This window comes from Rhinolophus hipposideros (genome assembly GCF_964194185.1).
Source record: "Rhinolophus hipposideros genome assembly, chromosome: 10".
NCBI lineage: Eukaryota > Metazoa > Chordata > Mammalia > Chiroptera > Rhinolophidae > Rhinolophus > Rhinolophus hipposideros.
Window position 1 is genome coordinate 63,285,466 of NC_138056.1, and position 72,089 is coordinate 63,357,554.

At 36.0% G+C, this 72,089-nt stretch overlaps 1 protein-coding gene across 2 annotated transcripts; it reads right to left on the reverse strand.

The window, feature by feature from the left end:
• Nucleotides 1-11,870: 11,870 nt before the first annotated feature.
• SLC36A4 (solute carrier family 36 member 4) lies at nucleotides 11,871-52,937 on the reverse strand. Of its 2 annotated transcripts, XM_081062597.1 has the most exons (11): nucleotides 52,765-52,937; nucleotides 44,038-44,161; nucleotides 42,833-42,923; nucleotides 41,532-41,620; nucleotides 40,386-40,481; nucleotides 38,466-38,550; nucleotides 32,906-33,133; nucleotides 30,151-30,249; nucleotides 26,986-27,155; nucleotides 24,850-25,019; nucleotides 11,871-16,130 (listed from the first exon to the last, which is right to left on the reverse strand). In XM_081062597.1, the coding sequence occupies exons 1-11, from the start codon at nucleotides 52,814-52,816 to the stop codon at nucleotides 15,823-15,825; spliced, it is 1,512 nt and encodes a 503-aa protein (XP_080918723.1). In that variant the 5' UTR covers nucleotides 52,817-52,937; the 3' UTR covers nucleotides 11,871-15,822. The 2 variants fall into 2 exon arrangements, with proteins under 2 accessions (XP_080918723.1, XP_080918724.1); XM_081062598.1 differs by lacking the exon at nucleotides 30,151-30,249 and having other exon boundaries at nucleotides 52,765-52,903.
• Between the last annotated feature and the right edge of the window lie 19,152 nt (nucleotides 52,938-72,089).

A 72,089-nucleotide genomic window follows, 5' to 3' on the forward strand; every position in this document is an offset into this window, starting at 1 on the left:
GAGAATTATGTCTATTTTTTTCTAGGTTCACTTTTTTTTCCCCTGTTTATTTTGGTCTCCCTCTTCCACCTTGATGTTTTTCTTATATGTCTGATGATTCTCGGTTGTCCACTCATATGTAAAGATGATTATTGGAGGTAGATGGTATGAGTTTCTTTGTCATTGTTTCGGAGATCTGTTTTTAAATAAGTGCCTCCCTACATCCTACCAAGTGGAAAAAGATATTTTCCAATGATACATCTGATAAGGGGTTAATATCCAAAATTTATAAAAAATTCATACAACTTAATACCCAAAGAAACAAACAACCCTATTAAAGATTGGGCAGAGGACATGAAGAGACATTTCTCTAAAGAGGACATACAGATGGCCAACAGACATATGAAAAAACGCTCAATGTCACAATCATTAGACAAATGCAAATAAAAACCACAATGAGATACCACCTCACTCCCATCAGAATGGCTATTATCAATAAATCAACAAACAAGTGTTGGCGAGGATGTGGAGAAAAAGGAACCCTACTGCACAGTTGGTGGGATTGCAGATTGGTGTAGCCACTATGGAAAACAGTATGGAAATACTTCAAAAAATTGAAAATGGAACTATGTTATGACCCAGCAATTCCACTCCTGAGTACCAATACAAAGAAATCCAAAACACTAATTTGAAAAAATATATGCACCCCTATGTTTATTGCAGCACTATTCACAATAGCCAAGATATGGAAACAACCAAAATGCCCATCGACAGACAACTGGATAAAGAAATTGTGATACATTTATACAAAGGAGTATTACTCAGCCATAAAAAAGAATAAAATCTTACCATTTGCAACAACATGGATAGACTTTGAGAATATTATGCTTAGTGGAATAAGTCAGACTGACAAAGACAAATACTGTATGATCTCACTTATACGTGGAATCTGAATAACAGAAGAAATGAGAAAAATAAATAAATAAATAAATAAATAAATAAATAAATAAATAAATAAATAAATAAATGCCTCCCTTGAATGGAAAGGCTATCTTTGAGAGCTCTGTGTCCTGTCCATGGATAGGACATGTAATCTGAAAAGATTGACATTTAGGTGCTTGGGCAAGGACCCAGCCACTTGGCTTGGGCTCACCAAGTACCAGGATGAAGAGGGCTAGACTGAGGTGGCGATATTCTTTCCAAGACATTCCTTCTATTTATTAGAGAGAGGAAATTCGCTCTCGCTCTCTCTCTCGCCTGTGGGTAAATGTAAGACTATATTAGCTTAGCTTTTTTCCCTTTTTTCATTAACAACTTTATCAATATACCTACAATTCATATCCCATAAAATTCACTTTCTAAAGTGTACATTCAGTGGTTTTGAGTATATTCACGAAGTTGTACGTGGATCACCACTATCTAATTCTAGAACATTTCATGCCCACCCTCCAAAAAGATTCCATACCCATTAACAATCACTCCCCATTTCTCTTTAACACTCCCCCTTCCACTCCAAGGCAATCTATTTTCTGTCTCTATAGATTTGCCTATTCTGGACACTTCAATAAATGGAATCATATAATATGTGAAATTTTGCAACTGGCTTCCTTCACTTACCATAAATGTGGTAACATGTATCAGAACTTTATTCCTTTTAATGGCTGAATTATATTCCATTATATTCCATTGTATGGTTACACCACATTTGATTTATCCATTCATCAGTTGATGGACATTTAGATTGTTTCCATTTTTTTGTCTATTATAAATAATATGATATGAGCATTCATGTACAAATATTTTTATGGCTGCATGTTTTCATTTCTCTTGGGTATATACCTAGGAATGGAATTACTGGATTATAGGGTAACTGTGTTTAACATTTTGATGAACTGCCAAACTGTTCTCCAAAGCAGCTGTACAATTACACATTTCCATCTGCAACATATGAGGGTTCCGGTTTCTCCACATCCTCACAATACTTGTCATCTATCATCTTTTTAATTATAGCCATCCTAGGGGATATAAAGTAGTATCTCATTGTGGTTTTGATTTGAATTTCTCTAATGACGTTGAGCATCTTTTCAGATGCTTACTAGCCATTTGTACATCTTTAGAAAAATGTCTATCCACATCCTTTGCTTGTTTTTTTAATTGGGTGATTTGTCTTTATTTTTGTGTTGTAAGAGTTCTTTATATACAGCAAGCTAGCCAGATATAAGACCCTGGTCAGATATATGCAGACAAATGATTTAAAAATATTTTTTTCCCAATTGTGGTTTATCTTCTCCCTTTACTGATGTCATTTGCAGCACAAAAGTTTGTAAATTGGATGTGGTCCAATTAATTTTTTCTTTTCTTTTTTAAGTTGTGCATGCGTTTGGTGTCACATCTAAGAATCTATGGCCTAATCTGAAGTTACAAAGTTTTATGCCTATGTTTTCTTACGAGGGTTTATAGTTCTGGTTAATACATTTCTTTATCTGATCTATTTTCAGTTAAATTTATGTATATGGTGTGAGGTGGGGGTACAACTTTATTTATTTATTTATTTATTTATTTATTTATTTATTTATTTATTTTTTGCATGTGAATACCCTGTTGTGCTAGCATCATTTGTTGAAGAAACTATTCTTTCCCCCATTGAGTTGTCATGGCTCCCTTGTCCAAAACAAATTGACCAAAATGTAAAGCTTTATTTCTGGACTTTTAATTCTATCCATACTTCTATCCTTATGTCAACACTACTCTACCTGGATTACAGTTGCTTTTGTAGTAAGATTCGAAATTAGGAAGTGTGAGTTCTTCAACTCTGTTCTTTTTCAACTTTTTTTTTTCTCTTCTATTTGAGGGTCCCTGGAATTTTTATATGAACTTTAGGATCAGCTTGTCAATTTCTGCAAAGAAGTTAATTGGAATTTTGGTAAGGATTATGCTGAGCCTGTAGATCAACTTGGGGGCAATATTGCCATCTTAAAAATATTCAGTCTTCCGATTCATGAATATGGGATGCCTTTCAATTTATTTAGGCCTCATTTCATTTCTTTCAACAATGGTTTATAGTTTTCATAGTATAAATTTTATACTTCTTTTGTTAAATTTATTCCTAAATATTCTTTTTGATATTAATTATAAATGGAGTTATTTCAATTTTATTATGATAAAATATACATAACATGAAATTTACCATTTAACCATTTTTAAGAGTGGCATGAAGTGCAATTAGGTACATTCACATTGCTGTGTAACCATTTCCACCATCTATCTCCAGAACTTTTTCATAATTCCAAACTAAAACTCTATACCCATTAAACAATTATTCCCCATTCACCCCCTCTCCTCAACTCCTGGTAACCACTATTCCACTTTCTTTCTTTATGAATTTGACTATTCTAGGTACCTCATATAAGTGGAATCATATATTTGTCCTTCTGTGTCTGGATTACTCCACTAGGTCTAATGTCTTCAATGTTGATCCATGATGTAACTTGTATCAAATGTTCTTTTTTTAGGCTGAAGAGTATTCTATGTATAGACTATATTTTGTTCATTCATCTGTTTATGAACATTTGGGTTGTTTCCACATTTGGGTTATTGTGATTAATGCTATAATTTCAATTTTGAACTGTTCATTAGAATTGTATAGAAATAGAATTGATTTTTGAATATTGAACTTATATCTTATATCATGTATTAGTTCCAATATTATTTTGGTGTATTCCTTAGAATTTTTCTATATACAAGATCATGTCTTCTGCAAATAGAGATAGTTTTCTTTCTTTTTTTTTCAGTTGCACATCTTTATTTCATTTTCTTGTCCAATTGTCCCAGGAAGAACCTTTCCAGTACAATGTTAAATAGAAGTGGTGAGAATGGAGATCTTTGTCTTATTCCTGATCTTAAGAAGAAAGCATTCAATCTTTGCCCTTTAAGGATGATGTTAGCTATAAATTTTCTTTTCTTTTTGCATATGCTCTTTATTATATTGAAGAAGTTTCTATCAGTTTCAAGTTTGTTGAGAGTTTTTATCATGAAATGGTGTTTAATTTTGTCAAGTGCTTTTTATGTATCTATTGAGATAATCGTATGTGTGCGTTTTTTATTCTATTGATACAATGTGTTAATTAACTGATATTTGGATGTTAAACCAACCTTGCATTCCTGGGATAAATACCCCCTGGTCATGGTGTATAATCCTTTTTATATGATGTAGGATTCAGTTTTCTAGTATTTTATTGAAGATTGTTGTGTCTAGAAGGAATATTCATCTGTACTTCTCTTGTAATGTCTTTGTCTGGTTTTGGTGTCTGGCCTCACAGCATGAGCTGGTACATGTCCCCTCCTCTTCTATGTTTTGGAAGATTTTGCAAAGAGTTGGTCTTAATTCTTTTATAAAACTAGTACAGCATTTAGAATTGGAGAGTAGGGTAAACTGGCATAGCTTTTTTATAAATAGACTTACAATTAATTTCCCTACCTCAGTTCTAGTTTGCTCACTCCTAGCTTCCATACCTGTGTATTTGGGGCTCAGTGTCTTCCAGGGTTCTACTGAGAAGATTGGCTCCCATCTTCACAACAGCCCCTTAATGCTCATTTTCTGAGGTGCACTTTTTTCTCTGTTTCATCTATTTATATACTTTCGATAGCTTCTAATAGTTCAGGAATCTTTCATTTGCTGATGACTCTCCTGTGATTCTCTTTGCTATAATGCATTTTTTCCTTTATATCTCTTTACTACTATTTTAAAGGGGTCTGATGAAAGAAGATAGCCAAATGTGTGCTCAGTCCACCATCATAAGATGAAAGCCCAGTGCTTAACATAGAGATGAACACTTAGTAGCTTCTCCCTCAATGTTTGTGAAATTGAATTCAATTAAATCCCTAGTGTTGGGATTTCAAAACTTATAACATAGTGTTTATAGTACTGCTTTAAGATTTTTTGTATTCATAAAATTGAAATGTCATTTAATTTGCTTTTATGTCTCTAAACATGCAATTCAAAGAATGAATTTATTTTTTAGAAGTTTTCATTTGAATTATACACTTTAGAAGGATTTTAATTACATATATATATACACACATGCATGTGCAACACAAATATGTGGTGTGTGTGTATGTGTGTGTGTGTATTCAAGATGTTGCAGCCATAATGAATTAACATTAAAATTTTCATTGCAAAGCTGACTTTTTATTCTACTCTTCTTTGGAGGTCTTAATTAGCAATAAAATGTTACCGAAATCTTAATTGTTTAAATAATCCTCAAATTCAGAGAATTTAAAATTGTTTGGTTTTTATTTATTATAAACAAAGATTGTAGACATACATTTTCAAGGATCTGATTTTTGATTCTGAATTTCCTTAATAATAAAACCCCTTAAAGATGTTCAAAAGTAATTTACAATTCCTTTTGCTCTGGTCTAAAATCTTTAAACCTTTGCAGACATCTCAAGATAACACATTCCATCTCTCAGTAAATTATTTCCGTGCTTATTACACTGTTGGAAATTTCTTTTTTACATCTGACCTCCAATTTGAGCTTGTCTCCTTTCTTTTGTCTCATGACATCTTTAAGAGAGTAGAACATCCTGGAAGAATTCACATATTACTACTTCATTGTCTGGTGTTTGAAAAAAGAAGTTACTCTTGAAGTTACTATTTCATTGTCTGGTGTTTGAAAAACGCCAAAAGCTATTATTGTTAAAGTTGAATAATGTCACAGGATGATAATTTTATCATTAATTGTTCAGTGTCATTTCCCTCCACAAAGCAGCAATCAAATATAATATTTAACATATTGGTTGAAAGCATGGGGTTTTGTGTTGGTCAGACTTGAGTTTCCATCCTGATTTCACCACTTAATAGCTATGTCTCCTTGAGTACCTTGTTTAACTTTTTAAAGTCTCAGTTTCCTTTTTTGTGAATTGGGATAATACTGCCTCCCTCAGATAGCTGTGGGATTTAAACAAGTTACTGCCTATAAAAAGGTCACTAACAGGTAGCCCATAATTATTTTTCATTATTTTTCATAATTAGTTTTCATTGTTTATTCAGTACAGTAGATCTAGTGTATTACAGCTAAGTAATAAGATATTATGTAATAGATAATTGTCCTTATGAATTATCTAAGAGAATTTGCCATTATCATTACTCCAAGAGGTTAAATTTGAAGGCAATAATGGGGATTTTGTTTATGTGGTTTAAAAAAAATTCTTTAAGTCCAAAAGAAGAGAGAATATATCAAATGTCTTTATAAACTTTAAACAATCTTTATCCTTTATTACTTTTGATTTTGCTCATTTCACAGAAGTCAAGTGCCCTTAAGTCTTGCTGAAAGAGCTTTAGACAACGATGTTGGTTGCATGGGAACTTTTAGTTACCAATGGCAAAGTGGTTATCAGAGGTAATTGGAAAAATTCTTAGATTATTTTTACTCTGCGTTGGACTTCCATTAATGGCGTCTAATAGAGAGGCAAAGTAGCAGTATGAAACTAGCAAGCAAGATACAAAAGGAAAAAACTAGATAGCACTATACTACCTATCAAAGCTGCCGAGAGGAAAATTCTTGGGGGTGAGAAGCTGGTGGAAGCCAGCCTTTCCTTTCTGCTAGTACCATTCTGTGCTCTCACATAGATGGGGTGTTTACATTGAGGTATATTGGTTTCCTAGCTTGGAAACCACAGGTTAAAACTGGAACCCTCCAGAAATAAGGGAGCATAACTAATGTGAACATAATCACACAAGGACCTCTCATGCTTGTTATTTTTGAAGTTGTGAGCAGATAACTAAGCTAAAAAATGTAGAAGATTTTAATAGATACAGACAAGATTATTCTAAAAATTTATATGGAAAAGTAAAGAAACTAGAATAGCTAAAACAATTTTGGAAAAGAATAAAACTGTAAAAGTCAGTCTACTATATTTCAAGATTTATTCTAGAGCTATAATAATCAGGACAGTGTGCTGTTGGTGGAGGAACAGACTCAAAGATTAGTGGAACAGAACAGGGAACCCAGAAATAGACCACACAAATAGGGAACCCAGAAATAGGAAACCCAGAAATAGACCACACAAATATCCCCAAATGATTTTTAACAAAAGTGCAAAAGCATTTCAAGGAGGGAAATAGGCTTTTTATAAAAAGGTGCTGGAACAATTGGACATCCATAGGGGGAAAAATGAATCTTGAACTAAGAGTCACACCTTAAAAAATAACTCAAAATGAATCATTGACTTATATGCAAAATGTAAAAATATAAAACTTCAAAGGTAAGAGAGACCTTTTAGGGTCGAGGTCAGACTTTAAACCAAAATTAAAAGCATGATCTATAAAATGAAAAAAATTATAAATTGGACTTCATCAAAATAAAAACTTTGCTCTGCAAAATAACCTTGCGAAAGGGATGAAAAGTCAACCTACAGTCTAGGAGAAAATATTTGCAAACCACATAGGGTTAGTCTGTGATTTGGAGGGGTTTGCACTCCATTGTCAAGGTTTGGTTGCTTTCACTTTTACCTATTACTTCCAGGGGTATTTATTCTAATATTGTACTAATCTATGCTTTTTGCTTACAAATATAAAACTTACAGTAACTATACACTTATGGTCATATCTTTTACATATTTAGTGTTATTGCAATTTCAGGAAATTAATTCTCCTTAAGTATGGAGACTCAAAACAGCATGTTTAATAACTGACTTTATCTTTTTAATGAAAAACGATAGGGTGCCATGTTCAGGAGCTTTCAGTACTGCGGTATCATTCTTTGTCTCTCTTCCTCACTTCATAAAATATTTCTTGACACCTTGCTGTGTTCAGGAAGGACTTTTAAACTTAATTCGTTGGCTCCATTCCTTGTATGATGTTTGTTTAGTTCTGACCATTAAGGTTTAAAAGTACATGCCAATTGCAGAAGCAAAACACACGTGAAACATCATTTTATATTGCTCTCCATTGCCCGTTTCTCCTCTCCTTTTCTGAATTTTAAAAACTAAACGGACTTATTCCTTTCACCTGTTGTATCATAGCAATTAATCCTTAATTATTGCCTCCTTTTAGGTTCTATGTTGAGGCCTCTTGGTTCAGATCACAATGCTGATAAGATCAGCATCTCAGCTACTTCCTTCTCTCATATGTCAATTATCTTCATTAAGGGAGTGATGGGAGGGAAGTGTGAGAAGAAATTTTGTGCTAAATATACTTGATTTTGGCTCTCTGATGGTGATCGCTAAGCTGAAAATGAAAATGGGTGGATAGCTCAGTCTGAATTCATTGCTATTAACTTCTTAAACTTCTTTACCAAGGTACCTGGTAGGACAGCAGTGTGTGAATGTATTTTCTCAGGTGGTGTCTATAGTTTAACCCCAATTGAAATCCTTAAACTCAAAATTTCTTTGAAGTATTGTGCTGTATTTTAAAAATTCACATGCTTTTCGGATCTTAATAGTATAATTTTTTTGTATTCTTTGTTTATTTTTTTCGGTATAACAAAGTATTTTCTATTACTATCTCCGGTTGAGACTTGCTAGATGTTTACCAATTCCATTTCTTCTTCCTGGGCACACAGAAATACTCTGTTTTCTAGCCTTTCTTGGAATTAGTGACATAAGGCCATGTGATTGGGTTCTAGGCAACAGGATATGGGTGGCAGTGATGTGCCCCTCTTTTAGGCCTGGCCACAAAACTCCATGTAAGATTGCCCATGCTCTCTTTTTCTCTTCCATGGTGACCTTGGATGTTGTGCATTTAGTATGGCAGGGACACAAGGTGCAAAAAAGAGTAGGGATCCCTGTACCCCACGTGGAGGAAAGGGGCTTAATGTACAGCACATTGTGACCTGGACAAGAAATTAACTTTTATTATGTTAGACCACTAAAGCTGTAGGGGTGGTTTGTTACACTAGCTATGTTACTTGTTCTGACTAATACACCATTAGAACAATTTTTTCATACCAGCCATACTCATCAAGGTACAGTTTCATTGAGTTAATCAGTATTGAAAATGGGACTAAATTGAAGCAAGATAACGTTATCAGATTTGGTATCTAAGCAAGTTCTCTCTTTTTTCTTGATATTACAATATTTCTAGACCTCGGGCTCACAAAAATATGTGGATACCAAAAATAATTCTTTCATGCTTTTTTCTTTTTTGCCAAAGATCAATGAGCTCTATCAAGGTAATCGGTGAGAGAAGATGCCCAGAATACCATGCATAAATGCAATATTTTCAGTCTAGTTTAGGTTGAAATTTTGGCAAGTGAATCTTCTTGTCAAGAGTAAAAATTGTTTGCATCATTTGGCAAATTCAAAGTTTTCTGACCCATTATTCTGTTAGTGTCTCAATTTTTATTGAAAAAATGATGAGCAATGATACAATTTTTTTACACAAATGTGATCATTTCCATGACTTACGTTTTAAGAGTATCAGAAGATTCAATCATCACCGTATTCATTGTTGTCATTAAATGCAAATCCTAGGACTTAACAACACTGGATCCCTTGCACCAGTTCTTAACACTTAGTCCCAATTTTCTATGGCTACAATCAGGAAAAAACCCTTGGGGGGCGCTCTTGCACCACTTTCAGGTCCTGTGTTTCCTAGACAATTCCTTCATCCATTCATTCCACCAACACTCTCTCCACCAGTGTTTCTCAAATATTTATCCCCAAACCATTTAATGGTTTACTCAGTGTACTCTTAGACCATTAATTTTAAGTGAATAGAAAGAGAAATGATAAGTATGTTAATTATAAAATGGAACATAATGTTAACAGTAAGAATAATTGTTTCACCTCAGTGAAAGAGGGATGAGCTCCTTGCTAACCTTTTGGCTCAATAATTTAAGCGTTAGGTTTTACCTGCAATATGTTTCTTTCCTGCTTCTTTATTGCTACTAAATTAGAGGGTTGAAATTATAATTATGGATGATTGAAAATGTCAGCAAGTATTTGATGGCTTCATCTGATAATTCTAGATATTCAGGTCAATCATGGACCCAGAATTAATGGAGAGATTTAATTAGTAGCTTGAAAATTCTAAATCCACAATCAAATAGAAACCTGGCAGTTTGGTTGGGTCTACTTGTAATGACAAGTAAATTCTAATATACTCTGATTACATTTCACTCTGTCAAGCGATTATTACAGCATCTTGATGTGGCTTTTAAACACACCCAAGATTTCACTGCTTTTTTATAATAAGAAAGAAAATCAACAAATATTGGGAATGAGTCGAATTCTTAGTGACCAAGGCATTTGTACCATAGCTTGTTTTGGTTTGTTTTAATCCTGCATACATGTTTAGTGGTCAGTGTCTAGTTCCTGTCCTTTAGCCCAGATCAAAATCCAGGATGGAAAACCTAACAAAATCACTCCCTAATTTCTTAGCAAGATTAATGTATTAGCTTAAGAAGCATTGCCATCTGGTACAGGTGTGTGGTTCATGGCACCAGAAAACTATGAAGATGAAAAGATGCGATTCCCTCACACCATTTTAAAACTTGAAACAAATCTACCTTTATAGGGAACTTTGAACCAAACCTGTCCTCCAAGAAACTTTTCCCCTCAGGTTTACAGATCTCTTGAAATGGGAACCCCATCTATTTACATGCAAAATTTTGCGAGCTTGTGCATATCTGTTAAAAAAAAAAACACACAACTAAACCTTTTGCACAACCACTAAAATTATTTTCTAATGTTTTAAAGTTTATTAGGGTGAGAATGTTAGTAAAGTTACATCGACTTCAGGTGTACAATTCTGTAATACATTATTCCTAGGTATTTTATTCTTTTTGTTGCAATTGCAAAAGGAATTGTATTTCCTTTTCTGAGATTTCATTGTTAGTATATAGGAATGCAATGGATTTTTGTACATTGATTTTGTAACTGGCAATTTCATTCTATTTGTTTATGGTTTATAATAGCTTTTTGGTGGTCGTTAGGGCTATACACTGAAAACTATAAAACTATTTTACGAAGTGGCCATGTTTAACTTTTTTCCTCCATCAAGTATTCCATCGGGCTTTTCATTGCATTTATCTCTATATACCTAGTCCTATCCCCACCCCGTTTTTTTTCTTTATATTCCTCTGTTGCTTGCCAAGAACATATACTACTAAAGCTTTATAAACTACCTGTTCCCTTCCCCAAATCTTCTCTCACAACCCTCCCTTGATTACTCACTTAAAAATAGTGAACCCTCTCTCTTTTTCCTAACATTATGGTTCCACTTTCTGCATTATCTCGTCTTGGTTCAAAAGCATATTTTTACAGAACTACAATTAAAATTTAATTTTGTCTTCTTTCCCAAATTACTGATCTTAAGTGTAACATTCGTATAATAAATACAATCTTCATTGTATTCTAGGTCAAGATATCATAATTTGTGATTTCTTTATTGTTGAACATTTAGGTTGTTTCCAGTTTTTCACTATTAAAATCGAAGGGTGCCAATGCACCTTTAGGCAGTCTTTCTTTTCTGGTATGTCATTATGTTTAGTTTATAAGAGCAGAATTATTGATGTAAAGGTATAAATCTTTATGGTCTTGGGTATGGGGTTGGAATAATGCAAGTAAAATGTATTAAAGTGTGACTGATACATATTCTTGACCTTAAGAAAGTGGTAAATTAAATCATGGCTGCAGCACCTGTAGATTGCTCATTCTGCATTTACTCTGTAGGAAGTTCAGGTCATGGTTGAGTATGTCCTTTCATTTTTAATCAATTTCTGCTCTTAGAGGTATATAATCTCAGCTTCCAAGGTTGAAGATCATATGACAAAGAATTGACCACAAAGACTCATTAAAATGTTATGAGATTACACATACAATGCCATTTTCAGCTTGTGACATTTGTCAATGTTATTTAACCTTAAAAAAGAAATCTATTTAAAAGGCATTTGCAAGCAAAATAATTATATTTTATTGAAAATTCAGAAGTTACAGTACTTGAAGACAAATTTTTTATATTGTAAAGAAAAATAAGTTAAAAGAATTGACTCAAGTGCAATGATCATTTTCAAACTAACAAAACCATTTTGAAAAACAGAAATCTACAGCTTTATTCATGGTATAAACATGTATTTTCCTACTTATTACAAGGAAACTAATGGAATAATTTTCAAAGTGATCTTTCAACACATCATTTTTCGGGACCCAATTTAAATGGCACATCAGGACTAGTATCTCATTCACATAGATGGCTGGGTGTGTGTGTGTGTGTGTGTATGTGTGTGCAGAACAACTCATTTTGATATGAAAATTTAAGAATGAGACTTATCATTTCATTTATCATAGGGCAATAAGTAGCATTATTAGCCATTCCTTAAGCATGTTTTCTTTTCTTCTAGGTGAAAAACCAATCACTTTCAGAAAGATGTTTAGTCTAGTGAGCACCAGTGGCAAAACCAGATTAACCGTAATACTGCTAAAGTATTAACTATCACAGTCAGCCATTTAATGTTAGAAATATCTTGTTATTCCTTTAAGGTCAAAGTTTCTCAACTTTTCTTATGAATGGAAAGCTAGTTGAGGCAAAATGATCAAAACACAGCCATTTTTTAAAAAACTCGTTTTACATTATTAATGGTCTACATTTTTACCAAATTATTTTGTTCCTCAACAGAAAATATTCATTGAGCCACTGGTGTTATTTATTTTATGTATTATTTCCATGATCCGTATTCTGTATCTTCTTCCTTTTAAATAAAGGAGAACTAAGGTCAAGACCTAAGGTGGGTATACATGAGCAGTAAACTCCTGCACCAGACATTGTACAGGTACACCTACAGTGAAGAGACGACACAGCTGAGCTATAGGTAAGACCTGTGCTTTGCCACGGCTAGAAATGGCACTAACACAGAGCTTTATTTCAATTAATATTTGTATAGTATTTGCAGTTAGAGAGCTTTTCTGTAATTAGTAATGAAAATACTGACGGAAATTAGGCCCTATTATAAAGTTTACAATTTTATGCACACTGCATAAAATGCTTATAAAATATTAAGTTCCTTGCCTAGGCAAGAGACAGAAATGGTTTTACTAAAGGAGAATTCAGTGAGGAAAGAATTAAAACAAAATGTGGCACGGCACTTACAGTACTTTTTTCATTTGATGACACCATAAAAATGGTCTGTAACCAAGAAAACACCCCTAGTTTTTATTTAACTGTGGAAAAATCTGTCCATGTGGGGAAAAGAAGATCCTCTGATAAAAAATGTCTGAGAACCAGTGTTCTGACAGGTCAACTTTGAAATTGGTGAAACCCTTCTGGACGTAAGGGAACAGTGATAACTGACTTAGAACAGAGGTTATCAGAAGTAAATAAAGCCTCCTCTCCCTCATCCTAGTAGTAGAAAAGGCTCTCAGGCAAGTGATTAGCTTTCAGAGAAGGGACTTTACTGTGGTGGCAGATGAAATACTGAATTATTTCACCATAATACAATGGACCGAAGGTACCAAATACAAAATTTGACAGGTGCAATCACTCTGTTTTCTAGGCCCCAAAACAAAAGCAATAGCTGGTCTAATCAAAAGAGCTCCAAAAATCTTTAGAAAATGTTATGACTCATTAAAAATAAAATTTTAGATGAAAAATATTGCCCACTGATTTTCTGCAAATAAAATACCTCATCAAAAAATCCATAAATAAGAGTACTTTTGTACTTTACATATAATGTTTCCTGTTAAGAATTAAAACTACTCTCTCCCTTTTTAGCTCCTTTTCTGTATTTCAAATTTTCTCTTGTACTTAAAGTATTGATAATTTAGTAAATTAAGTACTGAATGTCAATTCAGCACTCATTGCATAAGGAAGCCTGGTTGATAACATACTCAACATTTATTTATGCTGAATTCAAAATTTATTTATTGCTATGATAAACTATTCAAACTTTCACTGACTTTTATGAATTCATAAGGAAAACAAACAGGTGAAAATACACAAATAAAATTTCACACACTAGAGATATTATCTAAAGACAGCTGACAAAAACTTAATAGTGCTTTCTATTAAATAATGGTTTTTAAGATATTTTATACCAAGTTATACATTTAAAAAACACCTAATTTATTCTTAGATTCAAAATTATATATGTTTCAATTACAATTACTTTTTCTGTAACTTTTCCACATTCTCTCAATATGACTAAAGGCTCAATACAACAGATTTGACATAAAAGTATCACAAACAATTACTGGTGATAATGCCACTGTTAAAAAACAAAGTTTTGATTCTTATGAATTCGTATCAAAATAAAGCTTCTGGTAGTTCTTAGGATTTTACTTGATGACCCATTAATGACGGAGGCAAAAAATACTTGAACTAAGTTAACATCTACATATAAAAATATAGAATATGTACACTCGTGATCTTGATGGTATAGTATTACAAATTAGAGTACCACCAGCCTGATTAAAAAAAAGTTCAACATGTTTTAAAGTACGAATTTTTTTAAAAGCAGGGTTCTTAATGTTTTAAACTTAATTTTCATCCTTCATGTCAACTGAGATTCTTTGTTTTGGTTAGTAACTGGACTTGAAGAATATGGAGTAATTAGAAGGTATTTCTCTGGAAGAAACCTGGTGTATCTCAGTATTTAGTAAACAGTTTATTACTGTCTTGGTTTTTCCTAACCATGACTCTCTTTTATTCTGCCCATTCAGATCAATAAAAGGCTATAAGGAAAGCCACATGGGTGTAAACAGTGCACAAATCCTTTGTTTTGCCAGATACCTATTTTCTGCCATTAAGATGACACCTGCAAAATCTAGAAAGGGAAGAAACAATAAGGAGAGCTGAAGCCAACAGGACAATTGGGCACCTTTACCAGCCAGCAGTTAAACGAGTAGGTGGTTTCTATTCTAAGAAAACTGCTTCTTTCCCTGGTTGAGGTTTAATATGGCTGGAGTGCAGCCTTTTTAGAGTTTTCTGATTTTCTGCTCAGGTCAATATACTCTTCAAAGATCACCTGATTTTAGAGTATTAAAATATAATTAAATAGACTCAACACTAAAGTGAAACTGAACATAATTTATTATTTTGCTTAGATGTGATGTGAAATGAAATAATCCTGCACTGGAGTCAAACAACAGTCCTCTTCCCCTCAGGAGTGTGTGGCCTTGACGGGGTTACTTAACCTTTCTGGGCGTCAATTTCCTCAGGTAAGAAAATAAGGGAATAGTATTGGGTCGCCTTAAAGGCTCTTTCAAATTTAATTGAAACACTAAGTCAATATCTTGCACAGTGCCTCATAGTTTTCTTTATGAAAATCAACTATTACAGAATAGTATAAACAGAATTCTGTTTTTAAATGTTTCTGATGCTTACATTATGATTCATGAGAGTTTTCTACACTTCCAGGGACTAATCGTAAGTATTTGGATCTAATAAAAATATAATCGAGATGTTTTTACATTATACACAAAGTATATTTTGACATTCACTGGGATGGTCTTGCGATTTCTGTGCCCTATGCCCTTTAATTCTGATTGTTGAAATCCTGTTCAGTCCTCAACTGGGTGGCAGAAGAGTAATATGGGGGTAAAAGAGAATTTGGTTAAAGTATTTTTGATTGAATGAAGAATAACTGAAGTCTAAATCTTTAATTTTTCACATTTTAATTTTTTCAATTTTCAAAACTAAATTTTTGGAAATTATTGCTAACACTTAAAACCAAGAATCTGTCGTAGTTTACCAGTACTAGTAACCCAGCAAAATATCAATATTATGCCAAAAGAAAACAGAATCTGGTTCTATTTTTTAAGTATATGGCAATGCATTCTACTAGTTCTTATTTTAATCATTTTCGGAATTGAGACAAAAGTAGAAGACTCATAATTGTGTGTCAGCTATTTCAAACCAGATGTAAAGCATGTTGAATTCAAATTTAGAGAGAGACTTTGTGGAGTATCAGCTATCACTTTGGAAGTAGGATAAATAATTTCTTCAACAGTTACATAGCTACCTAACAAGAAACCAACAACTCCAGTAAATGCTATAGAAATATTTTTCAGGATCATCCATATATTGTAGTGTTCCTTAGAAAATGTAAGAATTTCAACTAAAGGTGGCAGGATCAGGGCCAGCGTGCTGCTGCTCACGGCTCCAACAAAGGAAATCACAATGTCTAAACGAGGAATCAGAATTGCTCCAGCACCTAGACAACAAAAATAGATATTTTTATTTAAATATTTAATACTTACATGAGTACTTAATATGGATATTTTTAATACATTAAAATTAATTAATGTAAGTAGGCACTACTAAACTATTGCTGTGGAAGAATGTCATATTTTGTTATAAGCTAAAAAAGAAAAAACCAGAACAGTGAGTGACAAGTCTTGGAATTTGACTTGTCAATAGAGTTCTTATATAAACAGCTTTTAGTTTTGTGCTGTAAAATTCTGGGCAAAGAAGTTTCGATAGTTTATTTCTAAGCCATTTTTATTACTCTGTCATTCAGTTCATTCTAGATAAGATGACGTGATACAAATAAAGCATTAAGTAAATGAGAAGAGAGAGCTACTCCTTAAACTAGAATTTCAATTAACCAAAATAGAAGAAACAATGGAAATAGAAAAATCATTATTAAAAAAATACCACAGTAATAATTGTCGTACGAAGAAAAGTCACTGAAGGATGCTGAAATTTGTAGGCAAAAACTGTATGAGAACACAATATTTGCATAGTCTCAAAATATCTCCCTACAAAATACTTAATTATAAAGGGAAAAAGTTTCTCTGCAGTAGAGAAATTTCTCAGACACCACCTCAACCACGTGATTCAAGTTAACATCACCAGTAATAAGACAATGATACCACGATGTGCTGCATGGAGAAGTACAAAGCATCGCCTGTCGAATTTGTGTTAAAAATACTTAACTTCAATCTAATCATAAGAAAGCATCATACAAATCCAAATTGAAGGAAATTCTGCAAAATTACTGATACTTCAAAAGCGTCAAGGTGAAGAAAGACAGACAAAAATTGTCAGGACTGGAGGAGATTAGTAGACATGAGAACTAAATTCAAATGGGACATTACACTGGTTCCTGGATCAGAAAAAAAGATAGTAGTGGGAAAACTGGCAAAATCAGAATAAGGTCTATAGATTAGTTAGTAGCACTGTACCAATGTTAATTTCCTGTTTTTAATAATTGTAGGAGGTGGCTCTAAAATGGCAGCGAAAGAAGACGTGGAGCTCGTCGCATCCATGAACACACCAAATGTGCACCTGTATTTAGAGCAACTCCTGAGACACAGAAGAGCTTCTGCAGAACCAAGAAGAGAGAGAGAGACTGCATAGAGAAGACAGGGAGCGCACCCGGAATCTGAGGGAGCCCATCCGGAATGGCGGAGCCAGTGAACACCACTGCTTCCACTCCCCCGGCACTTGGATAGCTCAGGCAGGAGTTCTACCTGGCCGGCCTGCAAGGCTGCAGCAGCAGGTGCCCAGCTGCCCACCCTGGAGCTAGCTCCAGCAGGAACAAGTGCGCGTCATAGCGGGTACACACAGCGCCCTTCCGCCCGCCACCCCAATCCAGAGCTACATTCAGCAAGCACAACAGGGTGCTGAGTCTTGCCTGCACCAGGGCACTGCTGCATGTACCCACTGGGCTGGCCAACAAGGGGCAAAAGCAGAACCACTAGGGAGTCCTAGTAAGTGCATGCCGGTCAGCCCTGCCCGGTAAGAGGGAAGTGGGCACTGAGGTGCACATCTACGGGCCAGTCCGGCTCAGACCAGGCTCTGGCAGCGGTCAATCAAAACAACAGGTGAGCCATGTGTGCACAGAGGGAAGCTGCCCCTGGAGGAAGCGGCGACAGCAGGGTGCTGCTATGGGGCCTGTACAGGGCCTCTATTCCGGAGCAGCAGCAGGGTGAGCTTTGAGCACACAGCTGCTAGCCTCCCATTCCAGCCCCCAGGAAGGGGGAGACTGCAGAGTGCTGCTGCAGCCATGCCTTCACAGGACCCCCAGACCAACAGCAGGCAATCAAAACAAAAGGACTTCCAAAAAAATACAAAATAAACTTGAACACACACTTACAAAAAAGGGGGTTAGTCTCACTCTCACACAGCAGGCAGCTCCGCCCAAATCAAGAGCAGGATCAGCAGGGTTCTGTAGCACAAGCCTGCAGAACTGCCCTACCCAGCACAGCAGGAAAGCCCACACACACCAGGATACCCCAACCTAAACCCACACTGTCTGGCCAGGCAGCACCCCAAATGCCCGCCTGGACTCCAACCAACACACTATGAGCAGCAGGCACACAGTCTACACAGAAGTCACTTTTATATGAGACTACTTTTTTAAGGCCGGGAAAGAAAGCTACCATGTTTCCCCGAAAATAAGACCAGGTCTCATATTAATTTTTGCTCCAAAAGATGCATTAGGGCTTATGTTCAGGGGATGTAACCCTGAAAAATCATGTTAATGCATATTTTCCGGTTAGGTCTTATTTTCAGGGAAACATGGTATTTCATTTAACTCACAGGAACAAGTACAGAAAGTAAAAAAAAATAATAATAATAATAATAATAGGGAGACAGAACAATATGCCCCAAATGAATAAACAAGATAAAACCCTGGAGAAAAACTCAAATGGAGATAAATAATTTGCCTGGTAAATAATTCAAAGAAACATAAGAATTCTCAACAAAATTTAGAGTAGAATAGTGGAACTCAGAGAACTTCAAGAGTTATAAAATAGAAATAAAAAAGATCCATTAAGAGATAAAGAATGCAATAACAAATGAAAATCACATTAGAAGGAATCAACAGCAGATTAATTAATATAGAAAAACATTAGTGAGTGGAAGACAGAGCACTGGAAATCACCTAATCAAAACAGCAAAATGAAAAAACATTTAAAAATTAGTACAGTTTAAGGGAAGGGACCTCTAGGACAACATCAAGAACTCTAACGTTCGTATTGTAAGGATTGCAGAAGGAGAAGAGAGAAAGGGAAAGAAGTACATTTGAAGAAATAGTGACTGAAAACATTCCTAATGTGGGGAAGAAAAGACTTCCAGATCCAGGAAGCACAGAGTGCCAAACAAGATGAACCCAAAGAGGCCAGCAACAAGACATATTGTAATCAAATGGCAAAAGTTAAGGATAAAGAGACAATCTTTAAGGCAGCAAGAAGGAAACTAGTCACAAACAAGGGAAACCCCATAGACTATCAGCTGATTTCTCAACAACTTTACAGGCTAGAAGGGTGTGGCAGGACATCTTTAAGGTGCTGAAAGAAAGGAATCTACAACCTAGAATACTTTACCTGGCAAGATTATCATTCAGAATTGAAGGAGAGATGAAGAATTTACCAGTAAATCCACTTTACAAGAAATGTTAAAGGGCCTTCTTTATACAGAAAAGAAAAGGCCATAACCAGAAATAAAATATGGGAAAGAAAGAAAATACCTCTGGTAAAGTCAAATATATGATAAACACAGTGAATCAACCATTTAAAAAAAACTAATAAGAAGGTCAAAAGTCAAAAGTAGCAAAATTAACTACAGTAAATAGTCAAGGGATACACAACACAAAAAGATATAAAACATGTCAATAACAAACCATGGAAAAGGAGCAAAAATGTAGTGCTTTTAGAATGTGTTTGAACTTAAACTCCTATCAGCTTAGAAGACTGCTATAGATGGATATATATGAACCTCATGGTAACCACAAACTGAAAACCTAGAAAAAATAAGTAAAAAGGAACTCCAAAAACTAAAGAAAACCAGTAAATCAAAAGAGAAGAGATAAGAGAAGAAGAAAGGAACACAGGAGAATACCAAAAACAACCCCCTCAAATAAAAACCAATTAACAAAATGACAATCAGCACATCCCTATCAACAATTACTTTAAAGGTAAATAGACTAAATACTCCAATCAAAAGACACAGGGTGGCAGGCAGATAAAATAACAAGACCCATCTATATGTTGTCTACGAGAGACTCACTTGAAACTGGAAGACACACATAGATGAATGTGAAGGGACTGAAGAAGAGTCCATGCAAATGGACACAAACAAAAAAGCTGGGGTAGCAACACTCATATCAGACAAAATAGACTTTAAAACAAAGAATGTAAAAAGAGACAAAGAGGATATTACATAATGATAAAGGGGTCAATCCAAGAAGAGGATATAACAATTGTAAATATTTATGCACACAACATAGGAGCACCCAAGTATATAAATCAAATATTAATGGAACTAAAGACAGAAATTAGCAGTAATACAATAATAGTTGAGGACTTTAATAGCCCACTTACCTCAATCATTCAGACAAAAAATTAATAAGGAAATAATGGCCTTAAATGCCACATTAGGCTAGATAGACTTAATAGACATTTTTAGAACATTTCATCGTCAAACTGCAGAATACACATTTTTTCTCAAGTGCACATGGAACAAGGATAGACCTCATACTAGGCCACAAAACAAGCTTCAATAAGTTAAAGAAGACTGAAATTATACTAAGCATATTTTCCAACCACAATGGTGTGAAACTAGAAGTCAATACAGGAAGAAAACTGGAAAAAACACAAATACATGGAGATTAAACCACATGTTACTAAACAACCAATGAGTCAAAGAGGAAATCAAAGACTACCTTGAGAAAAATGAAAATACAACTTTTCCCAAAAGCAATTCAAAAAGGAGAATTCACAGCTACACAGGCCTACCTCAAGAAACAGAAAAAAATCCCAAATAAACAGTCTAGGCTATGTTTACACCTAGAGGAACTAGAAAGAGAAAATAAACAAAATCCAAAGTAGGTAAACGGAAGGAAATAATGCAGATCAGAGCAGGGAAATAAACAAAACAGAGACTTAAAAAAAATAAAATAGGACAAATTACACTAAGAGCAGGTTCTTTGAAAGGATAAACAAAACTGACAAACCTCTAAGCAGACTCATCAAGAAAAAGAGAGCCCAAATAAAATCAGAAATGAGAGAGGAGAGATTAAAACCGACAACACAGAAATACAAAGGATCATCAAAGAATATTATAAACAATTACATGCCAACAAATAAGACAATATAGAAGAAATGGATAAATATTTAGAAACATACAACCTTCTAAGACTAAACGAGGAAGAAACAGGAAATCTGAACAGACCAATTACTAGCAATGAAATTGAAGCAGTAATCAAAAAACTCCCAACAAACAAAAGCCCAAGACCAAACAGTTTCACAGGTGAATTTTACCAAACATTTAAAGACACATATCCTTCTCAAACTATTCAAAAAAACTGAAAAAGAAGAAACTCTTCCAAACTCATTCTACGAGGTTAGCATTACCCTGATACCAAAACCAAACAAAACACTAAAAAAATAAAGAGAATTACAGGCCAATATCTCTGATAAACATAAATACAAATATTCTCAACAAAATATTAGCAAACTGATTCAACAATACATTAAGAAGATCATACACCATGATCAAATGGAATTTATATCAGGGATGCAAGGATAGTTCTATATCCACAAAACAAATAATGTAATACATCACATCAACAAGACCAAGGATAAAAATCATATGATCATCTTAAAAGATGCAGAAAAAGCATCTGACAAAAGTCAACATCCATTTATGATAAAAACTCTCAACAAAGTGGGCATAACAGGAACTTCCCTCAACATGATAAAGGTTGTAATATGACAAGCTCACAGCTAAAATACTCAATGGTGAAAAGCTGAAAGCTTTTCCTCTCAGACCAGGAACAAGACAAGAATGTCTCTCACCACTATTATTTAATACAATATTGGAAGTCCTAGCCTCAGCCATCGGACAAGATAAAGAAATAAAGGAAATTATAAAAGGGAGAAGTAAAACTGTCTCAATTTGCGGATGACATGATACTATATATAGAAAACCCTAAAGAATCCACCAAAAATTTAATAAAATAAATGAATTCAGTAAAGTAACAGGATACAAAAATAATTTACAGAAATTCATTGTGTTTCTATACATTAATAATAAATGATCAGAAGAAGTTACAAAAAATTCCATTTACCACCGCACCAAAAAGAATAAAATACCTAGGAATAAATTTAACCAAGGAGGTAAGAGACCTATACTCTGAAAAATATAAGACACTGAAGAAAGAAATTGAAGAGGACACAAATGAAAGGATATACATTGCTCATGAATTGGAAGGATTACTATCATTAAAATGACCATACTACCCAAAGCAATCTACCGGTTCAATACAATCCCTATGAAAATACCTATGGCATTATTCTCTCTATTCAGAACTAGAACACATAATATTAAATTTATATGGAATCACAAAAGAACATGAATAGCCAAAGCAATCTTGAGAAAGAAGAACAAAGTTGGAGGTATCATGCTTCCTGATTTTAAACTATACTACAAAGCTATAATAATTGAAACAGCCTGGTACTGGCACAAAAACAGACACATAGATCAACTGAACAGAATAGAAATCCCAGAAATAAACCCTCATTTACATGGTCAATAATCTATGATAAAGAAGGAAAGAATATACAGTGGAGAACAGACAGTCTCTTCAACAACTGTTGGGAATATTGGACCACTCTCTTATACCATATAAAAAATAAACTCAAAATGGATTAAAGACTTAAATGTAAGACCTGAGACCATAAAACTCCAAAAAGAAAACAGGTAATAAACTATTTGACATCGGTCTTAGTAATATCTTTTTGGATATGCCCCCTCAAGGAAATAAAAACAAAAATAAACCAATGGGACCTCTGCAAACCAGAAAGCTTCTGCAAAGCAAAGGAAATCATTAACAAAAAGAAAAGACAACCTACTGAACAGGAGAATACATTTGGAAAAGATATATCTGATAAGGGGTTAATATCTAAAATTTATAAAGAACTCATACAACTTAGCACCAAAGAAATAAACAATCCAATCAAAAATGGGCAGAAGACATGGACACATTTCTCCAAAGAAGACACACAGATGGCCAACAGACATATGAAAAGATGCTCAACATCATTAATCATAAAGAAAATGCAAATGAAAAAACCACACTGAGATACCACCTGACACCAGTCAGAATGGCTATTGTCAAAAAATCAACAAATAACAAGTGTTGGAGAGGATGTGGAGAAAAGGGAACCCTTGTGCACTGTTGGTGGGACTGGAATTTGGTAGAGCCACTATGGAAAACAGTACGGAGATTCCTCAAAAAGTAAAACAGAACTACCCTACAACCCAACAATTCCACTTCTGGGTATTTATCTGAAGAAAATGAAAACACTAATTTGAAAAGATTTAGGCACCCCTCTGTTCACTGCAGCATTCTTTACAATAACCAATATATAGAATCAACCTTGGTGTCTGGCGATAGGTGAATGGATAAAGAAGATGTGGTGTACTGGAATGTGACTCAGCCATAAAAAAGAATGAAATCTTGATATTTGTGACAATGTGGATGGATCTAGAGGGTACTGCTAAGTGAAGTCAGACATAAAAAAATAAATATTGCATGATTTCACTTACATATGGAATTTAAAAAAAAAATCAAAGCAAATAAACAAACAAAACCAGATTTATAGAAACAGAACAAACTGATGCTTGCCGGAGGGGTGGGGGTGGAGGGATGGGTAAAAAGTGTGAAGGGCAATATAGTCAACAATAGTGTAATAACTTTGCACAGTGACAAGACGGTTACTAGACTCAGCGTGGTCAGCATCTCATAAGATACATAAATGTCGAATCACTATGTTTCACTCCTGAAACTAATATAACATGGTATGCCAACTATACTTTAATAAAAAATGATTAATTTGAAAGTTTTGTCTACCTTTACCAGCTTTGCCTTTTCTCTTCAAACAAAATGTCATATACCCAATTCTTTACATCTAAGCATAAACTCCACCCCAAGCTGCTCAGTGCAATTTATGGAGTTGCCCAGAATTTCTAGCTCTACCATCCAATAACCCTGACTGGGCCAAGATGGTTATTAATACCTTCCACAGAATTTCCAAAGTTGCTTATGGCCCAGAACACCAGTAGTGTGGTCCCTGGGATCTTTCTAGGTAATGCCGTTAGTTCAGTGTTGTAGTCATCCTTCTATTTGTAGTTATAATAATAATGGTGACAATAATGATAATAGTAATTTCTAGCTACTTTGCTGATATTTTTAAACCCTTCCTTAGTTTTAATCCTTACAAAGGGTTTAAGAATAAGGAAGTCTTACCTTTATTTCATAGTTGAGGAAAGAGGGGCTCAAAGATGGCATGTTAACTTACCGAAGAACGCCAGCAAATAAGTGGTAGGGCTGAATTTAAACCATCAGGTCAGAATGACTCCAAAACTCACACTTTCCACTACAACAAACTCAAGCTCCCTCTCCACAAGTCTCCATTATTAATGCTACTGTATGGAGGCATTTTTTAATGTGAAACTTTAATAAGAGGTTATATACACTCCTGCAAATAATAAGTGAAATACACAACTGAAATTACTAAAGACCAAAACAAAGCAAAATCCATTCCTATATGTAGTCATGGAAAGTTAAACTGTGAAGCATACAAAAGTTAGTGAAATAAAAAACCTGAGGAGAACTAGAACCAAAGTAAAATGTGCATGAACAATGTAAGGGGTTCCTTATGCATCTGATTTAAATAGACTCATATTTTACTCACGACTGATGTCACTTTCAAAATAATAATTTGATTAGTTCTTTTAAGTGTAATAGGATCTGGCTGTATTTTTCGTATACTGTAGTAGAATAATAAAACTTTAAACTAAAAAGTATTTCAGCTAGGTCAATAAAATTATTCAAAAATATTTAAAAATATACTTTATGTAGCTTCATTACACAAAATTCAACAATAAAAATTATAATATTAACATGAAGTGATACTTACAAGTAATACTAACCAAGGCGGACCTGATCACAAATTCACAGATTTGCTTCCATTTAGCCTGAAATTTGGATGTGATCACAGGGATAATGATCTCTGCTGGAACATAGAACTGAATGGAATACGTCACAAAGATGCCAAAAGAATAGAGAATTTTCACTGATTGATATAACCTGTTTAAAAAAATTCAAAATTCAGTCATTATTGTTTTGTCCAGCTTTACTGAGGTATAACTGAAAAATACAATTATAATATATTTGAAATGTACAGTGTGATGACTTGATATATACATCCACACTGGGAAAGGATGCCCATAATTGAGTTAATTAAGACCTATCACCGCACATATTTTTGTTTTTCTTGGTGAGAACACTTTGGTGTTACTTTCTTAGCAAATTTCAATTGTACAATACAGTATTATCAACTACAGTCACCATGTTACACATAGATCCTCAGACCATATTGATCTTTTAACTGGAAGTCTGTACCCTTTTATGAAACTTTCCTCTTTTCCCCATCCACCAGCCCCTGGCAACCACTCATCTACTCTTTTATATGAGTTTTTGTTGTTGTTGTTGTTTTGTTTTGTTTTTTAGATTTCACATATAAATGATATGCAGTATCTGTGTTTCTCTGTCTGGCTTATTTCACTTAGCATAATGCCTTCCAGGTTCATCCACATTTTCATCTTAATATGAGTCTAGTTTTTTCCTTTTTTCTTTTTAAAGTTAAAACAGACAAGAAATCCAACACAAATTTAGGCCAGTATCTTACAAATTAAATACCTGTTTATTAAAAAAAATAAGAATTCTTTTGTGAAAGAATTGTTAAATTGCTTCCACTTATAGTTTGTATTTGACATTAAAAGTACTTATCCAATTTACTTATAAATTATTTTTCAGATTTAGTCTAATTATTCTAAGTAGGGGAAAATACCATTTTATTTTCTAGACATTGTATAGTATTTAAAAAGAAAAACTATACTGCCATTTTCAGCCTTGATTCTCTTACATTAAGCTGTATAAACTTCTGGTCCCTATTAAACCATTACAAAAAAAAAAACCACATTTGAAGGAAACAAAATTATATAGTCAATTACAACATAGGTTAATGAAATAAATGCTAAACTGCATATCTTCCATATAGAAGATATAAGGTTATTCATGTTTCCATATTGAAATACATTTATAAAATATGTCATAGGTGTAGCAAAACTATAAATAAAAGACAAACCCACTGCATGTGTACCCATTGTGCAATGTGGAAAATCCTCTGGATGTATTTCCTCTGTCATAAATGGTGTCCTACATATACTTATTCTGACAAGCTTTGACTCCAATAAAGACACAGGAATCAGATAATTACTGAATGGTAGACAAACTCTTATCAGGAAGCCAGTCAGAAGATACAATATTTAACATTTAAGATTTCACAGATTTCTATCCAAGCAGCTAAAGGAGCAATGTAATATTAATTAAATCATCAATTTAGCATTTATTCTCTGCATTTATCAAGACTAAGGTGTTACCTTCCGTTTTATAAATAAGGGAGCAAGTATGCATGGTAATCACTGCCAATATCTTTTTTCAATCTCCAAAAACCAATCTCTGGAAGACGGAAAAACTCTATATCCTACTTCGTTTAGCAGAATATGGTTCTAATATTAAAGAGAATATTAAGACACCATATTATTTATTTAAAATGTGCCCTGTGTTCTGAAAGGATTTGGGGTACATACAATATTAAGGTTGATCAGTAAAATACTGAGGGCCATAAGTGACAGATTTATATTATTATATCAAGAACCCAGAGTGTTGGATTTTTTTAGGAGCAAGGAAAAGTATTAAGTTTTTTCTTAAAGTGAGTCCATATTAAAAGAATCCATGTTTTACTCTTCTACTTTACTCAAATTTGGAGCACGCTACTATTGTTAATCTTTTTAATAAATCCCGTAAGGATCTGTAAAATCATAGATGGTTTCCTCTGAAGACTGTAAAAAAATTGTACATTACGCAAATAAAGAAATCGGCAAAATTGCACAGGTTTAAACTATAAGTCCAAGAATTCACCTTTATCATCAAATATTGGCAAACTATGTAAAATATACAGACTAGGATTAACAAACTCAAATCAACCTACCACACATCTTGGGGAAGATTTAAAGTTATGCTGCCTTTGATATCATCCCGGAAACACATATATCCTAAGGTAGCTAATGTTACATATAAAGTTGTAACAATTCCCATGCCAATATTCAATGCTTGGGGAAAGCGTTTTGATTCTTTCATTTGATTTTCCAGTGGAAGGACCTAAGAAGAGAATGCAAATAATACAAATAATTTAAAATAATCTAGTATCCTGTCACATATATACAAATTAATCTTTTTATAGTATATATGCAAATCTTTTTTCCTTTAAAGCACTTAAAATTGTTGAAGTATTTTTCCAGGTGTTATATACATATTTTTACACTACAGATATTTAAATTCTTAAAAAGATTTAAAATCAGCTCTCAGCAGGTAAACCTGTCAGTTTTTAAAAAAATAAATTTGAATACTTTCCCATTATTTTACATAACTAAAGTACATTTGTTACAACTAAGAAACAACACTGGTACATTACTATTAAACTCCAAACTTTATTTGGATTTCACTAGTTTTCCCACAGAAGGTCCTTTCTCTGTCCCAGGATTCCATTCAGTATACAACATTGCATTTCGTTGCCATTTCTCCTTAGTCTCCTCTAGTTTGTGGCAGTTCCTCAATCTTTCTTGATTATCCATTATCTTGACCGTTTTGAGGAGTATTGGCTAGGTATTTGGTATAATGTCCCTCTATTTGGGTTTGTCTGAAGTTTTCCTCGTGACTAAACTAGGATTATAGACTTTAGAAAAGAATACCACACAGGTGAAGTGCCCTTCTCATCACACATAGTATCAACATGATTTATCAATGGTGAAGTTAATTTCCATCTCTTGGTTACGGCAGTGTTGCCAGGTTTCTCTCCTTGTAAAATTCTCTTCTCTTCCCCCTCAGCATATGCTATTCTTTGGAAGCAAGTCACTTAGTGCAGCCAGCCCACACTCCACGGATTCAGGGGATTAAGCTACACCTCCTGGAGGGGGAGTAGCTACATCAATTATTATTTGGAAATCCCCCCCCCATGTACTTATTTAATCATTTATTTACGTTAGCATGGATTCATATACATATTTGTTTTATGCTCTGAGTATGAATCCAAAACACTGTTATTTATTTTGTTGCTCATATTGTTCCAACTTTGGTGGTCGTAAATTCTATCAGGTTGGTTCCTGTATTCTTTTGTTTTTTGAGCACTTGCATACTTTCTGGCACTACAAGATGCTCCAGACTCATCGCGAATTTCTTTCCTTCAGCCCTAGAATCAGCCATTCCTCCAAAGAACTTTGGTTCTTTTGTTGAGAATGGTATTTAGAAATCAAGATCTGGGTGCTGCTGGGTGTTCTTGTTGATAGTGGGGTATCACTGCTACAGGGCCTTAGAGCATACATACAGTGCTAGAAAACATATATGTACACTAACCCATGTATACATGTGTCTATAATGACTTTTATATTTCTTCATCTGTATTTATTATCTGTTTCAATTTAGGGAGATGAATAAATTCATTATATAAAAAAGTTAAAGAAAAAAACAATTGAAAAGTTTAGTTTTTTTCAGGCAAATCTTCAGAAGTTTTGGCCATACGATTTGACCATACAGGAAAAAACACTAAGTAATAATAATAGAAAGTATTGACTGAGTGCTTACAGTGTGCCACATATTTTTCTAAAAGCACGTAGCATCTGACATCGTCCTCATAATAACTCTATGAGATAATAACTGCAATAAAATGATTTCCACTTTTCAGGTGAATATGTCAGGTCCATATGGAAATATTAACTGGTTAACAGAAAAGAGAACACAGAACAATTTCGATGCTCTGGAGATAATCCAGAACTGAAATAAGAGACTATGGTCAAGAATGATACCAGTACAGCTAGAAAAGGAGAAAGGGGAGCAAATTAACATTTACAGAGGCCCCCTGTGTCAAGCAGCGTTGTAGGTGCTTTAATTATAATCTCATTTACATAATAGGTTTAGAGGAATATGAAAAAATTAACATGCCTTAATTACCTAGTGGAATAAGGAAACCAGTGACAGAGCAAAAAGAATTATCGTAATGTTTCAAGTTCGAGCAACTGAAAGTAGAACTAAAAGATATTGGGAAGTGAGAAAGTACAGCTGATTTTGCACAAGAAAGTATGTGTCATTTTGGAGCTGTTGAATTTGAGATGCAGAGGAAAACCACTTAGCTGGAAATGTCCAATACTTAACTAGAGCTTAGTAGTTTAAAACAGAAATGAAAATCTGCAGTTAGGCCTATAAGTGGAGCTGTAAAATCTTGTGAGAATACTGGAAAGGAGATTCAGAAAGAGCAGAAACCCAAGTAAAATGGTGTCAAGTTGTCTTTTAGATCTATTTTGTCTGTAGTTCATATAGATGTTTATAGGTGGTTCTGCTCCCATACCAAACAATCAGACTATGAAACATAAGCTTTCTCCTTTTCTAGCTGACTGACGTAAGGCAGACAGCAGTATTCTACATTCTATTTTCCTCAAATCTACACCTTCTAGACTTTAAAAAACCTGGAAGCATCTTGAATGGAAATATTTACAATCTTAGAATCTTCAGGATACTTGTATGTCTTGGTATTAGCTTTATGATAACTTCATTTCTAAAAATAAATATGATATGCACAAATCTAAAGTGAGAGTTTATTTTGGACTCTTCTTATGAAACAGTAATTTTGTAACAATTTCAATTCACTTCAAATCACCTAGTCTACAAAAACATGATGTTTAGGATTTGTATGAATATAACCCAGGCTTGGTGGAGTAGATAGAATACAGATAAAACATAATTGGTCATGAGTTAATGATTTTTGAAGCTGGGTAGTGCTTACATAAAAGTTTATACTATTATCTAAATTTTGTATAGGTTTGAAATTTTCCATAATAAAATGTTTAAAACAATTGAATGTCCTCATTTTGCAAATTATGATAAAGAGAATTAAAGAGTTTAAGTGATACATCTAAAATTAAACTCTTGGTTAGTGGAAGAACTAAACTATAAGTCAAGCCTATCATACCCACTGCAAATTGTGTTCTAGAAACAACAAAAATAGAAACAAAAAAGAAAAACATACATTTTTTAATGTAGCCTGACTACATAAATCTTTGTGTTGACTTAAGATGTTAAAAATTAATAAAGACTATATTCTTACCACTCCTATGCCTTCAAAAGCAAATACAGCAGTACCAAAAAAAAGTGGGTATTTTTTCCAACCAGCCACTATTGGAAGGTTGTGGGGATCTGGCATATTCTGGAAAAAGAAACAAAAAAACAACAGGTTACATCTTTACTTATTTTGTGCTTGCTTCGGCAGCACATATACATCTTTACTTATTTTACAGAATTTTAAATGAGACAGCAAAATCATACAATTCTGAGCTTCACAACAGCAAATGTGTTATAAAAGTGAAGAATTCTTTCAATGAACACTTTAAGCATCCTATGTTAAATATAGCCAAGCTGTTAGGATGTCATTGCCAAGAGCAATTGCTTTCCTCATGCCCACACATTCCATCTGAGCTAAATGCTCCTGATTACCTGTTTCCACCTGCAAGTCCCAGGCTGCTCACACTGGGTATGGCTCCTGCCACAACAGGAAATATAGAAGCATACTCAAGGTCTGAGCTGAGAGCCATATAATGTTATCAACCACTGTGGATGATATCCAACGAAACTCATTCTCCACTCTATTTTCATCGCTTTCAGTCTCTACGAGACCTGATTCCTGACTCCGGTTTTCTGCCACATTAATTCTGTGCTGCTCCCTAGTACAGATCTCCCCACGGTTTCAGTGTTTTACTCTTTGACAGTTGCCATTACTCTTATTATTTGTGCACATGCCTTGACTCTGGCTTTGATCAGTCCTAACTCATAGCCTTGTTCCAACTCTACCTGGAAACTCACAAACTGCACATCTTGTTTAAGAACTCTGACTCCAAAGAGGCCACTTCTTCCAGCTATCCCAATATTTTAAAATGTTTAAAAGATTTTAAACATTTTATTGTAGAAAATTTCAAACCTATACAAAATTTAGATAATAGTATAAACTTTTATGTAAGCACAACCCAGCTTCAAAAATCATTAACTCACGACTCTCCTCGTCATCCTGTGTTCTCTGCCTTATCTGACTGAAAGTGGAATTCAAGGCCAAGGAGAGAGGACAAATAAAGAAACTGAAGTGTGAAAGCACGCAGATAATCTGCAGAATAGAGAGATCTAGAACATCTGAAGCTTAGGCAGAATTATGTTATTTAGCGGTGCTACATGACTAAAAACATAAGCCTGGGTCATAATGAAAAGGGTATTAAAGGTTGGATCATTTGACAACACTGAACTGTTATCAAGGCACACACTCCCTCCATCTAAGGAACCTCCTTTTCTGCTCCACTAACTCGTATACATTCATCTAAGGGGTCATAAACTCCAGAAAGTCTTATGAGAGCTTCCGGCTTGTCCCCTTCCACTCTTACATGCTATAAGAGTCTACTCGTATAGGTGTTGTAATTCAGAGAGGGGGTTAAAATGAAACACTGAGCCATGAAAAGAGAGCCTATAAGGCACTGCTAATGGAGATTTTAGAACAATGACTTTGGCAGCTATATATAGGACAGACTGGATCAGGAAAGAAGGGGAAAAAGATTCGTAATCTTTTTTGAGCCATTGGCCCCTTTGTGAGATGAAAGCTATTCTAAGCTGCTCAGTAGAAAAATGCACATATACATACAGAAATACTATATCTTGCAAATAATTTTAAGGGATTTGCAGATCCCCTGAATCCCATCAATAGATTGTTTTAAGGAAACCTGGTGAAGAATCTCCAGACTACAGACAATGAAATCAGCTGACATATTCACATACTTGAGATAAAAAGGGTACAGACCAAGACTAAAGTGGACCAAAGTGGTGGCAGTAAATAAAGGTTCAGAAGTGAAAGAAAATTATAAAATTACATCTATACTCCCAATCTCCTGTGATTCACTTCTTACAGGAACAAACAAAACACGAATGAGTTCTTTGTTTCATGTTAGGCAGTGTACTTAGGCACAATCCTAAATTTCACAACTTTTATACAGTAGGTTTTGATAGCTTCTGAAGCTATGTCATAAGCCCAGAAGTATATTCACCCAGATTCAAAACCAGCTCTGACTACAAAACCTGTGCTTTCAACCTCTATGTCTTACGAGGTCTGACAATTAAGTTCGCGAACTTGTTTCAACAATGTTGCTAACCTTTTTTTGATATCAGAGGGATTATTCTTTATGAATTTGTACCAACTGGACAAACAGTTAACCAAGCTTGCTATTTGGAAGTGCTGAAAAGCCTGTGTGAAAAAATTAGACGACCTGAACTTTTTGCCAACAATACATGGCTCTTGCATCATGATAATGTACCAGCTCACATGGCACTGTCTGTTAGGGAGTTTTTAGCCAGTAAACAAGTAACTGTATTGGAACACTCTCCCTACTCACCTGATCTGGCCCCTAATGACTACTTTCTTTACCCGAAGATAAAGGAAATAATGAAAGGAAGACATTTTGATGACATTCAGGACATCAAGGGTAATACAATGAGAGCTGTGATGGCCATTCCAGAGAAAGAGCTCCAAAATTGCTCTGAAGGGTGGACTAGGCTCTGGCATCAGTGCACAGCTTCCCAAGGAGAGTACTTCAAAGGTGGCTATAGTGATATTCAGCAATGAGGTGTATAGCACTTGTTCTAGGATGAATTCATGAACTTAATTGTCTGACCTCGTACACTTTTCCAACTACGCAGTATCCGCCAAAAGGAAACCAAAGTTTATTATCTCCTCATCTCACCACATATGAAGTAGGTGTCTTTACATTATTATTACTTTTACCTCCAAAGTAAACAAAGAATTTACTTATTAAGAAACATGTTATACTTACCCGAACAACGTATTGATAAATTATCACAAGACTCACAGCCATGGAAACATTGGCAAGGAACGAAAGCACGAATAGATTCTTCAGCTCACGAATGAAGACCAAGAGAATTATGAAAGGAAGGAAGCAAAGCATATATATCCTTAGGTCGATACTTCTTCTCTCACATGGATTTGATGAATTGGTACTATTCAAAACAAACACTTTACTCTCCAGGAATCCTTCATGAACCTACACAGGTTATCGGGAGAATAAAAAAGAGAGGGGAAATAAAACTTCCATCAACTTATAATCATAAAAGGAAAATATAAAGAAAATTATGATCTATACACTCAATGATAAATTCCTTTACAGTAAATATTTGTTTTCAAGATACTCTACCTTCCTAGAAATATATAGACACATGTATATGTATGCATTTACATATATCAAATTTAAAAATTAAAATAGGATAATCTTCTTTGCAAGATAACTTCTATCATACGGTGAACAGAAAGTTCACTAAATATTATGAGGGTAGATTTACTAACTTATTTTGAAGTTTGTGATTAATCATGATGCTTCATGATCCCTGCAAAGGCTCAGTCTGCTTTTGAGATACTCAGAAGAGGAAGCACACTTGTCTAGAATGGCCATTGGGTATGCTATTCCAACTTACTTTCTTCAGAGTAGGAAACAAGCTCTAATTAACTCTTAGAAATGTACAGTAGTCAAAATAAAATTTAGAAATCACAGTCTAACTGTAAAACTGTTTTACAAAGCAATTGTTTATAAATTATCATCACCATCAATAAATATTTGTTAAGAATCCACTAAATTAATGCGTGACGATATGCTAGACAGTAGATAAATTTCTGCTAGAGCAAAACACTTTTACAAATCAACTTTATCTTAAAATTTATACAGCCACTTCTGTAAATCAATATTCAGTTTTCAAGAGATACAATGATTTACAGGCTCCCTGTATTAAAATTGTTTTTGATTCAATTAATCACGTAACCCAACTTACTAAAATAAAAATAAAATTACGGAGAACTTTAAACACAATCTTCAAAACTCACAGCAGAGGTAACTCATACTATAATTTAAATCTATTTGCCCCCAAACACTATATGCTCCTTTGAGCACAATGACATTATCAAGTCTCTGGAAACATCAATTCTTATGAACCAAACCCTATAGTAGTAATGACAAGCATTTTTTGAGTACTTTCTGTGTGTCAGGTACCGAACAAAATGCTTTATATGCAACATCTCATTTAATCCTCAAAACTACTCTCTGAGGTGAGTGTATTAATAGTAGTATTAATTTCAATTTATAGTTAAGGAAACTAAGATTTAGGCAGGATAAAGAAAACTTACATAATATCAAGCTGATAAGTGGTGGTTCTAGAATTCAAACCTAGGCTTGAGACTCCAGAACCTAGCTTCTAACAGCTATGTATTAACCTGACCATACAACCCTGATGGAGGGTTGTAGTATTTTGGAGGCTCCTAAACGTAGCTACCTGGCCTCCATTCCCACATCTCTCTAAATATAACATAATATTAACAGGCCAACAAGTCAGAAGTTTAGAACGAAATTCTCAAATGATTAACAAATCAAATGTTTCCTTTAATTTTACACTTATAATCCACGATAAGCAAAATTTAGTGTCACTACAAATGTATCCATCATCTTAAACTGCAAGGAGTATATCTATTAATTTCAAGTTATATAGGCAATTTATAACTAATATTGGGCCAACAAACTCCCAGGTTACTCCATGCACCATTTAAGAAATGCATAGCTCAAATTTATTTTGTAATTGCCATCAAAACTTTGTATTTTATTTTCCATAATTTGAAATAGAAGCTAAATTGGTTAATTCACATTACTTGGCTCTTAAGAACATATTTTATTTGTTGACTCAGTTTTCTCATAACCAAATTATTTGGAGCGAAATACTTTTACATCAAAGAAGTACCTCCAATAATTAGATTAGGTAATGATCAAAGGTAAGCTTTAACAAGGATATCCGGCAAGAGAAAAGCCATTGCATAACCAACTTAAAAAATAGCTATTTAAATCGTTAGGTGCTTGGGAATTTGAAATTAATTCTATCACAAATCTCTCATAATAATTTAGTATTCTTTGGCAGAAAGATGGTTATAAAAATTCTCAGGATTAAAAAATAAAATAAAAATGTAGATACATACCCAGAGCAAGATTCAGGTAAACATTTGAGTCCTTTGGTGCCCTCTAGAGACAGAGATTGGCTATCTAATAGGACTTCCTATGATCTCACATGTTTACCAAAATGCAAAACACTGAAATAAATATTATAAAATAAAATTACAAAACTCAGTTGTTTCCATTTAGAGCTCAAATTTACTAAAAACCACTATTTAACTTATCAATGATTCATTAATTTAATGGTTAAAATTCCAAAGGCAGATTATGTTCTTCAGCAACACTAAAATACAGATTTAAAGTCATAATACCCTACCTTTGTATGCTGCTTTACATTTTACAAAGGCTTTCACAAACCTTTCGTCAGCTGAAGCTCACAGTAATTTAATGAAGAACAAAGGGAGATTTTGTTACTATTCCCATTTTACAAATAAGAAAACTGAGGCTTGACCAGGGATGAGGGGGTCTTGCCCAATGTGCACGGGACTTGAATGCAGATCTTCTGACTCTAAAGTTCATACCAAATCTTTGGTATCACTACATTATTTCTTCTTAATGCAATATCTCTTCCCCACTCTTCATGCCCATGTACACTATTTTATTGATCTGCAATTTTCCAATTTACCTGTGAGTAAGAACAGAGAGGAGCTACAATCACAATGGACTAGAATCATTAGAAGCACTGCGGTTTGTTTTCACCCTGCCAATTGTCTATAGTGGCTTAACGGGGCCACGAGCAGTTATAGAGCAGGAGGTTCACACATCTGTATAGCAACTAAACCCTTAATTCTCTTTTTTTTTTTAAAGATTTTATTGGGGAAGGAGAACAGGACTTTAAGGGGAACAGGACTTTAATGGGGAATAGTGTGTATTTCCAGGACTTTTTTATTTTTCCCAAGTCAAGCTGCTGTCCTTTCAATCTTAGTTGTGGAGGGTGCCGTTCAGCTTCAAGTTGTTGTCCTTTCAGTCTTAGTTGTGGAGGGCGCAGCTCAGCTCCAGGTCCAGTTGCTGTTGCTAGTTGCAGGGGGGTGCAACCCACCACCCCTTGCGAGAGTTGAACCGGCAACCTTGTGGTTGAGAGGTCACGCTCCAACCAACTGAGCCATCCGGGAGCTCAGCAGCAGCTCAGCTCAAGGTGCCATGTTCAATCTTAGCTGCAGGGGGCGGAGCCCACCATCCCTGAACCGATAACCTTGTGGTTGAGAGCCCACTGGCCCATGTGGGAATTGAACCCGCAGCCTTCGGAGTTAGGAGCACGGAGCTCTAACCGCCCGAGCCACTGGACCAGCCCAACCTTAATTCTTTAATTGGATGAAATATACACCTTCAATTTTATGTAGATGAAGGTGGTAATAATCTTACAATTTTTAACTATAACAGTAGTAGTAATTGGTAAGCTTTAATCAACCCACGTGTCTACTACTGGAAACTGCAATCAAATTTTAGAGAACACTTCTGTAGAGATAGTGAAAATCTCTAATGATGCTGTTTTCATGACCATCTGTCTGCTCTGCTGATGTAACATATTCATCATTGCTTTCAACTTTTCTCAAGTTTCACTGAATGTCTTTTACCAGGTGGGGCTTTATGCCTCAAAAGGATCTAAAACAAGCATTCTCCTTACTTCCCAGAGAATCACTTTTTCTACCTTCTAGCATGTGTGCAAATGAGTTAAATTCTTTATTTAACTCTGGAAGCAACTGATAATATTTCATAGGAGAAAGTCACCAATCCTAAACTTATAGACATTTTACACATTTTATATACTCTTTATGTCACACACACCCATAACACACACACCCTTAAAATTAGACAATCTCCTATTCAGTGATGAACAGTTACTATGCTGGGTGGGAGCTGTGTCAGAGACTTAGATTTCAGCCTAATTTATGTGACTTAGGGCACAATGCTCATGCTTTGTGAGACTCAGTTTCCTCACTCATAAAATGAGCATAGTACTTACATTACAGAGTTGTAAAGATTAAGTATGTCCCAGCTTATAAATATAAGATTATAAGGCAGTATTAGCATTATTCATTATTCATAAATTCCAATCAAGGTTGTTGGTGGCTCTGTTAGGTGATAATAGGAAAGATATAGTACTACCATGTTGCACAAACCTGGAAAGGCATCATTTCCATGGTATTCTATGTAAATGACTGCTAAGATGTTATGTCTTATCAGTTCTTGACAATAAACAGCCTCTTAACTGAGTTAATACTCCTAGGAATATGCAACTTGTGGAATTAAATACTTGCAAAATCAAAAGAACATCTATGAATAATGCTAAGGAAAGTATCAACTCTCTTATTTATGAAAGAAGGTTTGACTCATTGAGCCTATCCACCATCAAAAATCTAAGCTGGTAGCTTGAGCAAACTATGGCCTACAGACCAAATCTGGCCTATTTTTGCAAATAAAATTCTATTGGAATACAGCCATATCTATTTGTTTATATATTGTTGTCTATGGCTGAGTTGAGACAGAGACCATATGGCCTGCAACACTGAAAATACTATCTGGCCCTTCACAGAAAAAAATTGCCAATTCTTGATCTAAATATAAAATGAAGTCTACTTTATAGCTATAAAAGTGAGTCAAATATATGTATACATATGGATTCTTTAGAAAATCTTTTTCACATCATAATTTTGTATTAAAATACCTACATGACTACTACTATATATCACTATGCATGCCTACTATCATACCATGCACATGTGGATAACAAATGTTATTAATTAAAATAATGATTAAAGAGCTGGGGGTAAATGTAGGAATAGTAAAGGCAAACTAATAGTTAAAGCACATAAAGAAATGTGCTTTGGCATTGTTTTGACAGAGGGGCTTTTTTTTATTTCAGTGCTTTGCATCTTTGTTTAACTTGATAGTCTCTACCAAGGCTGCAAACCACTTCCTCTTAAAGCAAACCTTTAAATATGAAGAGAATTACAGAACACTGCACATTTCTGGATATAGTATCTTCTTAGACAATGGCAATAATTATTGGATTTTAGTAATGTCCACTTTTTTACTTCACTTTTTAGGCACTGGCTAAAGTCTTATATATGTCTTTATAAAACATCAATGTAAAAAATATGTTCCCAAACATCTGTGTATCTAAATTTCAAATAGCTAATAATCAGTAAATTATGTCCTGTTCTGATATGAAAGAACAAGCATTATTGATGTAATGACAAGAAACGTAAAATTAACAATAGCAGAAATCCAACTTGCCAAAAAAGGAAGATTAAAAGAAAATCTACAAAGGAACGTGATACACGAAAGAAACATGTCAGCATATTCAGCCATGGCTTACTCAAAAGAAATATGATTCTATAATTATGACATTGGAAGAAAATGATTTCAATAATTAGAGAAAAATACTTACTTGTTTCACATTTTCAGCTAAGAAGACAATATAAACACTACAGAATCCCAGCTGTGTTATCACCAGAAAAAAGTCAACCACACTCCTGAAAAAAGGTACCCACAAATAAGTATCACGAAGAGTTGATGAAATGTCAATTATATACTTTTAACTACTTAAAACATTTTATAATATATAACAGTATATATTCTTTTCACTTCCTTAAAATAAGAAATAGAACTTAAAGTATTTATTTTCTACAAAAATCACATATTTATGATCACCAGATGTCATTAGAATTATTATTGAGCAAAAGAATGTCCCATTAAATTAAAAGACCAAAATTTCCCCATCATTTATTTCTGAAATTCAATAGTTTGAGTATCTGCTTATAAAATGATTTCACAAAAATATTTCTTCTTTTAGACTAATCACATCTCTCCTACTTCTCAGGATCTTTATCAGATCAACGTAGTATAATTTCCCAGTCCTCCCAACTTCATGTCATTTGCAAACATGATGAGCATACTATTATCCAAATCACTAGTAACAATATGGAACTGGAGCAGACTAGGGGCACGGCCCTAAATCATACCAGAGACCTCTTCAGTAGCTTAGTTCTGTCCTTATTTTTTTAATGAGATACTCTAGAAAATTCCAATTACATAAAAAATGGTGTACAGGAGTGGGGAAGGGATATCCTCAGTCAAATCAGCATTATTTGGGTATGGCAGTCAAGTTACACATTTGCCTACATGTTATTAACATACAGCCCATACTTCTCAATTTTGTTGTGGGAACAATGAGTGAATACAATAGCATGCTCTTACTAACTCATTATAGTCTCTTGTTTGACTGATGTCGAGCTGTCAAATAATCTGGTTTACAAATCTATAGACCCTCCTCTCCCATATGAAACTAAAAGAGCCGTTGCCTATTTTCATTCTTGCCATAACTCAACAGTTCTCCATGCTTCTTTGGGGACCTCATTTGTAAGTAATTTTGGTACCCTAAAATGAATTCAAGTTTCTTCTGTCTGATGAATTACACTGAAGTATACCCTTAAATCTCTTAATTCAACTTTGATTTTAGTATCCCACCAACAATCATTCCAGCCACTTCTATCTGAAAGCCATTCTTCTTGATAGAAAAAACTGACAAGGCTGCCTCTAGACTAGGGCAAAATAAGGAAGAAGATACATTTCTGGGGGCAAATCCCTAGGGCATTAGGCTGTTTTCTTCCTTTTCCTACTCAGTATATCAGGAAATCTGAGCAGCAGGTAAACAAATCTAAGTTCATGAAAATCCCCAGAAAGGCCACAGTTAACCATAAACCTATGCCATTAACACTGTTCTTTTTCTTCTAATTTGCACTGCACTGTAGTATACTCAGCATTTTGTTGATTACCTATGCCTATTTTTCCAGTCCTGTATTCATCTGACTTTGGTTAGCCATGTCCATCAATGATGGTTACATTTAAACAATAAGATAATAAAATAAGAATATGCTAAAGTACATACTTCAGATGTCTTATGATCATGTAGCTAAATAGCACGATTTTACTTGAAATGATGAGACTGCAACATTTTTCTTGCTTTTTTTCCTTTACTTAAAAAACTATTGAACATGATTATAGGTTACCCAGGTGCTTTGTAAATATCATTTTATTTAAACTACTATAAAATAATCCTGTGAATTATTATTATAAACTCATTTGATAGTGAGAAAACCAACAATAACAACAAAAAAGATAATTTGACCCAGATCACAAAACTGAAAAATGGCGGAGTTGAGATCTGAACTCAAGTCTGTCTAACTCTAAAGATTATGCTTATTTCCCCAACTTTTTCATGCTCTATTCATGTATCTTGTCAGGTTAAAATACGTAAAATTCAATGTAATTTCAGTAATCAGATATTAATAATATAGAAAGTACTTACCGTCCCCATGCTGCTTGCTTCTGAAGACAACTCCAAGGACTTACTTCCATTGCAAAACTCACAGTGTCACTATAACCTAATGTTGACTTTTTAAACCTGTAATTTAATGACATATATGTAAATGAAAAAAATTTGAGTTGATCCATAAATCCTTCCCTTGAAAAGAACACCAAATGAATGCAAATTAATGAATACGGGGCTATGCTCTGACAGGACTTTTTGAAATTTCAAGATCTGCATACTCCTAAAGTATGTCTCGTGAAATTTAAAAATTTTGTATCTGTCCTTATAACTAATAGATTAGTTGTTATCTATTGTTAAAGTTTATATATTTGTAGAATTAATGTAACATAATATTTGTGCTTCCTGATTTTAATATTTCAATTACCTAAAAACATCAACTACATTGTTCATGCCTCTATTATTCCATTCTTAGAATAGCATTATTTAATAGATCTATAGAGGGCTTTGCAATATATTTTCACAGAAACTATTTATTTGATCCTTAAAATAGCCCCATGAGGTAGGTATTATTTCCCCATGTCCTCTCTCCCATTTTTTTTCAAGTATACATTGTTATTTAAAGATCACAAATGACTTGCCCAGTGTTAAGAAATTTAACAACGGTCTTAATATGAGAATATTAGTTTACTAGAACAGGCAATATTTATTTTCTAAAAAGTTGGTCCATTGTCCAGAAGCATTTCATGATACAAATACAAAGAAAAAAGAATATTATTTTATTGACTATCTACCAAGCCATATATCAGCAAAGAGCTTCAAAGTCATTATATCCCAAAATTACTAATAAATTGAAAACCATTACACTGTAACTAAAAGCAGTACTGCTGCCTCCATTTCCCCATACATCTTTCCTGATTTTTTAATTTACACTAAATAAAAGAAACCATTGTATTGTATTGCACAAATAAAACAATATTTCAAAAGAAGTAAATATATTCTGACCAGATTTCAATCATGTGAAATGCTTCTTTTTTCTGTATTTATTACCTTAGACTTGTTTATATAGATTATAGAAAATATAGCTGCTAGTTGCAAAACACAGTAGAAATATGACTATCTGATGCTTTAAATAACTACACAGCTTTAAAATAAATTAAATAGACTTAATGAATCCACATTTACCTCTGACATAGAAAGTGACTGCAACGTACCAAAATGTGCATACAATGAACAGAAATAATTCCTATAAACACAAGGCTGATTGGTCCAAGCTGTAGGGGGAATAATTATAAGGTTTAAATGTTAAAGGTTAACAAAAATTAAGTTGTCTTATAAGCAATGAAACAACAAGCAACTCATTTGCAAAGAATAAATATTTGCTGGACAAAATAATTAAAGTCATTTGCATAAGAGAAACCTAATAAACTTGATAAAGGATTTCAATAATACTTAAGACAACCACATATGATTCCGTGTTATCGACTTGGCTATCTACACCTATGGAGCACAGATATGCAACACAGTAGGATAGAATACAGATCATATTTAACATGAGATGGCAGTCCACCACTCTTAGTGTCCCACCAAAATAATGATATGCAACTATGAGTCATTATCTAAATGACTGAAAAAAAAGTACTGTAGCAATATGGATTTGTGGGCAATCCATTTCTATAGATTGCTTTTGGAGCACTTACTATGTGTGAGGAGAAACTGTACCTAGAAAATAATTATTTAAAAGAGTGATAGATAAAAAATTTTCAAGTATTTATTACTAAAATTAAAGTGATGTTTGGATTATTGAGATATAGACAAAACATTGCCAAAGTTTATTTTTATAATAAGAACATTTTAAGTTTCTCTAAATTAGGGTGAACAAAGTCAAATGCAGAGAAAGATGACAGTTAAAACAGTTTTTAGAAAACTAGCCAATTGGAAAAAGGTTAAATATAATTTATTGCTTTATAAGTGAATGTTCCCTATCAAGAGTCTCTGTAACTGCAGTAATTAGTTCTAACAATAAATATCTGTTTTCAAAAGATATTGTTATTCCTTTTCCTAACTATTGTTCTTTAAATCTGAAAACTACATATTTTATTCTGAATCTAAAAAACTATACAATTTCACCAACAAAAATGATCTGCTCTACAGATATGTTTGTTGATATGAGCACACTGCCTAAATCCCTGAAAATCCAAAAGAATAATAACACATAACTATATCTGGAAAACCCAATACTGTTTTAGGATCTTTCTGTCAAATAATATGAATTAGTAATTAAGTAGAAATGAAAAGAGTAATTAATTCTCATTTTTGTTAAATATTATAGTTCATATAACTTTATTAGTATAATAACTAAATTATTGTCTAACTGTCATCTGTCCATGTTTTATTTGACTAGGCCAGATGTTAACTTGTGGAAATTTGTGCTATAAATTAAGACTGATAACTGTATCTTAACTAGAGATTACAGTAAGTCTTACCACTATGCCTGCATTTTTTATTGCCAGTGGAAGTCCCAAAAGGCCAGTTCCAATATTTCCTTTAAGAAGATGCATAAGAGTTTGTACAAATCTGAAAAGTAAAAGTTGTCAGATTTAAACATTTAGAACAAAAGCTATTAAAATCACATGATCATGGTTTTAGCATTAGAAGAGAACTGAAAATTAATTAATTAATTTGATTCCTAGGCAAGGAATCAAATAACATTTCCATCCAATCAGAAGTTAAACGGGCCAGAAGTCATATTTGGTTAAAGCCCCTCTTTGCCATTTAAATGTGGAATAACAGGGTTATTATGGAGATTAAATGAGGTATTTAAGTAAAAGTATTTTTGTACATCTTAAAGTAATACAGAAAAGGTAATTTTCTCACAAGATTCTTTGCTGCTATAATATTCAGAACACTGTTGAAGATTACGGCTAGGCTGATAAGAAAGAAATTGACTGATACTGTATGTAATCATGGTACTAAAAATATTTGATCTTTGATCTATGATTAAACTAAGAGGAAGTTAATTAAAAGAAAAAAATACCCATTTTAAAATTATGTAAAAGATCAGGCAAGATAAATGTTAATTAACTTCTGGACACCATGAACTCTTTAAGAAAAGTTTCCAAGAGACATTTGAAGGAAGTCTCTTGACCAAGAAAATAAATTAGAAAGAACAGCATACATTTTAAACTTACGAAACAAAAACGCTTGCTTAAAATTTTTTTCAGTTTATGCTATTCTTTTATGATCAATTAACATTTTACTTTGCTTAAGCATTAAATTACTATTAGAACAGAACTTACTTAAATCTATTAATGATGACAAAAGAAAAAAGATTTTAAGAAGTTTCACTGCTTTCCTAGCATCATGACTTTGTTTCTTACCATTCATTCAGCATTGTTACCTACATCCCACGTCTAATTCCTAACCATGTCAGAAGTCACTTCCTTTACAATTTCTGTCCCTCTCCGTCAGATCTCCCTTCAAGAACCACAACAATTGATAGGTATCATCTCTGTGGTAATTCCTATACACTGCTCTCTAATTTAGATGTATTTCTTCTTTCTCAGACTATAAACACCATGAGGGTGGGAACTGTTTTATTCATCTTTGTGTCTTCTGTAGTATCTAGTAAAGTGTTTTGCCTATAAAAGGTGATTACAAAATATATACTGAATGAAAAGGAGACACTTACGAAATCCCCTCTTGCTCATCAAGCTGGTAATGCTTCTGAACAGGCAGGAGCTCCTGCTCATGTTCTTCATCTGATGTGCCATCACAATTCTGCTCATTTATTAAGGGCCTCATCACATCCATATCTTTAAAAAGAAAAACCAAGTACTTCACTATCATTTTAAAAATCGGGTTAAAACTGATATACAGGAATTTTTTTTAAGTAGGCCATATTACTTGTCATCTTTACTATTCATCTTTACTAGTCATCTTTACTATTATACTTCCCCCCAAATTAATTCACATTACTACCCCGAGTATTAATGTATTTAAAAAGAAACAACTAGACTTATTTTCTGGATATTTTGTTTGGACTAAACAGTGTAAAGTGAACAGTGTAAGTATTCAATGCAAACCTTTCTGCTTTGCCTACGTGAGTTTACAGCACATTTTCATAAAATTATAGGTGAGAAATATGAAGAAATAATCAAATGAATTTTTATCTTGTTAGCTTCAAATCATACTACATACATAATCAGATTTTTAAATACTTCAAGAAAATTATAAAGCCATTCCAATTTTTAAAATTTTAGTAACAAAAACTTCTCTAATGTCTAGCAATTTTTTAGCATTTTTCTTTCGAGAAGAAAGACACCAGTAATCATTATCTCTCGTGTTATAGTAAAATTCATTAAATTCACATTTATTGAAATGATTGATATGCATTAGTAAAGTCTGAAGTACAAGAATATTTTTTGAATATTCACATTACAGTTATCAAGTTCAGATAGTTTAATACTGATGCAATACTTTTATTTCATCTACATTCCATAATCCAATTTCATCAGTTGTTCCAATAAAGTTCTCTAAGCAATTTCTTTTCAGCACAGGATCATGTACTGCATTTAGTTGCATTATTCTATTGGTTACCCTTGCCGTTACATTTTTTATGATATCCTTAATCTTTTTTCTTAATATTTTACTCTCTTGTCAGTTTTAAATGGTATCCATGAACCACCTATCACCTACACAGCAATTAATGGTCTTATTCCACTTTTGTCTTTTCCCTGTCCCTTCTTTCACTTTTTTTTTTCAGTTATATTCTTTCTACTTTGGCAATATATATGATGCTTTATATACTGTTATTCCAAACATGTACCCACTCATGGCTTAGATTTGTATCTCTAATCATCACATTAAATGCTTGCTAGAGTCCTCTGCCAAAGTTTCCTCCATCATCCTCTGACTGGAAGAGTTCGTTCTCTTGTCGGATGTGGCTCAGAATGACCTGCAGGGCTTGCTAAAGCGTAGACTGATGCACTCTGATTCCGCAGATCGGGGGTGGGCCTGAGAAAATACGCATTTCTAACTAGTTCCCAGGTGATTCTCCTGTTGCTGATCTGGGAAACACACTTTGAGAACCACTGCTCTAGTCACTTTCTCAGGAAGGGCTTATGGGCACAGTATTCTCTGAGTTTTTACATGTTTTAATCCATTTTTCTGTAACCTTGATATGTCATCCTTGGCTCACGCTTTCTATTCTTGAGTTTTTTGAAAGTGAATGCTGCTCCCCTCTTGTCTTGCTTTGTATGCCACTTTTGAGCAGTCTGATGCCAGACTGATTTTCTCAGCCATTGTAATTTGTTCTTTTTGCACGAGGTCCTGGAGATTTTCTCTCTGTCTTTAAAGTCTAATGATTTTACTATGATATATTTAGGGTTGAGTGTTCTGAATTAATTTTCCCAGCGATACAGTGTGTACATTTAGATTTTCTGTTATTTATGGGAATTTTTCTTGTATTATAGCTTTAAAGAACTCAAGCAAACAATTCGAATATTTTTTCTCCTTTAGAGATTCCAATTACATGTTGGATCTTCTTTGCCTGTCTTCCATTTAAATCAGTTTCTCTCTGACCCTTTTGATGCCTTTCTTACCTCATTTAAATTCTTCTTTAAAATTCAATGACTCTATTAAATTTTCATTTTAAGATATTCTCTCTTGGACCCCTTTATTTATGATTTTTCCTATTGCTAGGCATTTTATGGACAGCAATACTAGTTTGAGAGTTCCCCTCTGTCAGCATACTGAAGTTCAGTTTATTTAATCGATGATGTTGAGTTATTAGTGGCATGTCTTCTGGTTCTCTTTCATTTCTGCAGGCTCTTCAATCCCTCCCACCCCCATTACTTTCTTCTTTCTCAACACTTCCAGGGATCTGGCGTTTCCAATGCTCTCTTTACCTCTTCCTCCACAAGCAATATTTTGCCAAGGCTGCCCCCTCTTGCTCTTGCTAATGTTCAGATTCTTTCCCTGTACTCGTGCTGTGAATTACTACTTCCAGACCTGACCTCTGTTTAGACATTGGATTGTAAAGGTCCATTTTACATGTCTGCATTCTCTACTAAGTGACAGAAATGATGTCTGACTTGTCTACTAATGTATCCTCAGTATTTGAAACATGGTAGATGCTCAACAAACGAATGCATAAAATAAATAAATAAATGCATACAAGAAAAAGCAGCTGTTAAGGAGAAAATATAAGATCAATTTTTAAATCATGTAATTTGAGCTTATACTGAATGAGCAGTTAGAAAAACGATCTGGAGGGAAAAAAAGAATTCTGGGTTAAACATAAAGATTTGAGAATTATATCAGAATGTAGGTAATAAATAACTGCAGCCAAAAGGCAAGATGAGGTCACTGAGAGATTGTATGGAGAAGAGAGCTGAAGACAGAATACTAGGGATCCACTAATATTTTAAATTCAAGAAGAAAGCTGGCCAATGTAACTGAAAGGAAATGATCAAAGCCTCCACTGAGTTTGGTACAACAGACATCTAAAATTGTAGGCACACGATTAAAGTTTTCCAATCAGTGTTGCCCAGAACCACAATCCTTTTCCTGTGAGCAGTTTCTAGCTCAAGTTCAAGGAAGGCAGCACCCATTACCACCACCATATCCTTCCCCTAGGTATTTCACACTGTCATGTCACTGCAACCTCTCTGACCTCATCTCCTACTACTCTTCCCCTTGCTCCGTCCTCTGAGTGCTTACTCCGTCAGAGAGACATGGGGTGAAGAATTAGTGTTTATCTTCTCTCCTGGAACCTCTCCATTGTAGAAAACCAGAAAGATGTGTATATGGAAGTGAGTTAGCAGGACGTTATGGGCGGAATGTTTCTTTCCCCCAAAATTTATACATTGCAAACGCCACACCCCCATGTGACAGTATTAGAAGGTGAGGCCTTAGTGAGGTAATTAGGTTTAGATAAAAGTCATGAAGGTGGAACCCCATGATAGGATTAGTGTTCTTATAAGAGTGTAGCGCTCTCTCTCCACCACATGAGGACACAGCAAGAGGATAACCACCCTAACCAGGAAGAGGGCTCTCAGGAATTCAATCAGCGGGCATTTGATCTTGAACTTCCCCACCTTCAGTACTGTGAGAAATAAATGTTTGCTATTTAAGCCACTCAGTTTATAGTATTTTGTTAAAGAGCCAGAGCTGATTAAGAAATAGGAGTTGCTTTTCCTGGCACAACAGATTCTGATGGCTTACCTTTTGATTTGTCAGTGAGCATGGTGACAAAAGGACTACAATGGCTTTTATGTACACCAGCTTTGCAGGCAGTGCACACTACAGGCAGTGCACACTAATGCAGAGGCACAACTCCTCCCAGAAATTATACTGGTTTCTGGCCCTTCTCAAGAGCCTCTACTGTCATTGCCCTCACCAGTATCTACTGACAATAGCCCCTCCTCACAGAAGGTCTTATGCCTCCTGATGGAATATGTTCAATAAAAGAGGTCGCAATCATTTTCAATTCAGTTTCACAAATATTAATGGAGGCCCAATATGAGTCAGGTACTATTAGGTGCTGGGAATAAAGCAATTACTGAAACTAACAAAAATTCCTGTCCTCGTGGAGCTTAAATTCTAGTGGAAGAGAGAGACAACAAAAACGGTAGGTAAAATAGAGAGCATGTTAGTGTTAAGTTCTAAGGAGAAAAATAAGAAATGGAAGGAGAGCAGATAATTTTAGATAGGATAGCTAAAGTAGACCTCACTGAGAAAGTGGATATTAAAGAAGACCTGAAGGAGGGGTGATGGCGAACAATGTGGCTATCTTGGGGAAGAGCAATCAGGCAGAGGGAAGAACACAGGCAACGGTTCTAAGGATATAGAGAGCCTGGTATAGAAAGGAGGCCAGAGGAGCTAGAGAGGAGTGAGCAAGGGGGAGGGCAGTAGGAGAGGAGATCAGAGAGCAACAGAGAGATGACATACAACCTTGTGGGCTATTCCATGGGACATGAAAGCCACTAGAACAGTGATGACCAATAGAAATATAACGTGAGCCACAAAGGTAATTTAAAATTTTCTTATAACCACACTTTTTTTTAAAAAGGAAAAAGGCAACTGGTGAAATTAATATTAATATATTTTATGTAACCCAACATAACTAAAATATTATCATTTCAATATATAATCAACATCAAAGATTAAGATATTTTATATTCTATTTTCTATACTCAGTCTTGGAAATCCAGTGTGTTATTTTACACTTACAGTATATTTTAATTTGGACAAACCGCATTTCAAATGCACACAGGGGTAAAGTCTACCATACTAGACAACACAGCAGTAGAGTTTCGTGCAGAGGAGTGACATAATCTGATTTATATTTTAACCAGGATTCCTCTGGGCCTATCTCTTCATGTGTAAAATGAGAGTAATAACTTCTACCTCACCATGGTTTTGTGATAATGAAAGGAGATAATGTATATAAAGCATACAGCCTAGCCCTTGGCACAAAGTAATCAATAACTACTAGTTTTCTTCCCCTTCCTATATTACATTAGAAGTAAATCATTCTGCATTGGATTTTTAAATGTAAATCTTTGACAAGAAATTAATTTACTAATAATTAATAACTTTGAGCATTTATGAGCTATAAACTGTACCATAACACTGAGTATGCAAAGACAAGAAAAATATGTTATGCCATCCAGAAGCAAATAGAGATGAGTGGAGGAGACAAATGCTTAAAAACCTAACATGGTTAAAGCTTTAACAGGTAAAACATATGAAATAAAATCAGAACACTCACTTATAGTAATTAAAATTACAAAATCCAATTTACATTATACCAAAGTCTATTATTTGACAACGTCTTGCTGTAATTTTTGACAAAGTGCTGAATTGGGAAGCTCTGAAAAACGCTATGTGATTACTGAAGGTAAGAATTAACAATGCTTTATAAAATAAAACACAATTAAGTAATGGGTATCAAAAACCTACGCCTATTTTTTCTATTTACGAATGGAAAAACCATAGATGAATAAACAATAGCTTCAGTCAATATTATACACCATACATTATACACTATAAGTACATATTAATGGGGCACACAACTGGAACATTCTTAAATTAGGCAGTGCTTATATTGACCAATTATTTCAACCTCACTTTCCTAACCTACAATCAATCTAAATTTCCAGTTTTTAGTCAGAATAAAGAAAAATCACATTAATTTAGCAATATGTATTGAAATCTTCAAAATGTTTATCCTTTTCACCTAGTAATTCCACTTCTGATAAGTTAGTATATAGAGAAAAGGATTTCTTCACAAAGACGTTAATTGAAATATTGTTCATGTTGAAAATTTGGAAACAACCTAAATGTGCAACAATTAGGAAATTGCTAAATTAACTGCAGCACATCTACTTTATAAAGTATTACATTAACATTAAAATAGGGTTTTGAAATCTGAGTAGACAGGAAATAGTGTGTCATATCCTGAAAAAGCTGGATAATCACAGTATGAGTGCAATGATGTTTTAAAGTTAAATAAAAACGAAAGGAAATACATCAAAATGTTAATAAGTTAACAAGGATATAGATGGACAATAGGATCCTGAGTACCTTTTTGTGTCTTTCTCTGGAAAATGTAAAAAATAAGAAAGTAATAAAGTTGCATTGCTTTTATAATAACAAAATAAAGGAAATCATTTACTCATATTTTGGCAATGGACATACTGAAAGAAAGTAAAAATAGTTTCTTTTTTAAAAATAACATAACTCTGCCACCTAACTCTATAATCTACTATCTATATAAGATGGGAACTGCAACAATTTTATTCGTTTCTGAGGTGCAGAAAATATGCACAGCAAGAAACCTTCCAGAGGTCCCCAAAGCCTATGAAACGAAATGCAGACCTTAAGCTATTTATAAAGCTTATGGAAACCTGTGTCTTAACATTGCTACCAGTGCTTTTCACATAGACACACAATTTCTTTAATTCCTCTTTAAATGAAATATTTGGTCATTGTAGAAAATCAGGAAATTATGTAGATAAGCAACATTCTTGAAATGAAAATTACCTCATCCCCCAGAAATTAACAGATAAAATTTTATAGTATAAACACATACTCCCGAGCGTTCTCATTTAGTCCCATGGCTTTAAATACTATCTATATGCTGATGACTTTCGAAGTTATATGCCCAGACAAGACCTCTCACTAACTTTAGATATAATCCAATTTTCCACTCGACATCTGCACTTTCATGTCTAACACATAAACATAAGCTCCATGAGAGCAGAAATCTTGATCTCTTTTGATCGTGGATGTGTTCCAAGTGCCTAAAACAGTGCCTGGCACATAAGTGCAGCTCAATAAATGTATGTTGAATTAATGAATGGACATAACTTTTAAAAAATGAAAACAATTTAGAAACTTTTTTCAGTTAATAAAAATGTATATAGTAAATATCTTCCCATATAAATTTTAATGGCTATTCAGTAGATGGCTATATGGCCATAATACAATTTACCTAAACAATTTTCTTTAACTGGACATTTAGATAGTTACCAGCTTTTCTCTATTATAAATAATGTAATGAACACCTCTTGATAGAAGCATTTGTTACATAACTTATTTTCTTGGGGTATATTTCTAGAAGTAGAATTACTGGGTCAAAGGATATGTGCATTTTTAAGGGTAAACACTATCGTACTGCTCTTATCAGCAATGCATGAGAATGCACATTTCTCCACATCCTCACATAGGTGGGTTATTAATGAATTTAAAACAGTCAGATAGACCCGGGTTCATATCTGGGTTCTGCCATTGATGAGCTTAAATTACTGTATCTATAAAAGGGGGATAAAAATAGCATCTATCTCACACCACTGTTGTGGGGCTTAAAGGAGAAAATGCATATGTAAAGCACTTATTAGCATACTATGTGACCCACAGTAAACAGTCAATAAAATGCTGAGTTTATTTCTACCATTACCATGTTTCCCCAAAAATAAGACCTAGCCGGACAATCAGCTCTAATGCGTCTTTTGGAGCAAAAATTAATATAAGACCTGGTCTTATGTTACTATAAGGCCCAGTCTTATATAAGACTGGGTAGAATATAATATAATATAATTAATATAATATAATATAATATAATATAATATAATATAATACCTGGTCTTAGATTAATTTTTGCTCCAAAAGACATCTTAGAACTGATTGTCCGGCTAGGCCTTATTTTCGGGGAAACACGGTATTATGACTTGAAAGAAATCAAATTGAAGTGCCCTACACATTAATACAGGAATGGCAACCAATTAGTTCCTATAATAAATTATTTCTTGAAAGCTCAACTTCTTTTTTAATCATTTAGCATCGAATATAAAATATTCCTAAATACAAAGCATATAACTGGGGGGGGGGACAATAACATTACTACCCTGATCCTTACTTCTGTTTTCCTTTGGACAGTGGGGAAACTGTAAACAACGTTTTGGACTTCCTGGCTTGCTTCCGACATACACACCCAGAGCACCGCACCCCCAACACACACACTGAGACAGCACAGGGTGTCTTCAACAGCTGCTCCAACTTGATCAGTAACCCAGGGAACACAGTAAATTCCTAACCAAGGCCTTCCCTAGAGCTGGACACGTATACCTCCAAATTAAACAGATAAATGATTATAGAAGGCAGTGCCTGTTCTTTCTCCGTCCTGATACAAATGTAAAGATAATTGCTTCCAGACCCATTCCCACGATTCCGGACGGCGTCACCCGTCTATCCCCCCCAGCCCTGTAAAACTGTGACTCCTTGCATGTACGCACCCAAAACTGCGGATGCACAACTCCATTTTCCTTTGTCCGCCTGCCTACATCAACATTCCCCCGTGTACCTAAAGTTGGAGCACTGTGTCAATGCTTCTTGGAGCTCTGCTCTCGGGCCGTATTCTCAGATGGGCCCAAATAAACATCTCTTTTCTTAAATCTACAAAGGCTCACGCCTTCTCTTCCTTGAACACAGGAACACACACACACACACACACACACACACACGCACACACACGCCTGTGTAGACCGAATTCGAGGCTCGCCACCACCTCCCACGTCTCAGCTCTTCCCAAAGCCCCCAGGAGCGGGGCTTTGCTGGGGTTTAAACCCACTCGGGCCAGACCCACAATACCAAGAGCCTCGACAAAATCCAAACGAAACAAACACAAACAAGAACAAGAACACCACCCGATGCCTCTCCCGGTCTAGAGACCAGGAACTTGAACTCGCATCAGGCCGGACCCCCCGCGTGGGGCAGGCTCCGCCGCGGCCGCCGGGGCACCAGCGCTCGCCCGGCTGCCCAAGGCCAAGCGCAGGCCGGAGCCTCGGGGATCCCGCGGCCGCGCAGCCCCGCGCCACGTCGGCCCGCGCCCCTCCGCGCACGCAGCACCCACCGAGCTCCTCGCGGGCCGCCGCCTCGGCCGCCGCCGGCGCCGCCGCTTCCATCTCTCGGGGGTCTCCAGGACGCCGCCGCCCCGCCGAGCGCTGTCCCGCCGCCGCGTAGCCCGCGTCACCCGAGGCCTCCCCGGCCGAGCCGAGCCGCGCGCCCACGGCCCGGACACACCCCCACCCCACCCCCGCGCGGCGAGGAGCATGCGCAGTGGGGCGGCCCGGCCCGCGGGGCGCGGAGGGGCCAGGGCCCCGGCGGGGCTGGGAGGATGCTGCCAGGGAAGGGCGCCGGGGGTCACCGCCCCACGTGAGGGGAAGCCAGGCCGGAGAAAGGCCGGGCAGACCGGAGAGAAGGGGCGTTTTGGGAGATAGCTGGGGATGGGAGCTCAGAGCAGGCGGACACCCAGGCCTGTAGCTCCCGGGGAAAGGGGAGTGTCTTTAAAGATGACACCTAACTTAAATTTGAGGAGCTCATTTTCAGCATTCTGTAAGGCACCTTGGAGAATGAAAAGTAGGAGGGGATTTGCCTCTCTGTCTGTTGAAGTTCTAATCCTTGGTTCTCGGTCTCTCTATGGTCCCATGTAGAGATAACAGGGTGCACTTGGGTAGAATTTCATTTCGTCAGTTTCACTCTAAGGCTGTTTCAATGCCCTTCAAAGATATTTGACGTTAACCGCAGTGCTGAAAGGAAATAAAGGCTATGAGTAATTACACTGATGTGGTGTCTGATATTAAGCACTATGCATGAATTGTCTTATTTAAGTCTGATGACAAACCTGTGAGCTAATTCTCATGTTTATATCCATTTTATAGATGAGGAAATTAAGGCACACAGAACTAAATAATTTGTCCGAGGATAGATAGTAAACTACTAAAAGGCAAAGATGGATTCTATCTGCAACCAGAGCTGCGGCTCTCGGGTGGGTGCCAATAAATACTTGATGAAGCAAGCTTTTGGATGAAAGGAAAATTATTTTAATTTTAAAGTTGCTTTCATCTAATAGTTTTTTTAAAGTCAAGACACCACACAACACTTTTTTTTGTTGTTGGTTCCATTGCAGTGGGTTCTTCTTAGAAAAGTTGTGGGGGGGTTTTGGGAGGAGGGAGTGTCTAATTTCTAGGATCAGTGATGTAACTACATAGTAATGGTGTTAAATATTTAAAATTCCAAAATTAAAAAGGTGCACAGTTACATAATATCTATATCTTCCCTCCTTTTGCATCCTTTGTAAGTTTCATTAGTGGTAACGATGGTTTGTCAAAACCCTTTGTTTTCTTTTAAATCAACCCCAATCACCACACACATACCCATGCAAACCCCAAAGAAAGGTTTTATTTAACATGTTCCTGACACATAACAAAGATGTAGGGGAAACAGAGAAAAAAATAACTCTCCCCTGGATTGTAACACGTTTGGGGGCGGGGCACTGGTTAGAGATCAGTGGGAGAGAAGAACATAAGCCTCAGACAGGTAATTATCCATAAAACCACCCATTGTAATGAGAACACTTGGGACAGTGTTCCTCTTGAAAGAGGAACATTATACTTTGAGTGTTAAAAGGGATCAAAAGTCATTGTCCTCCAATCTCAGCATTAGGCAAAGCAGATCTGGCAGCGTGGAAGGAAAAAAGGCCTGACCGGTAATGAAAGACTAGGCTTGTTTAGAAAAGCCTGCACTGAGGCAGGCAGCCAGGCTCCGTGTCTTCACAGAGTGAGGTGGAGATAAGCCAAGTGATAGGGATTGTGGGGACAAAGCCCCCAAAAAACAGTTTCCAGGCTCTCGGCCTCACATAGAAAGGTGCTGGGTCGGGTAGTAAATGGCCATCAACTGTGATCAGATGGCCAGCAGCTGTGGTTAGTTGGCCGTCAGCTGTAACCAGTGAGCCATTGGCCACTAATATAACTGCTGTGGCTACGCTAGCAGAAAGGAATGGGGGCTAGCAGAGAGGCGGATGCCGCCAGTGAGAATATAGTGATATGACTCCCCTACTTATGGCTCCGTGGGTGTTCCTGTTTGGCCTCACCATGTCCTGTGTTCTTATGTGGGGAGCGGGACCAGAGACCCTGCCGGCCACCACGCATGACAGGCATGATCATAAGACTCAAGAGAATTATGGTTTTCATATATCACCACTTGAGGAGATATTTGCTATGACTTCTGCTTCAGGTTTTATAAATTGGAGGGGGTATAGGGAAAAGCTGCATCAGAATAGAGACATTATAAAGAATCTGACCATTTGAACCCTCCTAATTTCTTTCCTTTCCTCATTTTAACTTCCTGTGTCATACCTCCATTACTCCCTTCTTTGTAACCATTACACTTTGCTCATATCTCTGTTATAACACTTCTCCTCTCGTATTACAATGATTTCCCTCTTTGAGTTTTATGCTATATTGTGAGTCCCTGCAGGAGAGAAGTTATATCTTTGTCTCAACAGGATCTAGTAGAATGCCCTGCATGAACTGTTACTTAATAAATAGGTGTTCAAATTGTTGCATATAACTTTATAGATACATGAAAGGAAATGTTGACTCTTGAACAACATGATGGTTAGGGGTACAGCCCCTCTTCATACAGCTGAAAATCCACATATAACTTTTGACTACCCAAGAACTGAACTATTATTACTAATAGCCTACTATTGAGCAGAAGCCTTACCGATAACATAAACAGTTGGTTAACGTATATGTTGGATGTATATTATGTACTGTATTCTTACAATAAAGTAACCTATAGAAAAGAAAACATTATTAAGAAAATCATAGGAAGAGAAAATAAATTTATAGTACGGGACTGTATTTATCAATCCTGTTAAGTTTATGTCATCTGTTTACAAGACGAATCATCTGTCAATACCTACATCAACGTTTTTATATAAAATACTGTGGATGTTATATATATTATTAACACTAGACATCAAACCTGAAAAAATAATGTGAAAAAGAAATTCATATTTATTTGCAGGTATAATAATTCATGCATTGATAAGAAGCAGCAACACGATTGCTTGCTGGTAGCCTAGTATAATCAATACAATTGCTTCACAGTAACCTAGACTATATACTAATGAATGAATCATTATAAAATTTTTGTGACATACAGTATTGCAGTCATATTCATAATACTGTATTGGAAATATTGTTACTTTAAAAAAAAAGAAAACACTTACCTGTGATGATAGGCTGATACATAGTTTCTCCAACTGAGAGAGAAACAGAGAGGCATACTGTACACTAATGTAATTGTTTGAAAGCAAAGTTATAAAACAGTAAGAAAATGAACACATGATTCATTTTATATGAAATATCACTCACCTTATGCCAAGGTGAGGCCAGGCTATGCACTTCCATACAATTCCTGCACACAATCAATACTTATGTGGTGATGATGACACAAAATGTCTCATACAGTTCTCTCTATTCAGTTATTAGATTTTCGCTCAAGGACACCAACACATTACAACAGATGAGTCTATTAACTGTACAGCATGATGATTTCCTTTTCGTTAAATGAAAGTGCATCATCATAGAGGTCTTCATCCTCATCTTCACGTTGAGTAGGTTGAGGAAGACGAAGAGAAGGGGTTGGTCTTCTCATCTTGGCCGAGCTGGCAGAAGTAGAAGGGGCTGCACACACACTCAGTGTGACTTTACTGGAAAGACGTTGTCATTTCTATCCAACGTTTTGCTTTTTCATTCCTTTAAAAAATATTTCCATGTAGTCCTAATCCTTCTTTCACCACTTGCTACAGTGTCCGTGCCCATATCATACAAGGGTCCATGTCATAAAAAAAAGTCAAAAACAGTCTTGACTAATCGGTACCCTTTTGCCAGATTGTCTAATGTTAATTTGTTTCCCGGCATTGCTTCTTCTCCATCTTCCTCATCCTCTGGCCCTGGCTCCGTAGCACTCATCTACACACGTCATCTTCTGTTATTCCCCCTGATGGGGTCTATTAGCTCTTGAATTTCTCCAAGATCCATGTCAAAACCCTTCGCTCCTCCCCGACCTTTTTTTCACATCCATAATCTCTTCTGTGATTTCCTTGGTTGGCTCTGTTGTAAATCTTGTGAAATCATGCACAACATCTGGACAAAGTTTTCTCAAGCAGGAATTCACTGTTTCCCGCTTGATGGCTTTCACAGCTTTTTCTATAACGATGGTATGTTTGTTGGTGTAATCCTTCCAGACCTGCATTATGTTCTCTCTATCGGGGTTCTCTCTCATAGCATTGACAATCCTTTCTATAGAGTACCATGTGTAATGAGCCTTAAAGGTATTTATGGTCCCCTGATCTAGAGGTGGAATTAGGGACGTGTTTGTGGGCAAGTAGATCACGTTGACTCCTTTGGTGTTGAACTCATGGGATTCTGGGTGGCTGGGAGTTCAGTATCAAAAGAATTTTTAAAGGCAGTCCCTTACCGGGAAGGTACTTCCTGACTTGAGGGACAAAGCATTGCTAGAAACAATCCAGAAAAAATGGTTCTCGTTGTCTAGGCCTTTTTGAAAGAAGACTGGCAGCTGGTGCTTATCGTTTCCCTTTGAGGCTCAGGGATTAGCAGCTTTATAGATAAGGGCAGTGCTCATAATAAACCCAGCTGTAGTTGCACAAAATAGTAGAGTTATCCTGTCCTTTTCTGTCTTGAATTCTGGTGCTCACTTCTCTTCCTTACTAATAAATGCCCTTTGTGGCATTTTTTTTTTCCAGAATAGGGCATTTTTGTCTGCATTAAAAACCTGTTTAGGCAGATATCCTTTCTCCTCAATGAGTTTGTTAATGGCATCTGGGAACTCATCTGTTGCTCTTAGTGGGCAGAAGCTGCTTCTCTTATTACCTTGACATTTTTAAAGCCAAACCCCTTTCTAAAATTATCAGACCTACTTTGCTGGCATTAAGTTCTCCAGCTTTAACTCCTTCACCTTCCTTTTTACTTTAAGATGTCATATAATGACTTCACTTTTTCTTGAATCATATTTGAGTTTATAGGTATGTCTTCCTTATAGCAATTCTGTACCCACATAAAAACTGCATTTTCAGTACAGCATAAAAAGATATTTTGCAAAAAGTGCAAAGTGCAGCTACAGTGATGGCTTCATAAATTTCCTTTTCTCTTTTTACAATGGTCCTTAACGCTGGATTCATTTATCTTGAAGTGGCAGGCAACTGCAGACTTCAATCTATGTTTCACATCAAACAATTCAACTTTTTCTTGTAATGTCATGATTTTCTTCTGCTTCTTGGGAAGACTTCCAGCATCACTAGTAGCACTTAGTATGTGTCCCATGATGTTATTCCAGGTTTGTGGTATTGCACTGTGAAAAACAATGAAAACTGTACAAGAAACACAAGAGATATCTTTTTACTGAGGTATGCAATTTACTGAAGAGACAAACTGTTCACGTGGAAATGATTAGCATCACATGGCGTTTTAATCAGATACTCGCAACACTTGAGCCACCACAAAAGTAACGGGAGGAGGCTACGAAATTATTACAGTAGGACGGTATGCACTACCGTTAATTTTATGCAATTATGAATTAATACTGCCTCTTTAGGTTTGTTTACATTTCTCTGGACTGCAGATGGCGCCATGTGTGGTCTGTGGTTGTGTCCATAAGTTTTGATAAATTTTAACTTTGTATAATAGATGTATGCATATTGTATGATAACAAATGATAAAATAGACTTGTATCTACATATGTTTTGTGCATTCATGACATACCTAACTTTTTCTTAATGTTTTTGATACTTCTAGGCTATGCAGTTCATCTGCAAGTTTTCACAAATCTCCAAAAAATTACCCAATGTATTTATTGAAAAGATCTGCAAATAAGTGATCTGCGAAACAGTTCAGCCCCATGTTGTTTGAGGGTCAACTGTATTACGTATGTGCCAGGAAAAACACTACGTACCTGATCGTGTTCTTCAGCTTTGCCTTTCTGATCTGCTTTCCCTCCTTTCCATCTTGTCCTGGACCCCGGGGAGCTATCCTGTGCAGAGTGCTTCAATGGGCTTCCTTGAGCCTTGGCTTCCCATTAGGTTTGATAGATGGAAGTAGTGGAAAGAGATCCTGCACAGAGGTGAAATCGGTCAGGAATCCATTCCTCTGGCACCCTTCTTACTGAATCATCACAGGTTGGCTGCATCCCTTAATGAAAAGCACAGCTTCTGTCAGGCAGCCCTCTCTCCAGGGTTGTAAACACGCCTTCCCATTGCCTGTCCAGGCCTAGAGGTAGGGAAGTTCTTCCTCCCCATTGTCTGCATAGAGGACTACATCATTCCCCCATTGATTTTCCTAGAAACCTGCCCATATCATTGTGAATAGTTCCCCTCCCCTGCTCCCCTCAATTAGAACTCTGTATGCCATCTGTTTCCTGGTGAGACCCCTATAAATGAACATACAGATTCTCATTTATTTCTATAAAAATGCTTCAAACATTATCTCCATTCTACAAATGAAGAACCTGGGATTAAGAGAAGTTAAGCAATTTGCTCAAAATCCAATAGTAGGGTCAAAATTCACCCACCCCCAACCCACACATACACAGATTCAACCACACCATCTCCAGAAACATTTATTCAGGCAATGGGAAATGACATCCCTATCCCAAAAAGTTCTTAAAATTTGGAATCCTATGGGCTTTCATTACTACCTCGATAATTTTGTCAGGGGTGGTTATTGATACAGGCCAATAAATGTCAGGTTGGAGGACAACAGTTACTGAAGCAGCTGTTACCTTGATTTTGGCCAGACACCCAGGCCACTTACCGAATAAATAAATAGATAAATAAATAAATAAAGCATGCTGGATAGAATGGTACATGGGTACTAAGCAAGGGTGGCCTGTCATATGTCACTCACTCTTTGATTCGAGGAGCCCGCTGTCTATCATCTCCAGCCTCTTCCCCTTTCTTCAGAGCTGTTAAGTTGGAAACAGAATTTTCTACAAACTCCTCTCATTTTCCCTTCCCCTTCTCCACTCCCAGAAGGGCCCTCCTGAGGATATACTGTCCTCGAACTGGGTCATCGGGCTGAAAATTATCCTGGAAAAACTGTCCACAGAGGTTCCATTTTTCTGTCCTTTGGCAGTGGGGCAGGACATGGGTTAAAAACAGGGGGTAAAATAATAAGAGCAAGGTTAGTTCAGTTTAGTTCCCTAGACTCTTGCTCTTCGTCTTATCTTTCATACTCATATTGAAGAGGTAAGGAAATAAAGAGTTCTCACATCACAGTGGTCTCGTTAATTTTGTTTAAAGCAGGATAGTAATAAATATAATAACAAGGAATAATAACTGTCCTTGAGCCAGGCCCCACGCTGTGTTTCAGCATTACCTACCTCATTTATCCTGCACGATAACTGTATGAAGCAGGTATTATACTACCCCGTTTTTCAGTTGAAAAAAACTGAGGCTTAGACAACCTAACCATTTGTCCAAAAGTTCCACAAGTAGAAACTAAGTTCAATTGCAATTCTAGGACATGTGTGGTACACCAGTGTGTCTCACAGCCTCAGGAGGACCCGAGTTCCTGAACTGGCGGGTTGTGGGTGCCGTTCCACACTGCCAATTACAGGTGGATGCTGTGATTTAGTCATCAGAGCATTGTACAGGTCTGTCTAGCCATTCCCATGTAGCCAGTGAAAGATTAGGAAAATCATCATGAAATCAGGTAATTGAGCTTCACTATTGGGGCTTAATACTGACATGTTTGGCCCTACTAACATACTCAAATTGTCTTCTGAAAATATTACGCTTTGAAGGGCAATAGAAAAAACAATTCATGGCAAGTGCTGGCAAGCGTACACTTATTTTCCCACTTGTTATTTATTCCTCTTGGTGTTTAACATAAATGGTAAAAAGGCTTTAAAGCTTGTTCTTAACTAAATCCCAAGTGCCCTTCCAAAGGCTCAAAAGAGAAGTGCTTTCAAAAATGTGCTTCTTTCCATTTTAAGCATTATGTATTAGTTAAACATTAACCTACAAGGAAGTTGTTTAACTTGGGTTGTCTTGTAATGAAATTATTGTCATGCTGAGTATAAAAAGTCTGGGTTTTCTGTGGACACTAAGAATTTATGATCCTTAGATGTAAATTAATAAATCCTCTGTGTTTCAGGATTTTAACCTCAAGGTCTGGTTTGGGATTTGATTTGACAGGCTGTACCTGTCAGCTTTCCTGTAGTCTACTTTTCATCACAGTTCAAAGGAAGTATGTGAAAGACTTACTTATGGTAAGTGGGTCACCTGAGACATATGTCGTCGTGAGGAATCTTACAATTCCTGCCACTTGGAACACCATGGTGAATCGAGAAGCCTGCTCACAAGTTAATAAAATTGTTAAGTGATACCAGCCACACTGGGAAGAAACAGAACCAGACCTCACTAAGGAAATCTGCCTAGGAGATGCTAATCCCCGCTGGACCTCATTAGAGAAAATAAACACAAATATACAACCTGCTTTTTGGTAATAAAAAGAAGTGGCATGGAATTTAGAAATCTTCCACTCAGAAGGAAGGAGACATTCCAGTTAGAGGACTGCATTCTAGCTCATGTCCTCAGAAGTGTCTAAGACAAGACATCCTTAGAAAAAAGTGCCATTTAAAAAAGAAAATATCATCAACCTGTTTTCTTTAAGGCCAGGCTGGTTGCCAATCACATTAAGCTCCATTTGTACCATTCCTGTCAATTTTGTTTTTCAGTCATAATAACACATAATTGTTCACTGTTTGATTTTTCCCTAATGAAAACAGCTAAGCACTTTGACCTAATTTTCTCAATAGATGGTATCCATTTTATAATAAATTAGATCAGTGACTGATTTCATAAAGATGAGCCATTGTATTTATTTAATTTTTTTATCATAGGGTTCTCTGCTTTTTCTGATTTATTTTGCTTAGCATTATATGCTCAAGATCCATCCATGTTGTCACAAATGTTCCTATATCATCTTTCCTTAACGCCGAATAGTATTCCATTGTGTATATATACCACAACTTCTTTATCCATTCATCTATCGAAGGACATTTTGGTTGTTTCCATGTCTTGGCCACCGTAAACAAAGCTGCAATGAAAATTGGAGCACACGTGTCTATGTATAAATGTTTTCAAATTTTTGGGATAGATACCCAGGAGAGGGATTGCTGGGTCATAGGGTAATTCTATTCGTAATTTTTTGAGGAACCTCCACATTACCTTCCATAACGGCTGTACCAGTCTGCATTCCCACCAACAGTGGATGAGGTTCCTATTTCTCCACAGCCTCTCCAACACTTGTGACTATTTGTCTTGTTGATGACAGCCATTCTAACTGGGTGAGGTGATATCTCATTGTGGTTTTTATTTGCATTTCTCTGATGATTAGTGATGTTGAGCATTTTTTCATATGTCTATTTGCCATTTGTATGTCCTCTTTGGAGAAATGTCTCTTCAGGTCCTCTGCCCATTTTTCAATTGGGTTGTTTGTTTTTTTGTTGTTGAGCTTCATGAATTCCTTGTATATTTTGGATATTAGCTCCTTATCGGAGGAACTGTTTGCAAAAATCTTCTCTCATTCAGTTGGTTGCCTCTTTATTTTGTCAATGGTTTCTTTTGCTGTGCAGAAGCTTTTAAGTTTGATATAGTCCCATTCGTTTATTTTAGCTTTTACTTCCATTGCCTTTGGGAGTCAAATTCATAAAATGCTCTTTGAACCCATGGTCCATAAGTTTAGTACCTATGTTTTCTTCTATGCAGTTTATTGTGTCAGGTCTTATGCTTAAGTCTTTGATCCATTTTGAATTAATTTTGGTACATGGTGACAGATAGCAGTCCAGTTTCATTCTTTTGCACGTGGCTATCCAGTTCTCCCAGCACCATTTATTGAAGAGGCTGTCTTTCCTCCATTGTATGTTTTTAGCTTCTTTGTCAAAGTTATCTGTCCATATTTATGTGTTTTTATTTCTGGGTTCTCAATTCTATTCCATTGGTCTATGTGTCTGTTTTTCTGCCAATACCATGCTGTTTTGATTATTGTAGCCCTGTAGTACAAGCTAAAGTCAGGGAGTGCGATACCTCCAGTATTGTTCTTTTTCTTAAGATTGCTTTATTCGGGGTCTTTTGTGGTTCCAAACAAATCTGATGATTTTTTGTTCTGTTTCTTTAAAAAATGCCATTGGGATTTTGATAGGGATTGCATTAAATCTGTATATTGCTTTGGGTAATATGGCCATTTTAACTATGTTGATTCTTCCAATCCATGAGCATGGAATGTCTTTCCATTTTTTTGTGTTTTCTTCAATTTCTTTCAAAAATGTCTTAGAGTTTTCAGCATATAAATCCTTCACATCCTTGGTTAAGTTTATTCCCAGGTATTTTATTCTTTTTGCTGCAATTGCAAAGGGAATTGTTTTTTGTATTTCTTTTTCTGAGATTTCATTGTTAGTATATAGGAATGCAATGGACTTTTGTATGTTGATTTTGTAGCCAGCAACTTTACTGCATTCGTTGATTGTTTCTAGCAGCTTTTTGGTGGAGTCTTTAGGGTTTTCTATATATAGCATCATGTCATCTGCAAATAGTGACAATTTAACTTCTTCATTCCCAAGTTGGATGCCTTTTATTTTTTTCTCTTGCCTGATGGCTCTGGCAAGGACTTCCAACACTATGTTGAAAAGCAGAGGTGATAGGGGACAGCCCTGTCGTGTTCCTGAACGTAGAGCAAAGGGCTTCAGTTTTTCACCATTAATTATGAGATTAGCTGAGGGCTTGTCATAGATGGCCTTTATTATGTTAAGGTATTTTCCTTCTATACCTATTTTATTAAGTGTTTTAATCATAAATGGATGTTGTATCTTGTCAAATGCTTTTTCTGCATCAATTGATATAATCATATGATTTTTGTCCTTTATTTTGTTTATGTGATGTATCACATTGATGGATTTGCAGATGTTGAACCATTCTTGTGCCCCGGGGATGAACCCCACTTGGTCGTGATGAATAATCTTTTTAATGCATTGTTGTATTCGATTTGCTAGAATTTCGTTTAGGATTTTTGCATCAGTATTCATCAGAGATGTTGGTCTGTAGTTTTCTTTTTTTGTGTTGTCCTTACCAGGTTTTGGTATCAGGGTAACGTTAGCCTCATAAAATGAGTTAGGGAGTACTGTCTCTTCTTCAATTTTTTGGAAGAGTTTGAGCAGGATTGGTATTATATCCTGTTTCAAGGTTTGGTAGAATTCACTAGTGAAGCCATCTGGTCCCGGACTTTTGCTTTTGGGAAGATTTTGGATGACTGATTCAATTTCGTTACTGGTGATCGGTCTGTTTAGATTTTCTAGTTCTTCATGGTTCAGCCTTGGAAGGCTATATGTTTCTAAGACCATTGTATTTAGTTAGAGAAGTGAGAAATCGACCAAGAAACAGTTCATTTTACATAATATAAATGTTTCCTAATTCATCTACTCGTCATCTCTTTGGACCTCCATTAGTTTTTGTCAAAAGATTCTTTACTGTCTAACAAGTGTGACCTTATCTTCATGGGTGATCATTCAAATGTGGTTCTTTAAGAAAATCAGAAATGTTATTTATATCACAACATTTAGGTTTCTTTAAAGAATGCTCTTACTTATATCTTTATTTTCATGCCAATTACCCAAACCTGACTGAAATATAGAGCTCCATAGGTAAAGGTGTGCTTGGCCTCATACCTTCTGGGCTTGGATAAATACCATAGGGTATTCATGGAAGGAGAGGTATTTTCCACACCGAAGAGGGTACTTCTGCTGTTGACTATAAGTTACGGCCTCATGCTATACTAAATGGTGCCTGTCAATTGCTGTGCATGTTTCACAGCTTGATTTCTTTAGCTGGGCCCTGGAATAAATGAATTCTCTAGCGCAGACTTGGCTGAATTCCAGGTTGTAACAACTGAATGGTCAAAGAATTTCTTTTTTTTAAAAAAGTTCTGCTCTCCTGTATACAGTATTCCAAACCAACAGAAGAGCATACAGCAGTCCTCCCTTATCTGGGGGAGGGGGGGGTGTTATGTTCCAAGACTTCCAGTGGATGCCTGAAACCATGGATCATACCAAACCCTGTATAGACCATGGTTTCTTCCTACACATACATACCTATGATAAAGTCTGATTTATAAATTAGGCATAGTAAGAGATTGACAACAATAGCTAATAATAAAATAGGCCAATTACAATGATATGTGAATGGCTTTGGGGCCGTTATTAAGTAAAACAAGGGTGATGGGAACACAGGCACTGTGATATTGTGACAGTTGTTGTGATAACTGAGAGGGCCAAGTGACTAATTTGTGGGGAGTGTATAAAGCATAAATATGCTGGACAAAAGGATGATTCATGTCCCGAGCAGGATGGAGAAGGATGGCTGGAGATTTCATCACACTACTCAGAATGGCACGAAATTGAAAACTTATGAATTATTTATTTCTGGAATTTTTCATTTAATATTTTTAGACCATGAGTAACTGAAACCACAGAAAGTAAAACCACAGCTAAAAGAGGACTACTGTATTGTTAACTGCTGCTATTCACAGGAATTGGTTCCTTGCAGGACTCTTTTGAAACACATTTAACTGTGATTGTAAAGATTTGCTGCTGAAACATCTACTGTCTTTGTAGCTATCTTCTTTTACTCTTGACAACCCTGTATAAACCAGGACGTATTTAAATGGGCTGCTTTATAACAGAACTTTCCACCAAATCTCCAGTAACATACAAGCATATGTTCATGTCTTAAGTGATTGTTCCTCAAGTGAATTGCTATCCCCCATCCCTATTTTACCTTTCATTCAGCAATTTATGTTAATAGCATCGTTGCTTTAACAGAAACTGTTCATTTTATCTTCCCTTCTTTTATTGAAATACAACTTTGTTCATGTGGCAGCCTAGCCATCTCTATTATATGACTAGACTCTGACCAATGAGATATGAGCAGAAAGAATATGGGCAACATCTGAGTCTTGCCCTTCTCCTATGCAGTTAAGAGCTACACTACAGGGAAGGTAAGTCAACAAAAGAGAAGGAGCCTGGGATCTTGATGATTTCCTAGAGCAGCGTGGTTCATATCATCTTGGACTTTTATGTGAGAGAGAAATCTTATTTAAATCATTGTTGTGTTGGGTCTCTGTCACACACAGCTAATGCATACAAGCTCTCATTCAGATGACTATACAGTTTAAGGTAAATCCTATGAAGAAAAGATCATAGATACTTACTCCAGTCTACGTCAGCCTAATAGATAATGTCAGCAGAAAACTTCCTCCACACAAATCCTGTGTGAAATTTTGTATGTCCTTATCCAGAGATACAATCAGTTTACTTTTCTACTTATTCAGAATTTACAGATATACTTACCAGAAGTTTTTCTAGAAGGATGCCTCATTACTTGGGGAGCAAAAGAGCTTAGACAGTACTGTATTCTCTTGACTTACTTCTCACAGTTGGGCCCATGGACCTACAGCATCTATTTTTAACATGCAGAATCTCAGGACGCATCCCAGATATGCTAAATAAGAATCTCTGTTTTCAAAAGAACACCAAGTGATTGGTGTGCACATTCAAGTTTGAGAAGCATCATCCTAGGAGATACTATGAAGGAATTTCTATATTCTATCACAGTAGTTCTCAGTATGTGTTCCCCAGAACAGCAGCATGTACATCACCTGGAAACTTGTTAGAAATACAAATTACTGGGCCCCACTCCAGACCTACTGACTCAGAAACTCTGAGGGTGTAGCCCAACAGTTTGTATTTTAACAAGCCGTCCTGGGTGAGTCCCACCCATGCTAAAGTTTGAGAGCCACTGTTTTAAAGCAATATTTCCTGAAATTTATTTTTTAAAATAATAAAGTCTCTGTAAACAGATGTTATACGAAAGAGGCTCCGTGGTCAAGTAAGTTTGAGAAACACTGGGTTAAACAAAACTAAAGCTTTATTTAATGCAGAGTTTTTCATAGTCTTTAAAATATAAATGTACATGGCTATCTCCAAGAGGGTGATACAGAATGCAGTATTTAACCAGCTCACGTGACATCAGAACGATTTTTCATGAATTAACTCTTAGGACTGGTGGTCCATGGACCAAATATTGGGAAATGCTATTCTGTAGTTTCCCAAATTCACAAAAATATTTTTATCCAGAGCATACAGTTTACAATTGGTTGCATTTAACATGAAAGGATCCAGGGAAGTCAATTCAGACTTCAGGATTATTATTTCTTGACCACACTTCTTTCCAGGCACCTGGCATCAGGTACAATCAATAGGATTCATTATGCCTCTTTTTCTCACAACCACCCCCAGGCTTCTGCCCTAGAATTACAGGGTTTGGCATCCCCAAAAACAACATCAGTGGCCCATTCAGCATGAGAATTATCTACATTTTACTGAGTAGTTACTCTGTTCTAGGCATCATGCTCACTGCTTTCTTATATGTTATCTCATTTCATCCTCACACCAGTCCTGCAAAATAGATGTTGTTATCAACATTTTAGAAATTAAAAAACCTGATGCTCAGAGAGGAAGTAAATCACAAAATCCTATAGTCAATAAGAACCAGACCCAGGACCCCAACTCTAATCAGATAGATTTCAAAGCTTCTACTCATTCTATCATTTCCATTGCATACTTTAGGCTTCTAGCGTCATCCTGCGGACTAAGATATTGACCCCATGCCCCTATGCCTCTAAGAAGTCTGACATGATTTTCAGATTAGGACAGATTTCTTTTTCTTGTTTCTTTTTGTAATATGTTCAGAAATGAGGGGAAAGCCCAGGTAAGTTTTGCTAAAGTAAACAGTTCTTCTATTCAGAACAAAACTAGGATCATTCTACATTCACCATGCATTTTTCAAAATCAATAAGTATTCATTGATAATTGAATCACGTGGACAGAGAAGGGACAATAATATATGGTTCCTATTCCCAATAAATTTGGGAAGACAAAATACTCCACATAAAAGAACGATTACAAACATGCAGCTATATACACCAGTGGCCAACTGGACTGAACAACTTCTCAATGCTACCGGGGGTTAAAAATAAGTAGAAATCCCCTCTAATTGGGCCAGTGATGAATTTCCCCTTAAATCTCAAAATATATAGTAGAAGAGACTATCGCAGTTCTGAGGAAGGAGAAAGCAATGGGATTTAGAGGACACTGAGAATACTTCACAGAGGAATTCACCTCTTAGTCAGCCTTGAAGAGAAAGTCAGGACTTGGAGAAGCCCTGGGTTGTGCGCTGGGCTGGAGAGTCCAGAAGACTTTGGATGCCACCAGTGTGACTCCCAAGTGCAGGTATGAGCCTCAGTGTTCAGGCAGGCTCCATGCGGTGTTTACAGGAGAGGCCCGCCTTTCCTCTGCTGACTTAATGCGTGACTTGCTCTTTCACTGGGAAGCCTGCTCCTATGTTAGGTCACGGTGCAGAGATTTATTGAATCACACCCCTAGCTTTGTTCAGTCACTTCAAGATGCATCTGGCACATCCAGAGTATCTTTGTACTTGCTCTCAGGATTTTCCCGTTCCCTTTTGGCCTTTATCTGTTATCAAAACAAGTGGCTGTCACTGCGTCCACTTCTAATGGGATGATCTATTCTCTGATAGCTAAGGTCCCAGCTTGCCTGGAAAAGTTCCAATTTATTCTGTTGTTGCCAATGTCTCCTTCTAAATAGTAAGTTCTGTGGCCACCCTACACATAATATTCATCATCTTCTAACGTGGAGCATGTGCCCAGAGAGCCACGCTTTCCCCTTGCCCCAGGAAAGCGGGGCTGCGTTTCTAGGACTGTTCACTGCGATATGACGCCACCAGCCAGTGTCCTCAGTGTGGAGTCGGGTAAGGCTGCTGGTCTTTGAAACACATCCTCCTTCTAGAATCACTTAAACATCCACCTGGCTAATAATAGTGGGGAAATTATCCAGATCTTTTCACTTTTAACAGTACACTATACTTTTCAAAGAGAACTGCTAACTCATCCGTCACAAATCCTGCCCTGCTCAACAGCTCTGGTCCTGAATGCTCAGAGGAGAATGTGAGTGCATGCTGTTGCCACCCAGTGAACGACCTCCTCTGTATAATGCTCAGAAACAGCTGCAGAGGTGTGCTAAGCAAATATCAGACATAAATGTTACATTAAGCAAACAATGGGAGGGAAGAGCACAGGATAGGTCAGAAGCAGGAGCATGCTACTCAGATGTTCCACGGGCAAAAGGACAGAGTGTCCTGGCAGACAGTATGTACTCAGCAAACATTCATGTCTTTTTCCTCTAGCTCTAATTGGAAATTCTCCTGTCACATAAATGCACTTTTAACTGGAAAGGCTCTGAAGCAGACTTCCCTACTGCTTAGCTCTGAGACTAAACATGCTGGGAAAGAAGGCTGGAAATGCCCCCAAATATCGACTAAGTTGGTGCAAAAGTCATAGCGGTTTTGGACCATGAATTTTAAATCCTTACAACTAGGCTCAAACACATCTTTATTCCTCAAAATAGGAACCATTACAATCAACACATTTTGCTAACGAGAAATAAGTTTGTTTATTCCCGTAGCATAAAAATCCATGCTTCGGGATTCCACAAACTCTTGGAAAGCATTTTCTGTATCCTGCTGGTTGTGGAAGCGTTTTCCCTGAGAAAAGTTGTCCAGATGCTTGAAGAAGTGGTAGTCGGTTGGCGAGAGGTCAGGTGAATATGGCAGATGAGGCAAAACTTCGTAGCCCAATTCGTTCAACTTTTGAAGCATTGGTTGTGCGACCTGCGGTTGGGCGTTGTCTTGGAGAAGAATTGGACCCTTTCTGTTGACCAGCGCCGGGTGCAAGGGTTGCAGTTTTCAGTGCATCTCATCAATTTGCTGAGCATACTTCTCAGATGTAATGGTTTCGCTTGGATTCAGAAAGCTGTAGTGGATCATACCGGCAGCAGGCCACCAGTGACTATGACCTTTTTTAGGTGCTAGTTTGGCTTTGGGAAGAGCTTTGGAGCTTCTTCTCGGTCCAACCACTGAGCTGGTTGTCGCTGGTTGTCCTATAAAATTCACTTTTTGTCACACATCACAATCCAATCAAGAAACGGCCTCGTTGTTGCGTAGAGTAAGAGAAGACGACACTTCCAAACAGTTTTTTTGATTTGCAGTCAGCTCATGAGGCATCCACTTATAGAGCTTTTTCACCTTTCCAATTTGCTTCAAATGCCAAACGACTATAGAATGTTCGATGTTGAGTTCTTTGGCAACTTCTCGTGTAATTATAAGAGGATCAGCTTCAATAGTTGCTCTCAATTGGTCGTTGTCAACTTCTGATGGCTGGCCACTACGCTCTCATCTTCAAGGCTCTTGTCTCCTTTGCAAAACTTCTTGAACCACCACGCCCTGCACAATCGTTAGCAGTTCTTGGGCCAAACCTGTTGTTGATGTTGCAAGTTGTCTCCACTGCATTTACGACCCATTTTGAACTCGAATAAGAAAATCACTTGAATTTGCTTTTTGTCTAACAGCATTTCCATAGTCTAAAATAAATATAAAATAAATGGCAAGTAATAAGTCATTAACAAAACAACATAAAGCAAGAAGTGTGCGTTAAAATGATGTATAACATAACCACATTTATTTAAGAATGTATTCCAATATCAAACGGCAAATTTCAACAATGCAAAAACCGCAATTATTGTTGTATCTACCTAATAGCAAGAACAGATGAATGAAAGGTGTGATGTCAGGAGGCATTCAAGAAACAGTAACTATTATAATCTCTTTCGACCAGACTTTGGGATATGTAAAGAATTAAAGGCGATAAGGCGCAAGGCAAAAGTTGGTGCCTTAAATATCACGATGAGACTCACTGACTTGGCACATTACAGCAGTGACTCTTTAACTACGGTCTGCATCAGAATCGCTTGAGCTTTCTTAAAACACACATGCCCATTCCCTACTCCCAGAAACCGAGTGAATAAGTCTGATTTGCAGTCCAGGAATCTGCGCTTGTTCAACACTGTTGAGAGATTTGGGTGGACATTCCAGTTAAGACCCCTAGAAATGCTTCCTTTCCGGGAAGTGTTGTGGTTAGATCTGGGTTGTGGGAAGACTGACGCAGTAATGTAGTGAGTAATGGGGTGGGGCATAGCCTGATTGCTGGGGGCCAAGTTAGTAAGCCCCAGCAACAGCAAGTGAAAAGTAAAGAGACCTGATGGGAGGTGGCAGCGGACATGTGCTGCTGAGGTGAACAAACCACAGCGTTAGAATGAGCAGGGTCTGTGCACTGGCCAGACTGGAAGAGGGAACTGAGATGACTCTGACGTTGGAGCATATGCTAGGGGGATGGCGCTTTCCTTGGTAGAGATAAGAAAACCAGGACAAAGATGACATGTGACTTGTGGTTTTAAACAAACCGACTCTGAGATGACCACCGGTGAGCTTCGGTGGAGATGGGCACCAGACAATCACAACTGCCCATCTAGAACTTGGAGATCTTGTTGGCGCTTGACTGTGTCAATTTGGAGTCATTTGAATTGAAGTGGCGGGGTTTCTGGCGCTTTCTGATTCTTGGTGAAGACGTGAGAATGTCAAAAAGATTCTCAAGTGTAAAATTTGGGGAAGCTTCCCATAAGGGGTAATGGATAGAAAAAGAGTAACAGTGGAGATGAAGAATGCTGCGGGCAAACAAGCCAAAGACGGCAAAGGCAGCAAAGACGCAGAGAAAAAGATTTTCAGCGGGGCAGGATGTCTTCAGCTTCCAATGCTTCTAAATTGTTAAAGAGGGTAACTGTAAATTGTCTAAGAGTGTTTGGTTGAGACTGATGGATGCTAGGTGGGAAGGGGGCTGGGGGACTTGGTGAGAAGAGCGAGGGGATTAAGAAGTACAAATTGGTAGTTACAAAAGAGTCACCGGGGTGTAAAGTGCAGTATGGGGAATATAGTCAATAATATTGTAAAAATTATGTATGGTGTCAGATGGGACTAGACTTATTAGGGGATCACTTCATAAATTGTATAAATGTCTAACCACTGCACTGTACACCTGAAACTAATATAAAATAATATTGAATGTGCACTATAATTTTAAAAAGTAGTCACGGGGATATACAGTACAGAATAGGGAACACAGTCAATAATATTCTAATAATTATGTACAATGTCAGATGGGCAATAAACTTATTGGGGTTATTACTTTGTGAGGTATATAAATTTCTAATCACTATGTTGTTTTGTATACTTGAAACTAATAATAATAAATTATATACATATATTTATGTATATATAGAATAGAAGCAAATTCTAGCTAGCTTAAACAGAAAAAGGAACTGAAAGCCAGTGCCTAAAGAAGGAGGATT

Coding starts and splice junctions, on each gene's coding strand:
- SLC36A4 (XM_081062597.1), bottom strand. CDS start 52,816: ATGGAAGCGGCGGCGCCGGCGGCGGCCGAGGCGGCGGCCCGCGAGGAG. Junction 42,924..44,037: donor GATGAGCAAGAGGGGATTTC/GTAAGTGTCTCC, acceptor TTTACTTTTCAG/ATTTGTACAAACTCTTATGC. Junction 33,134..38,465: donor TAGCTGAAAATGTGAAACAA/GTAAGTATTTTT, acceptor TAACCTGTGTAG/GTTCATGAAGGATTCCTGGA.